Raw genomic sequence first — 72,089 nt, forward strand, 5'->3', positions numbered from 1 at the left:
ATGCTTTGCAGTTAATGTCTCGAGTGACTTAGGAAGGGAATGTCATTAGCGAATCCCAAATACATAGGTATTCTCCACTAACTCTAATTCCCAACTATTCCCTATTCAGGCCTCGGAATAGCTCCTGCAAGAAAACGGTGCATAGCATTGGCGAGATCGCGTCTCCCTGCCTCACACAATTCCTTATTGGAATTTTATTGCTGACTTCATGGAGGACTACTGTATATGTATTGTACATGTGCATTCGTTATGAATATCTTCTAATATTTGCGCATAACACTCTTCTACACCATGATTCCGCAATGCCTGCATGACAGCTGAGGTTTATACAGAGTCCATTGCTTTCTAATAATCAATGAATGTTATATATAGTGGTCTGTTACATTTTGCGCATTTCTATATCACCTTATTGACAGTGTGAATATGGTGTATTGTCGAGTACCCTTTACGAAAGCCCGCGTGATCATTTGCTGATTGAAGTGTATGGTTGTCCGGACTTTATTGGTGATTACCTTGGTAAATACCTTGTAGACAGTGAACAGTAAGCTGATCGGTCTGCAATTTTGCATGTCCTTCACGTCTCCTTTCTTATGAATTAAGATAATGTTAGCGTTCTTCCAAGCTTCTGGTACGCTTGCGGTCAGAAGGCATTGCGTATACAGGGTGGCTAGTTTTTCTAGCACAATCTCCCTCCGTCGTTCAACAAATCTTATGTTACCTGATCCTCACCAGCTTCTTTCCCTCTTTCCACTGCTCCTAACACTTTCTTTACTTCCTCTTTCGTTACTAGTGGGATGTCCCATTGCTGCGCTCTATTGTCTCTCCAATTAACTTTCTGATTGCATTGGCTACTGTATAGATTTGTGTAGAAGTCTTCGTCTATTTGAACTATGTTATCCATATTGCTAATGACTCGGCCTCATTGGCACTTAACTCATACATCTTGTTTTTCCTTATGCCTATTTTCCTCTTCACCGCTTGTAGGCTATCTCCGTTTTTTAAAGTAAGCTCGATTCTCTGCATATTAAACTGCCTTATATCGGTTACCTTGCGCCTAGTTGTTTACTATGATAGCTCTGCTAGTTCTACTCTGCCTGCAGAGTTACACGCCACCATGCTCTGGCGTTTCTTATCGGATCTTTCGTCTCCTGAGAGAGCCTGCTGGTATCCTGTCTAACCATCCTATCGCCTACTTCTCCTGCGCACTCCATAATGATAACGGTGAAATTCTTTTTCATTTCTTGAACATTAAGGTCACCTTCCTAAGTTAAAGCCGAATACCTGTTCCTGAATTCCTCTACTTTCCCTCTTACCACTAACTCTTTAATGGGCTTCTGCTTCGCTAGCTTCCTCCGTTCTCTCTTCAAATCTAAGCTAATGCGAGACCTTACCCTTCTGTGGCCGCAACAACGAACCACAGAATGGTAAGGTTTCGTATTAGCTCTCTCGTATCGGCTGTCATTACCGATTCTTTATCTTTTTAACTTTGTGTTCGACTCTCGCATCGCATGTTGACTGTCCGACTTTAAGTATTTTTATCTCTGCTTCCTTCGCATTTGAGCCTTTTCATTTATTAAGCATACTTGGTCACAGCAGTGTGACACTGTATATGAGACCGTCGATAACCTCGCAAAAGCTTCCCTAAGCGGCCCCGTGTTTCCTATCATCCCGGCTACAGCGTATATCACAGCATCCAGGTTTCGGCGACATGCTTTATTAAACGCGCAAGAATATCGGAATATCAACATCTGCGATATTCCCTGAGCCGGAAAGTTAGTCGATGTAGAGTGTTTGAAGAATCTCTGACGAGGTTGCGCTGCCATATCTCTTCTCTAAATTTCTATCAACACAAGTCTGGTTTGGCGCTATCTACACTGTTCTTTTTGCCGTGAGCCTGAATCTATCGATCAGTTTTTGCTCCATTGTCGCCGTTTCACCTCTTTGAGAAGACGATTGCTGGCGGAGCCCTTGTAGCATCTTGGTCTTAGTTTGAGCAGCCCGCTCTTGCTATCATTTGGCGCGATCACACTTGGGATCAGCCACAGGTCTGTTTGTGCCGCTGTTCAAAATTTATTGCTGGAATCTCATCGACTTCCTTGCTAAATGTTACAATATTTTCTTTTCTACGCCTTATTACATTTGAACTTAATCAGTTATTCCTTTCTCTCTCTCTCTCTTTCGTCCAAACTTTTATCCTTTTTCCGTCCATGCCCTCTTTGAGGTAGAATCCACCGGTGTTGCTCTCACGAGTGCTTTTCTTTTGCCTTTATTATGCACAGGTGAATAGCAGCATCTGCCTCTCGATTCTTGGCCGATCCCCAGTGTAGGCATGTACCGTCTTTTGAAAGGCTAACAGCAAGTCGCCGGAGAAAGTTGAAGGGCGTGTATAAGTGGCTTCAGAGACCGCCGAATACAAGGAACGGCGACTCGAATCGTGACGAGCAGCTCATACAGCTTATCGCAAGAGGCAATCCGAGGAACGACTGCAAGAACATTTGGGTGCAACTCTAATTTTCTGCTTATAAAAATTTAAACAAACATAAATAAAGTTAAACAAGAGAAAACGTGCTAGCGCATGCAAGTTATTTTTGGCCTAACCAGGCAAATGGGGACCAATTCTTTTTTTCAGTATTCGGTGATGATCAGTAGAAAATTAGTAGTGTAACCCTTTCTAGATGAAAGGCAATTTATCAAATGTACAAGAAAAAACATTCTTAATACCGCAAGTGAGATCCGAACCAACAACCTTCGAATGACATGTGCGGTGCTCTAGCAACTAAATTTCGATGGCGGCTGTCCCATATTCTACTTTAGGGGGCATTTATGTTGCATGTAACCCAAGGTTGAGAGTGTTCACCCCCGCCACTCTCAACCGCAGCAGCATGTATGTTTGTATGCGTGTGTGCATGTTTACTTGGTATCCTTGCTGAAGTATGTTGTTTTTAATTCTCTTCAGTCACGGCACCTCTCTGTATATTACAACAAAAGAGTGCGCCACGTTTCTGTCCAACGTCAGCTCTGCACTAAAGCGCCTCACACCGCTGACATACCGAAAAATTGTTACGCAGCCCTCCTACGCCCCGCAAGTGTCGGGCCCCCGTGTCAATGGCATCTGACAGGAAGCACAATGCGGCCCCAGTACATCGCAGCTGTGTCGATAAAGTCGCCCATTTCTCTGCGAAATGACACAGGATATTGAACAGCACTTAGTGCTCTACGTCAAAGATGAATTATTTTCGGAGCATGAAGCTGCAAATGTACCGAAGCGTTGCGGTTAAAGCCAGATTAGTTTTACTCGCGCTGCATCTCCAACGAAAGAGAAAAAACTAAACACCGACCAGCTCCAATTCTTTCGCCTGTCTCACACGGCACCGGCTAGAATAGAGAATCAAACAGAAGTGCACAGCTCGAAAGGCCGACCAGCTGCGCCTTGAATGCATTACATGAACTACCACTGCTTCGAAGAAGGATCCAGTAAGAGGATCGGCCTCCGATTGCTACGTGCAAAGCTAGATTTGTGGGCAGCTGCAATATTGATAACAAATTGTTCGCTCTGCTTGGCGGCTCTGTGTGCGCGCTACTGCTGCTTCAGAGGCCCTTTAAGAAAGCTACATCAATTTTGCATATCCATGTTAGTCATTTATCGGTAGAACAAATAACTCTACTCGCAGCAAGGCTGAAGCTTTGTTGTTCAGCCCGTATCTTTCATGCGAGTGACAGGCTTGTTAATGAATTCATCCACCTGCCGCGGTGGCTCAGTGGTTACGGCACTCGGCTGCTGACCCGAAAGACGCGGGTTCGATCCCGGCCGCGGCGGCGGAATTTCGATGGAGGCGAAATTCTAGCGGCCCGTGTACTGTGCGATGTCAGTGCACGTTACAAAACCCCAGGTGGTCGAAATTTCCAGAGTCCTTCACTACGGCGTCCCTCATAGCCTAAGTCGCTTTGGGACGTTAAACCCCAATAAACCAAACGAATGAACTCAGCCGGCGCCAGTAGAAGCTGGTGCGTGAATATGTCATTATGCGTATGTACAAATTTTGGTTTCTGATAATTTTTGGATCCGCTGTTTGCGCTTACACTTATGGTGTCAACAACGCCGATTGGCTTGCAAGTCTTCGCAATATAAGAATGAGATCGTTTGATATCCTAACTCAGGGCCCCTAATATATAGTTACCATGGGTTTCGCACATGTCTACCGAAAATATCAGTGCGCTGTTTTTAATCTTCGCCGTCATAAAACATCAACGACTTCCGTTCGCTATTGAATCACTTTATTGACTGATTCAGTGAGTGCTTCAGTTAATCTACCCAGCCGTAAGGACGCATGCTCATGCATGATCTAAAACTTCACACGTGACTACCTTGAAAAGTATTCACGCTCTCTAAAAACTTGGAGTCTAAGAGCTTGCCAGCGGCTGCTGCATGCGCCCACGGCATTAATTTTGCCACTACTGCGGTGGCAAAGAGGGGAGTGTTAAGTAACGTAGGTGCGTAACGTGTTGCTTGTCTCAACAGCCCCACCTTCCACTATAAATCGGTGCCGCGGAGGGCACTGTAGACGCCGCAATTTGAGGCCCAGCGCTACCGAAGAAAATGCCTGACAGGTAAATTGAGTGACGGCTATTTTCAAGACGAACAAGGTTCATGAATAACGGGTGACGGATGGGAAAGTGAATTTTTGTGAGCGCTTGGCGGGCATTTTAAGGAGTTCAGGAGATCAAGTTTTGAGTTCGTGAATGTATCGCTGACTACAAGAGTAAATAACAAACATTTTTCATTGAACGGATTACTCTTCGAGCGAGTAAGCTTGAGGCTCTTCAGAGCTATCAGTGTTGGTAATCGCGCGTAGGTTCTGGATAAAAAAAAAACGGAAAAAATTGTTTCTGGTGTGCTTCTATAAGGATGGCTGAATCAGTATATATATATATATATATATATAAGCTCATTTGCACGTAACCAAAATGGCACTGCTATGTGCAAATGAGAGCGACGCGTTTTGCCTGGGTTCTAAGCCAAATAAGCACGGGGCATAACTTTTTTTTTCCTGAATTTAAACCACTTGAGTGTGGTGCAGCAAGACCACTAAAAATAACTATAGAGGTCAATTAGTTGAACTGAACTCGTTAGTTGAATTCGAGTTGGAATAGTTGAATTAAATTAGGTGAATTGAACTCTATTATCGACAGAGTTCAGTTGGAATTATGGGATCAACTAGGCCACTGCTAAGATAAAAAATTCGGCGCGAGCCAGCACTGGTCGCAAGTTTCACGTAGGGGCCGGAGCTGATTAGCGCTAGCCCTTCCTACAGTGTGCGTGTGAGTGACTACGTGTGCGTGCGTGCGTGCGTGCGTGCGTGCGTGCGTGCGTGCGTGCGTGCGTGCATACGTGCATGCGTGCGCGTGTGTGTGCATGGGGTGAGGAGGATAGAATTTGTCACCGTTTCAATCGGCCAAGCTTGTGGCTAGGGAAGAGGGCGGGTGGGTGGCGGACGGTGGCGCTTCGGTATAATGGCGGTGGGTTGGTGGTCAGTATACTCAGCGTTCCTAGGGGATCGCAGCGGACCGGCGCAGTACGGAACACCCTTTCGACGCGTGCCAAATTCTATGAACCGCGGCTTCACCAAGGCCCAGGGTGGGCTCCGTATAACTGTTCTCACCGTTAAGTGCCTCCCAAAGAAAAAATTAAAATGCAACCAATTTTTTTAAATGCCTAGCTCTGCGCGTACGTACTTTTATTAAGCACTAAAAAGGTTTCGCTAGATATCGCAAAGCGCCTTTTGAAACTGGATGCGATGTCAGCACACTGCATTTGGCGAGAGGTAATAAGCCACGAGAGGCCTGTAGCGTACGTCGCAGTCAACTATTGCGACCACATTAATGTATCAAATCCTAAGGCAGCGGCACACTTCTGCGATCGTAATGTAATTGTTGACATCAGTTTAGAAGTAACGTGACTGCCTATTTCTTTTGCTGTTTTTTTTCAGCAAGGAGATGTAGGCAGTATCTTCTCACTGCACAAAGGAAAAACGTAGCTCGCGAGCACGTATTTACGCTGTTTCTGCATTTTCTCTCAGTTACTTCCGGCATCAATTTTATTTTTTACACCTGTCTTTGTTAAATAAAGAAGAAGAGTAAAAGGAACAATGCCAGTTATAGCTGTTCTATGAACATCAAGTGGCATCTATTTCTTTCAAAGAAAACACATTGAAACAATCAGCACCTTTAAAGTGCATTAAAACACGTTTAATAAAATGAAATACAGACGAGGCTCATCATCTGAAAGCATGCTCTTGGATATTTTTTTCTTCTACTATCTCCAGTGCAAGCTAGTTACTGTTACGTTCTTCTGAGCGGATTGTTGTTATTAAACAAACAACCAAAAGCAGAATTTGGTAGTCCACTTCACAAAGCCGGTGCTCTGAAAGCTGCTAGAGAAGAAGTCATGTAACAAATGCAGTGCGACGAAAACATGCATTTCTTCTGATCTGATTTAACGCTGCCTTTACATGTTAGCGCTACACGTAACTTGTAATCATAACGTTGATGGATAGGACCTTTTGTTATGATGTTCTCAGCGTTGTTTCTAGTACCCGTATTGACACGTTTTCCGACGTATGTGCAGTGTGTTCTTCAGCCTTCTGTCTCAAACTTCGCCCCAAGCTGAAGTGATGCGCAAGTCGATGCAAAGGAGAAATATCCAAGTGCTGTGCAACCGCCTAGATGCCGAAAAGAAATACCCGACTCGATAAAACTAAGCCATGTCTGAACGGACTCACGTTTCAATGTAACTGCGAAGTGCGCTGCGTCCTCAGCCGAGCGTGAAAGGCACTCAAGGGTTCAGCGGTCTCTCCAGCGAACCAGTAGTCGCGGCGAGTAACGGCTAAAGAGCGCTGTGCCCATCTGGTCCGCGGCTGTGATGGAGAGTGGTGGTAGTGGTTACTACGAAATATTCTGGAGAGAAGATACTGGTCCCGGCGTATGTTCGCCAGTTAGGGGCATCACTCTTGGGCACCAGGGGAAGGGGGAGGGGAAGGGGAAGGGGAAGGGGGAGGGGTTGGAGGCGGTGGTCGCCGCTGCGTCGGGTGAGGTCCTTGGCCTTGCGAGGGAGGTGAGACGCAGCGTCCGAGCGCCGCCGCCTGGATGCAGCGAGAGGCGGAAGTCAACGGCTAGGAGAGGGGCCGCCTGTGGAGAGTAGGAGGAGAGCCGCTGCCACACTCGCCTTCTTTCCTCAGCGCCGACACCACGCTTTCCTCCCTCCATGGGCGACACATATACGTCTCTGGCGGAAGCGAGACGAAGCAAACGGCTGAGAGCGAGATTAAGCACGCGAGGTGACAACGCGGAGTACATGAAGCGAATAGCCAACGCTAATTGCTTAGCTGCCTGTCATAACAAGGCCAGGAATGTATTGCCCCTTTCAGCCGTCCCCTACGTGGCAGTGATGCGAAGAGGCCGCCACTACACGATCATCGCGGCAGACCACTGACTATATAGCGCGTAGCTTTTTTAAATTTTTCCAGGTTTTTATTATAAAAACCGCGAGAGATAGGTCACTGTGGTTAATGCAGGCGCATTTTGCAGCAAGGCAGATATGTACGGGATAGAGGTCACTTAAAATACTATGGTTTAGTTGAAATTAACTCGTCAACTTAGGAGTTTTTGATTTTGTGTCACAAATTTATGGTGCGAAATTAAAGGCCGTGAAGGTTGAAAGTGAGGCCAGTTTTCACATTTTCTTACTCGCATTGTGGTTCGAAGTATCGAACGTCAAAAATACGCTTTCGAAAGCGCGTTCAGTTTGCTTTCCCGCGTTAAATACAGCACAGTTAAGTGAATACAGTTATTCCTGTTACCTCTGACACTGAGTTTAAGAGGGTGGTGAAAATTTTGGAGGTTTGTTGTGGTTGTTCACAGTGTAATATTTGTCCACTTCCTTACACCGATGTGCTCACAGTTGATAAGGCAGCAAGTTGCTCAACACAGGTAATTTAAAAATTTTAGTCACAATGTTTCCTAATAAACAGCCTGTTTCTTTATATAGTAGAAGCTGGATAAGCGGACGACGCAAAAAAAAAAAAGAAAGACCGGACAAGCTGGGACTAACAACTAAAGTTTATTTTTTGTGTCGTTAAAGTAGTTTATAAATGCTTGAAATTCCGCTGCGTGAGCATGACATAACAACAGTGAGAGAAAAAGAAACTTAGCAAAAATAGTAAAAGAAGGATAGCAGTTTATCCCACTATCGCTGCCCCCACGAACTCTTTTTTTTTCTTCATGCCTAGGATCGAGACTTCTGCTTTGTGCAACGCAAAGCAAGTGTGGCTGACACATCATTGCCCCTTTTTTTCTTATGCAATAGGAATCTGCGATCTCCCAAAATGTTTGCAGCCGGCACCTAACGAGGACACCAGCGTCTGCAAAACGTGGCGTGCACTCGCACTGGCTGTGGTGATCTTCTAAGTCCTTGCCTTGTTTGTTTTATGAATCGGTATGATCCCTCAGTCTTACGTTGATACACCTCCCCGTTTGACCCACATGTGCAGCCCTGCAGGACATGGCAACGGCTTCTTCACACGGATGGCACTCATTGTGGTGCTGGACCAAACAACCATTTCTGCCTTCGACCTCGGGGTTCAAGCGTGTGTTTGCAGCTTCGCAAGTTTGGCTGAACATATTTGAGGCGGGAAACAGACGTACTCTATACCGGAAAAAAACACTTCTAAGCCTGTGCGAAAGGTAGTGCACGCACAGAAGAACATCCGCCTTCTTTGCGGTATTTGAGAAAGGATCTTTGTTTAAGCCTTGTTGCATTTTAGGAGTTTTTCACGTGCTGGCCACAACGTGCCCGGGGCACCCACGCTGTTTAAACGCTCTGCATCTCGCCCTTTTGTAATCACGCCCCCCCCCCCCCCCCCCCCACGTGCGGAAAGTTTTACCGCGCAGACTCATCGTTTAAAAACGCAAATTTCCGCGAGCATGCTGTGGCCAACACATGTAGAAAACTGCTGTTTTCCACATGTGTCATGTGGAACACATGTGGAAGACTGCAACAAAGACGCTCTTTCGGATACCGCAAAGAATACTGTATGAGCACTCCTTTTCGCACATGCATAGAAGTTTTGTTGAAACTTGGTTCACCGCAAAAGACGGATACAGAGAAAGGAAACGACACACACGTCTTTCTTCGTCTTTTGTGCTGAACCAAGTTTCAACTATGTCCTACCAACAAGCCCAGCACGAAGTTTTGTCAGAAGTTTTGCCGTCAGGTATGGTATATACTTCGTGTTTTCCACCTTAAATAAGTTGAGCCGAATTTGCGCTGTTGTTTACCTCGAAGACGAAGGTAGAACTACTTAGTTGGCCCAGCACGAAATATGTACCTGCCGTGCAAACGAGTCATATATTTTGTTCCTGCAGAGACGCACCCCCTCTTCCAAAAGTTAATAGCCCAGGGGGTTTGCTTCTGAGAAATACTGTGTGGCTTGTAATGCATCCGTAGTGTTCAAAACTACGTCACATCAGCGGTAACTCAGGACGTGCTACGTCCGCCGCTTAAGAACGTGGGTGGCGCTGGTGAACACTCCCAAGTTCAGGTTATTTGTAAACATAAATACCCCCGAAAGCAGAAGATTTGACAGCCGTCGCCGTAGCTCAGAGGTAGAGCACCGGACGCGTAATTCGGAGGTCGTGGGTTCGGATCCCACCGGCGGCATGTGGTTGTTTTTTCTTCTGCTTTTCTAATCAATTGGCTTTAAGCGATAACATATTCAGTAATATTATAAATTGATCAACACCACAAAATAAATAAATAAAACTAAAATCCCCTATGCCCCTTGGTTTCTGTGGCTGTTGGCTTCTCTCATATTTATAACGAGCCCCTCATTCCCATTTCCTTGTCTGCTTAATTGCTTAACAAGGGCCTCAGTTCTGGCAGCCTTGATGCCTTAGGAAGCATAAGAGGGTTCTCACACAGCTTCCACCCTCGCCGTTCGATGACGTTCTACGTCACATCAGCGGTAACTCAGGACGTGCTACGTCCGCCGCTTAAGAACGTGGGTGGCGCTGGTGAACACTCCCAAGTTCAGGTTATTTGTAAACATAAATACCCCCGAAAGCAGAAGATTTCACAGCCGTCGCCGTAGCTCAAAGGTAGAGCACCGGACGCGTAATTCGGAGGTCGTGGGTTCGGATCCCACCGGCGGCATGTGGTTGTTTTTTCTTCTGCTTTTCTAATCAATTAGCTTTAAGCGATAACATATTCCGTAATATTATAAATTGATCAACACCACAAAAAAAATAAATAAAACAAAAATCCCCTGTGCCCCGTGGTTTCTGTGGCTGTTGGCTTCTCTCAAGGTAAGGATATCTTTAGTGCGAAAACATCATTCCGATGGGCAAACCCCGAGCTAGATCGGGCGATGTGCGTGGCACTTGAAAGAAAAAGCAAAAACAAAAATAAAGTAAACATCCGCGACTGGGATTCGATCGCGTGCGGCGCTTCGCCGGCCATTGCGCCAGTGCGCTAGGCTATCAATGCTTTTTTTTTTCTTCAACATGGTATTTATTACAGTGATGTAATGTTCTATGTACATGAACTATATACAAGCCATTACGAAAACAGTGTTAAACAATACATATTGAAAAGACCATGCACTAGAAAAGGGGCAATACAGAGCACATCACTAATAGTGAGTGCCACTCCGGTTCGTACTCAGTCTGGGCATATACGTCTCTTAGATGAACAACCATTCGACTGAAGTGATCCTTTGTAGACACAACAGGTCCACAGTGTCTGTCCATCATGCGGGTTTTCCAGAGGCTGTGCAGTCCAATCAGAAAGAACATGTCCAGGGGTTCATCAACAAATGGCAGCGCAGTGAGATAGCGAACAGAATGTGGAGTCAGATGAATTCTTTTTTTAAATGTGCGTTGCAGGATATCCGAGAAGAGTACTGCATCTTTGCAACTGATAAACAATGCTCAATTGTTTCTGGTTCATCACAAAGGCGGCAATTAACGGTGGACACAAAAATGCCCTTTTTCTCTAACCATGTTCTAACGGGCAACGTACCGGTGTGTAACTTAAAGAAAAAGGTCTTTGTACACGGCGAGACTGGCATCTTACGTATACTTTTGAGTACGTCATGCCCCGGTAAACCAAAATACAGAGAGCGGTACATGGGCGGAGGGAAGAGCATACTAATCAAATCCTTATACAACTTTTTCCTCGGCACTAAAAAAAGAAACTCAGGAGAAAAACGAACAAGTAGGAAACGGACCGCCAAATACACCTCTTGCATTATGCCCCACAAACACGGACGGTCACAAACATTGGAAGACACAATGAGGTTGGGTAAAACATGAACTAAATTTGTTTGCAGGAATGAACGTACTATTGGGTGTGTAGTGTCACGGAAAAACATAAAACGTGACACTATCTGTCGAACATACAGGTGAACTAGACCAAGGCCGCCAGCGCTTACAGGCCGAAAAAGGTTATCACGCCTCATGGATTCAAAAGACGAATCCCACACAAAAGTAGCGAAAACCCTATGAAAACGCTGGATAGGAAGTCTTGCGCAATTAATAATTTGCAGTACATAATATATTTTAGTGGCGAGAAACAGATTACAGGCGGTCGCCCTGCCAAAAATTGAGAGGCCATGGGGGACAAACGTTTGAGCATAGCGCTGAAGAGTTGACACGCGGTCTTTCCAATAATCTGCACTATGCTTATAGGCACTCAAAGGGACGCCAAGGTATTTTGGTGGCCTGCATATCCATGTTATACCAGCATATTCAGCAGGTGTGGAACCCCAGCCACCAAACCAAAGACCGCAACTCTTAAAGCGATTGATCCGACTTCCTGACACCGAACCAAAGTCCTCCGTTAAACGAATAACCTCATCGATGCTTGGCTTATCAGTACAAAAAAACGCAAGGCCATCTGTATAAGCCAATACCTTCAGTTCGTGGCCCATTATTCGGAAACCATTGACAGCTCTGCTGTTTATAACACTTATGCAAAGTGGCTCCAAGTATAATGCGAACAGGAGCGGAGTCAGTGGGCACCCTTGTTTCACTGAAGACTGAATTGGGACTGGTTGCGAGAGACAGCCATTAACAATCAAGCGCGTGGTACAGGATTTGTAACAAAGGCGTATGCCAGTAGAAAGCATTGAACCGAGATTGAGGTGATTTAAAAGTGCAAAAAGAAATGAATGGCACACTCGATCGAATGCCTTTGCCAGGTCAATTTGCAGCATTGCTAATTGTTCTTGAGCGTCACTGCAATACTGCAACACTGTACGCGCTACATGTAGGTTAGATTGTATTGATCGTCCCCGCAAGCCACATGTTTGATGAGGCCCATTCAAAGTAGACATTGCAAGCTGCAGCCGATTTGACAGTACTTTAGCAAAAATCTTATAATCTACATTAGAAAGCGTGATTGGTCTGTAGCCATCTCCAAATCGAAGTTTTTCCTTATCCTCGGTTTTTGGTATAAAGACAATATGACTTTTCGTAAATTACTGAGGCAGAAATTCAACATCAATACTTGTCTCAAAAATTTGGAGCAGGACAGGGGCTAGAACGGATTTAAATGCCTTGTAAAATTCTCCTGAGAGGCCGTCAGGCCCCGGGGTTTTCGAAAGCGGCAATATCTTGCAATTCATCTAAGATTAAAGAGCCACTTATTGCCTTGCACTCATCTTCATTGAGTGGGTTAATCATGGACACCAATCGCGCTATATGATCATCATCAGCAGTGCTAGACGTGGCAGCAAACAGAGAGCTATAGTGGTTTTCAAACTCGGTAACTATGACATCCGTACTTGTGACCAGGGCACCACCACAGTAGAGCTCAGAAATTCGCTTGGCAGCCACGTGACGACGCTCATCTAGCACGGCCTGTCTAGTAGGCTCCTCAGAGTGCAGAGCACGCTTGCTGCGGGATCGCACACGGGCCGCACGATAGCGTTCTGCATCAAACTTCTGAAGGTTGCACTTAACAGCACCAATTTCCTCTGTGTACAAGCCAGGAGCCTCACATTCAAGCGCATGCAGATTATAAAGACTCTGAAGGAACCGTTTCTCCTCACCATGCCTAAGATAAGACTTCACGGAGCCGATCTCAATAGCTATGCTACGAACTTCTAGCTTAAACATCTCCCAAGCTGCAAATAATGGGGCATCCATGACCAAGCAAGATTCCAAAGCTGTCATCACTCGCTGCTGAAAATGTTCATCATTTAGAAGCTCGGAATTAAGCTTCCACAGTTCCCACTGCGGCTGAAATTTGGGACGGGCGCATTCTCCACTCCGCGCAATGACCATAGCATGATCTGAGAAAGAAACAGGCTTGACATCACATGAAATGTGCCGTTTAAGGAGATCTACGGAAACGTAAATGCGATCAAGGCGTGAATGTGAGGCTCCTCTGTTGTATGTGAAGGCGGATGACAATCCGGCATCAATTAAACCTGCGTTTTCGATAATAGACAATAATATACCAGAGCTCTTATCGGCGTTTTGGTTAGGACCTGTGCGATCGCGTGGGTCGCACACACAGTTGAAGTCACCCATGAAAACGACATAACGATCACATCCTAGGACAGTTGCAATGTCAGGAAAAAAAACTGCTCGTTGCACCGGATTATTTGAAGCATACACATTGATAACCCTCCACGACTCGCCATGCAGTCGAAAGTCACAACATATCAGACGCCCTTCTATGCCAACCTGGTACTTAAAGTCAGAAATAGGTAGACTCTTCTTTAAGAAAAGAAAGCAACCTGCCGAAAGACCCACTGAGTGCGACACACAGACGTTGTAATCTGTTAGGAAAGGTCGCAGAGCTATCTCTCTATCCACTTCACTTTCTATCTTAGTTTCTTGAATAGCAACAATGTCTAGCCGATTGCCCCAAAGCAATCGGCGTAACTGTACCTGTTTCTGCCTTGAACGGAGTCCACATATGTTGAGTGTTGCAACAGTCAACTGCTGGTTAGACGCCATGGTGGCTAACTTGAGCTTCAATCAGGCATCCACGATGTCTGGGGGCATCACTCCGGAAGGTGAGACCTCCCTAAAGTTGACGCCCTTTCTCCTTGATCTGGAGCGCCGAGGAAGTTTCTTATTCTTTGACTTTCGACGGCGGGACTTGTGTTTGGCGGGGACACTGTCCTCCTCAGAGGAGGCAGAACTCGGAGACACACCGCGCTTCGAGGCCACACTTAAAATTTGCTCATCGGCATCACAGTTGCCGTCGGGGAGTGAAGTGCCAGGTTGGCACTCTGTTACCAGTGTGGCACATCCGGCAGGAGCCTCAGAAGATGTAGCAGTGCAGGCACTCGGCGCCGGACCCACACCGCCGTCCTTGTCTTCCTCTGGCCCACGCACAGCACAGGCACGTGCACCAAGAGTGCCATCACTGACACTGCATATAGCTGGAGCCTGCTCCGCCAGGCATCGACGCTTATCATCTGCAGACAGTTGCTCCATCTGTGAAGGCTGGGTAGGCTCATGCTGCACAGCAGGAACGGGGCCAGACAGCGGGTCAGTAGTCGCTGAGTCAATGGGCGCAATGAATGGCGTGCCACCAGCAGCATCCAAAACTTCTGTTGCGTCCATCAAGTGCTCCTGCAATGCGTCGTCCATGGCACGGGTGCCACCGCGTAGCTTATCAGCATACGACACTACGCACTCCTCTGTAGTATGGCCGAAACGCCGACAATCATCACACCGAGGAGTGCGGCAATGGCGGCGTATATGGCCAACCTTGTGGCAACGGAGACACAGTGATGGCCTTCCTGGCACTAAAACCAGACATTGCACACCGCAAATTGTCAAAATGTGAGGCACGTCGTTGATAGTGACGCCATCAGCAAGAGTCAAGGCAACGTCTCGATTCAAGGTGCGCATGCCCTCCACTTCTGGAACCCTCCAGTGCTCCACTGTGATGGACGTAATCGTTCCGCAAGCGCGAAGGGCGTCCCGAATGTAAAAATTTCAAGATATTCTGGGAGCCAAAGTATCTTGAGCTTTACTGTCTTCGGTTCCAGGTCAATCACTAGACAACGGCGGTTTTTCACTTGTAACTCCTGAGTGCTCACGAGCTTAGCTTTCGCTAACGCTGTCTTGCATGTTATTATCCATACGTGAGACATCTGAAACTGTCCGATAGAGCTGATGTCACAGAGGTCAATGACACCCCGTAAGGCATCTCTAAAGTCCTGGGCACGATAGGGACGGCCAGCAAGGTCCGCATGCAGAAATACGGAGTTAAAAACCAGCTTACCAGCAGGCAGACGGGGAAGAACAGTACGGTAAGTATTACTGGCAGCAGAAGCCGCAACAGTACCTCGGCCTAGGGCCGATTTATCCATTTCTGCGGACAGCATCAAAAACGCGACCGTTCGGAACGCCGTCTTCGTCTTTCTCCGCTAGGCTATCAGTGCTTCTGTTCTGCGTTTTTTCAACACAGCATTTATTACAATGATGCGATGTTTTATGTACATGAGCTACCTATAAACATTACCATTAACAAACACCATTTAAGAGCTTTGCTGAAAGAAAAACACATCGATGATGATGATGATGAATCTGTATAGAAATAAAATAAAGAAATTGTATACACCAGTAGTCGTCAAGTGAAAAAAATGTTTATTTTTCCACACAGCATGCTGTCGAATGGATGCGGTTTCACAGGGACAGCCGCTATTGGCTCTTTTCTGCGGGGTTTCACCGGGAAAAAGGCAGCAAAACAAGCATGCTTCGCCCTGCACGGAAAAGAAAACGTGAGTGAAAAAAAAAAGAAAAATAGGCTAGCTTTGCTTAGAGTAGAGTGTACGTGGGGCCTGGAAACTCTAACGGGCTTTTGGCCCATCTGGAGGTTCCGAGAAATCTATAGTTAATTAACTGCTACCACATAAACAAAATGCTACGGAAAAAGTTACTCCGGAAACTACGCTTATCTTAACCGTGCCACCGACGCAGCAAGAGGTGCCCCGCTACTCGTATGAATCTTTTAACACCCACAAGTACGCCACTAGGTGCTCTTAAGTGTACATATCGTCGCCAGAGGTATTACACGTGAAGCTGGGGATGCAGCTAGAGAAAATTAGCTGGGCCCGCTTCTCCGGCATTTAACAAGATTGTACGGCATGTGGAATTTAAAGCATCAACACTTTTCTACTGTTTAAACATAGCCTCGCCTCCGCTCACTCTCTCCTAAGCATCGACCATGTTCTTAATACGGTTTTCACGACTTTTATTAGACGAACGAGGAATGCGAGGTCGTACACTGAGGTTCGTTATGTCCGAGATCAACATACTAAGTTCGTTACATGCGCGGACTAGACACGAAAGTTTGTTGTATCTGAGGTGGCATACTTATGTTCGTCATGTCTGTGCGTGACCTCGCTTGTCATGCGACCGTTTGATTGCCCCTGAATATCTCGATATATCAGAAAGCTCGAATCAGTGGCTGCCCAATTTGCGAACTTAGTATACTACCTTGCATATAACAAATCGTAGTATGCCACCTCGGATATCCGGATATAGCGATATTTCGTATGTTATCCTCGGATATACTGAACATCGCATGCCAACTAGGATATAACGAAGTTTGGTGTGTTTACCTTGGATATAACGGACTTCGGTGTGTTCCCTGAGACATGACGAACATAAGTATGCCACCTCAGATACAACAAACTTTCGTGTCTAGTCCGCGCATGTAACGAACTTAGTATGTTGATCTCGGACATAACGAACCTTAGTGTACGACCTCGCATTTAACGAACGTTTAGCCGCAAACAGGTCCTAATGATCCACCGAGAATTGCATGAGAGTTTTCTTTACAATGATCGTTGCATGGCTCCCAGTCGCTGGACTTCGCGCCTAACTTGTCAAGGGGTCCGAAATGTATTTAAGGGACTCTGAAAAAGGCTGCCGGAAAGGTGGGTATTGCTAGGATTTTAAAGGACGCAGTTTCACGAGTATCCTCCAGCGAGAATTTTTTTTACTGCGTCTCGTAGGTGCTGAGGTATATGCTGTCAAAATCTGGTTCTCGGCGTCTTCACTACGGCACCTCTTTCTTCTTTCACTCCCACCTTCCTTCATTTCCTCATGGCGCGGTTCAGGGGTCCACCGACATAAGTGAGACAGATGCTGTGCCATTTTATTTTCTCAAAAACCAATACCAATCAGCGTCTTCGTGCGTTCTCTTCTCCTCTCGTCATTTTTCGCACGCTCAAAAGTCACCCCCACGGTTACTGCAAGCGCGAATCCCTCAGTGAGCGGAGCTTACTGACCCGCCGGAGCGACGCTGCTGACTGGGCGCAGTAGCTGCGCGACGCCTGAAAAAAATTCGAACCGTTAGCCATCTCTGAACACAATTACACAGGAGCATGCAGGGGGGCGCGAGCATGAAAATGTCGCCGCAGAGGACTCACCAACTTTCGCGTGCCATTCTGGGTTCTCTGCTGCGTGTGAAGTGTATTTAGCATTCTCTGCTTCGTGTAAAGTGCAATCATTTTTAATGCGAAAGCAGTGGGAGGCTCAGTACAATGTCATCTGTCCGCAAAATCTGTCGGCAAAATGAGTCATAGAACAAAAATAAGAAGAGAAAAATGGTGTCCAGGTGGCAACCGAACGGGGGAGCGAGACGGGGACGCTGCCACTCTGCCACGATACTTCCTTTTGCCCATGGTAATTACTAGGCGTGGTTATATATGTACAAAAAGGGGATATATACAAATTATTTACAAAGCTCGTAGCTATTGACTGAACTGCACTAGCTTGTCAGAAAACAACAGAGCTAAAAGAGCGGCAAAGACACCGCAGCAACAGCGCAAACCAGTCCGGTAGAAAGTCCCTTTCTTCATAAATGTCCCTGAGTTGAAACATCATTCGACGGAAAGGAGTAATTGGCGGGAGTAAATCGCGGGAGCAATTGCTCATTAACACCCACTTAATGTGCTTAGGTTGATAGTAATGAGTAATTAATTTATACACCTTATTATTTCTCTCACAGCGATCGGTTAATACAAAATTAAAGATGTTTCAGCCACCTATGAGCTAGACAGCCAGCTATTCGTGATCCCCCTTCAACTTTCGTTCCTTCGCTAATTTGTGTTTTATCGAGCACTGAGCAGTTCGTTTGAACACCGCAGGTGGCGTGATAATCAGAAACCTCTAAGTTCTATTTATACTGCGATAATATCTGTGTTCCTATCGGTTTCCTTCTCGATCCTTTGTGCCCATTACTGTAGCTTGCGTGCGCCCCTGGTAAGGGTCAGACTTGTCGACAGATGCACAAAACGCTAAGCTTTGACCTTTCTTTTTAATGGCTGTCAGTTGTGTGTAAAACAGTATTCCGTTCACTTGGTAATTATTCGTGCAATAGGGCGAGTTGCCGCCGTGCAATGTGAAGGCAAGATAACCGCTGGTCATTCACGGTAACGCAGTGGATATCAAGAGAAGGCAAGCGTAGCGGGAGGCGGCAGAAAGTTAGGTGGGCGGATGAGATTAAGAAGTTTGCAGGGATACGGTGGGCGCAGCTGGAAAAGGACTGGGTTAATTGGAGGGACATGGGAGAGGCATTTGCCCTGCAGTGGGCGTATTATACAACATCTGTATCTTACCGGCACTCACCTATAGGGCAGAAACATGGAGGCTAACGTAAAGGGCTCAGCTTGACTTCAGGACGACGCAGCGAGCTATGGAAAGAAAATGATAGATGTAACGTAAAGAAACCGGACGCGGCCAGAATGGGTGAGGGAACAAATGATGATGATGATGATGATGATGATGATGCTTGAACAACCGACACGGACGCAGGGGTCTTGACGTCTTGTTGGATTAAAGTCTCTCAGGGACACTGCTTGTTGACGCGATGCGAACATCGGACTCCAAATCAGGGAACTCGTCACTTCCCGGCACAGGCTTCTCAGTCAGCTGGGTTTTAGGTCCAGTAATGAAGGACATTCGATAGTGTAGGGCACTCACATGGACGGGGCAGCCACCGAAACTCATTGGATGGTCACCCCCGCAGTTGGAAGAATCAAAATCTGCATTGCAAGCTTTAAAATTGTGGGCACCTCGGCACCGCTTGCAGCGTTGTATTTGGAACAAACTTTGGCCACATGTTCAAACAGTTGGCATCTAAAAGGTCTGAGAGGAGCCTCAATGAATTCGGTGGCTGCATGTTTTATGAATCCAAGGTCAGTTTTTCTTGGGCGCTCTTTGTTGGCAGCAAATTTCAGCACAACCGAGTTGGTAGGTTTCACTGCACATTAATTTCCCTGAGACTCCACACGACGCATCAGTCGTCTCCCATGAAGAACACCTTGCGGTTTCAATTAAGTAATAAAGAAGGTGGGTGCCTGAGTACCACTTTGGCACACCCTTAATAACACAGGTGTTCTTCGTGTAGGAATGGGGAAATCGCACTTTAACTCTTACGTAACAAATCTAAGAGCACGTCTGAAGAATATCAACCTGATCTTCTGTGGAGATATCCAAATGAAGAGCAGCTTCGTGGTAGATCAGCTGCGATGGGAGCTGATCGCAGCAGTGATTGAATGGCTGCTATGAGTATGATGGGGTTTCGGTCTCTAAATCAATCCCATTTTCCTGTGGGTGAAACTCTCACAGGGATCCTGGCCGTTATTTGCTTCCCATGACTGACTAATTTGAAGCCTTCCTTATCCACATCGGCCATATCGGCTACTAAGTCGTCACAATCAACGATCGTTGATTCGTACGCACTGAGCTATGATGTCTCGCTGGACGGGTGGTCGTCCCCGTGGTCTGGTCGATCCCCGGCCTGTGGAGCCATGGTCGCCTCCTCTACGCTGGCCTCCTTCGTTTGGCGCGGTCCCTTTAGAAATACCGGCGCTGGAACAGCCGTACTTTTCCCTTAGGGACATTACCACCTTGAAGATGCGGCCATCTTCGAAGGAAATATGTACAATTAGGTAAAATTGGGAAAAACAACCGAGCTATTGTTGTTGTTTTTGTTGTTGTTGTTAGCCTTTGAAAAGATGGGACGTACCCGCACTGGGAGATCGGCCAAGAATCGGGAGGCAGAGCTGACGCGACAACAGGTCGAACATCTTCTTCGTAGTGCTCCCAGCCAACCCCTGGGTTTCGCGGAACCCAGTTCAAGAACCCCTGCTCTAGACAACACGCCATCTGTGGTCATGTGATCTCTTTAGGGTTTTTGAGCGGGTGCTGGTATAAAAGGTGCGATACAACTGTCCTCGGAAACTCATCTCGAAGGTAAGGCGAAACGCCTGAAATTGATTTTTTAAGACAATATTTTTCTTACGACATCCGTTCTGTCGCAGTGCATACGCTTCTTGAAAGTTCTTCCTTGTTAAAGTAATTTTCCTATGAAATTTTTGGTGAAGTACAAGCTTGAGTTGGCTTAATATTGCTCTGACGCATTTTACGCTCTACCTGACCCTTCCTTATATTCATACTGCTTTAATAATACTACAGAGTAAACGTAAAGGAGAAAGAATAGTTTATGCGATTAGGTAAAGGGAGAGAAGAAAGACGACGAAGGACGCGTTGCTCGAGCGCCCTTACCTCTAGATTCCCGTCATATTCGAGCCGTATTTCACCCTGCGAAATGTTACAGAATCTCTTTAAGAGACTCTTTAAACGGAAAGACGATAGCGATGACACCCACTCTGCGCCGTTGGACCACGATGGGCCTGAGCATGCATGCACCAGTGATTCCATCAATGGTGCCAGGGACGCTTCAACGTACCCGGACCAACAGGAGAAGCTCTCTGGACCAGGGTACGATTTTTCGGTGGGTGATGGGCAAAGCGTTTCCAGTGGCCAAAAGACGGTACATTACAAGAATTCGTGGGAGCACCGAGGCTCATTCTCGTGCTTGGAGTCAGCTCGTTATGGTGCTGATGATTTCATGAGCAGCGTTTCCGAAGACGCCAGCAAAACTAATGATAAGAGTGAGAAGATGAACAGCGACCGTACGGACTTCTCTGGAGCCATTATTGACAGCGAGTTGACTAAATTTCAAGTGATTGATTGGGGCCCAAAAAAACCAGCACAAATCGCTGCTACAGCGACATCGTCATCGGCTTGCTCCGACGACGCGGAGGAAAGAGCCTTCTTTGAGGAAATTGACGGCCGCCCTGGATATACGTCCACCCCTCTCGGGATAAAGAGTCAGTTGGCTACGACAGCAAGCCAACAGAACAAAAAGGACGTGCCCAATACTAACCACCGGCGAGCTCAAGGCAAGCACGTCAGCTCGCCAGCAGCTGAGACCTCCGCTGCTGCGTGCACCGCCTCACTGCCAGACTCCAAAAGCTTCGGGAACGTAGCAGCATTAGCTGATTCCGAGTGACGTACAAAAATGTGTATCATTGCTCTCTTCTCAACATCTGTTACAAGAGCACCGTCCTGCCTCCCCAAACTGTGACATCGTGGACCTCATGTAGCTGACGCAGTTCGCTCACGCTTTGTTACCCAAAGGCCCACATTGTGAACAAGAGAACTACCTCTAATGCAGCCGCATTAAGTGTCCAGAGAGACTGCCATTCATGCTTGCAGTTGAGGTTTCGCGTTCATCACTTCTTTGATGATGAGTGTACAGGCACGTTGGAATTATACGCTTGTGGCCTGCACCAGCACATTCTCAAACTTATTAAACCTCGAAGTGTCGCAAGTTTTTGTTGCACTCACATATATAATGCTCAACGAGCATTTTCTTCGAGGTCTCAGCGTATCCAGCTCATACCTTGGTGTGATATAAAAAATCCTCTACGAGAAAATTCAGGACTGATGACCAGTGCAGAACCACCTCTCTTACAAACTTTTGTGCCGGCAGATGCAACAACAGTTCAATCTTCTCGACCCTTTCAAAACATTCCCGAAGGCATTGTTCGTAATCAACAAAAAGAGTGTTGTTCTCTCATTAATTCATGACGTGAACCCTTTACTAGTTTCTAAGTTTTAAGTTGTCCAAGCGGTTTGTCTGGGGCATAAGTATAGAGAATCGATCAGTTGACGTAAACAGTTTTACTATAGAGACTGCGGCAGCAACAGCAGCGTTATCACAAAGCTTGAAGTTTAAGCTTTTTCTACTTGAGAGTGAAAGAGCTAGAGAAATATTTGATTAGGCAGTAATTGTTAAAAGTGTGTTAGTTCGGGGCGTGGGAGCCCCGCGAGCGAGGAACCTCTCAACACAGTTGCTGGGAGGAGCCTAAAGCGTTTATTGCAGTAGGGGAGGAGAGAGAGGGAGAGTGTAAAAGAAGGCACTTCCGGTGCTGTGGGAGTGCAGGCGGTCACGATCACGGAGGGAATGGGGAGTGCGTCAATCGACAGGGCGGTTGGGGTCAGGTATCGTCAGGGGAGAAGCCTGCTAGTTTTCATCGAAGCGGCCGGCCCGTGCCAGTGTCTTGGAAGCGGCTGGCTGGTATGCGCGAAGGAGGCAAGGACTACAGCAGCAGCCTTGCGTATCTTGGTCAGCGAACACGACATCCTTTCCTCCTTAGATTTGGTCACCGTATCAGTCCGGTGGACGCCGTTCATGCTGGGGTCTTAGCGCAGTTGCTTGCGGTTGCGTATACCCGTTTGGTTGGTCCCCGCAAGGTTGCGTCGCAGGGTCGTCTAGACTGGCCGCAGGTTCTCACTGTTCGAAGGGGGGCGCTGTAGGCAGATCGTGCGCAGCGTGGTCACATTCGGAGCCGGCACAGTGTATTGTTGTTCATTTGCTGCTGGTCCGTTCGTCCGATCGTCTGGCCGCGGAACTTCCGTCGACGAAGGTGCCGACGAACCGTTCCGTTTTTATAAGCAAAGATCGATGTGCGAGCCTCTTTAATACGATTCCTTCAATCCAAGCAGGGCTTCCTGTGAAGTTACGGATAAAGATCGATTGTCCTACGTGCACTCCTCTCGGAGAATTAGTCACGCTGTGGTCAGAGGTCGCCTTCTCAGCAGGTCGTGCCTGAATGCGTGTGAGTGGCGTTGTCAGCTCGCGACCGAACATGAGTGCGGCTGGCGTTCTGCCCGTCGTTGCTGAAATGGTTGTGTGCTGCTTGAGCAGAAATCGAACCAGCCTGCACGCAAACGTTCCAAACTGGTCGTTGGCCAATGCCTGCTTCGTCTCAAAGACCATTCTCTCTGCATGCCCATTCGTGGCCGGATGATAGGGTGCACTTGTAATGTGCGTTACCCCGTTCTTCTTTAGGAAGTTTCCAATTTCCTTAGAAAAAAAGGACCGGCCGTTGTCATTTACCAGCCTTTCAGGAATGCCGAAAGTCGCGAACAGGTTTCGCAGTTCCTCGGTCAAGGTCGGTGACTATGTTTCGCATGTAGCGCACTTCGAGCCATTTGCTGTACGCGTCGACAACAATTAGTAGCATCCTTCCCTCCACGGGGCCAGCGAAGTCTGCGTGGATTGTGTGCCAAGGTGCTTACGCGCGCTGCCAATCGGGAGGTGGTGCCTCTTTGATGCTGGCAGCAAGAAGCACAAATTTTGACTAGGTTCTCGATATTGGTGTCGACACCGGGTCACCAAAAATAGCTTCGAACGCATGCATTCATAGCAACTATGGCCCTGTGACCAGAGGGTGCCGCGTCGAGTTCGTCGTTCCTCGCTTTCGCTGGAGCGACCAGTCAGGTATCTCTGATAACGAAACCTTCCAGTAGCGAAAGCTGAGGTCCAAGCTTAGTGAAAGCCGAAAATTCCTGTTTGGGCAACCTGTGCAGCTCTCCAATTGCGACAGCTCTCACTATGCGGGATACTAACGGGTCTTCCCGGCTCATTTCCGCGAGCTGACGTGGGGACAATTCCAAGCTTGGCGTGGAAGCCAGCATGAGCACATCTCCAAAGGGGCATGGCTCATCTACTTCGGCGGGCAGTGGCAGCCTGCTGAGTGCGTCAGCAATTTGGTGCAAGCGTTCAGGCCTGTACATCAAATCGTAGTCGTACGTGGCTAACTTTAGACGCCAACGGGTCATCCTAGGTGACAGCATCTGCGGTAACTGTTTCCTTTCACCCATGATGCCTATGAGCGGTTGGTGATCCGTTAATACCGACACGCGCCGGCCAGCGATATACTGGTGAAAATGGTAGGCTCACGCCATAAACTACCGCGAGACCTCCCTTGTCTACTGGGAGTAGTTTTTCTCTGCGCTTCTCAAAGTTCGCAACGCAAATGCAATGAGAGCCTCTCTGCCGGACGCATCTCTGTGAGCGACAATCGCGCCGACGCCATATGGTGACGCATTCACGGACAGAAGGAGAGGCTTTATATCGTAATAATTCGCAAGCACTGGTGAAGATCGGATCAACCTCTTAAGCGCATCGAAAGCATCCTGGTGCTTTTTCTCCCACGTCCATGGTCTGTTCTTCTTGAGTAGCTTGTATAGCTCTGCGGAAACGTAGCTCTGTTCTCTAAAAACCTATCATAAAATGCTAGAAGCCCTAGGAAAGCCTGCAGAGAGGTCTTATCAGTCGGTTTTGTCGCGTGAAGGATTGCATGAACCTTTTCCTCGGTCGTGTGAACACCTTGAGCGTGAATCTTATGTCCTAGAAACTCGACTAAGTTGATGCCGAAGCGGCATCTGCCTTCTTCAGGCGTAGAACCTTTTCGCTTAGCCTCGACAGGACTTCGTCCAGACGTTGCGCATGCTCTGTAGTGTTCTTGCCACTGACAATAATATCGTCAAGATAAACACTCACCCTTGGAATTCCGGCCAGTGTTGCCTCCATCATACGCTAGAAGATGGCTGGCTCAGCAGATATTACGAAAGGCAGCCGTTTTACTCTGAACAATCCATTGGTGGTGTTGACGGTGAGCAGTGCGGCTCTCTCGTCGTCGACCTTTAACTGTTTATAGGCTTGTTAGAGGTCCAGCATTGAGAAGATGGTACCACATTGCAACTTTGCGAATACCTCCGCGGTTGTCGGTAACGGGTACGCCACTTCTTAACCACTGTGTTAACAGTACACCTGTAGTCGCCACAAACACGAAATGTCCTGTCCCTTTTGCGCACCCACACTAAAGGTGTGGCCATTCCGGCATATTGCATCGGCTCCAGGATGCCTTGCTTTTGCAGACGGTCGAGCTCTTCCTCCATTGGCTCTTGGTAGGCTAGACGTACTGGACGTGTCTTACAGAACTTTGGCGTTGCGCCTTCTTCCAAGTCCAAATGAACCAACGGTCAAACGGAGCCGTCGATGTCTTGCTTAAAAAATGGCAGTGGTTTAGCTCTGGTTAAAACTGTAGGATTTTGAAAGCAACGAGGAGCGAGAGAGAGAGGCGATGGAGAGCGCGCGGCAGCGGCGGCGGCCCCGGCACGCTAGCTATGCGCCGCTACTGCGCATGCGCAAAGGCGAGCGCGGCGGCGGCACCTCTGAGTCACCCGCGCAGCGACGGCGGTGGCGCGCCAGCTGTGCGCCGTGTGACGTCAGTGCTCTTAGCGCATGCGCAGTATGGCCTTTCGTCAGCTCCGCGAAATGGCTCGGCGACTCGCGTAGTGTTGCTTTCGCAACAATATATCACTATGGCATGCGAGAACCTCCCAGAGCTCCTGACTTGGCTGAGCGCCCTGGTTAATTCCGTGCACACAGATGTGCAGCGCCGAAAACCAGCCACGTCCTAGCAAGTTGCAGCCAGTCCCTTTCACGTTTTGGCGGGCTAGTTGGTTAAGCATCTTGAATAAACAGCGCGAACGAAGACGAGCACAAAAGACAAGAAAACGGACGACACAGCGCTGTGTCGTCCGTTTTCTTCTCTTTTGTGCTCGTCTTCGTTCGCGCTGTTTATTCAAGATGCACTCCCTTTCATCACCAGCAGAGTTAGCACACATTTCCTTAATTTAAATCGCACACGAACTTGTGCTGATCCGAGGGTGCGAAGTTCCTCTCCCGGCCAAGTGCGCAAGTCAAAGGGTTCTCTCAAAAGCTTCGGGTTGTTCGTTGGCCATGTCTGGTGGTAAACAACCTCGCTGCTCAGAGAACATGATGCACCCGTGTCGACTTCGAGTATTAGGTGCCTTCCCTCGACTTCAACGTCAACAAGGAATTTGGGGCAGGGTTTTCGCCCACTTACTACGTGAACATCGCAGCATGGATCGCTGTGCGAAGTGTCGTTGCTAGTGCACTGAGCGTTCCTTGCCTGGTGTTGGATTTCTCTTCCTTGGTTTGCTTCTTCCGGGCGATGCAAGCGTTCTCGATGTGACCCTTCTTGGAACGAAAAATTCAGGGGGCACTTTGACTGTCTAAAGTGCGTAGAGGCGAAAGCGTTTTCTGAACCACTTTCGCTGCTTCTGTGGCACTGGTGGCGTCACATGTAATTGAGTACTAATTACTAAGTGATGACAAATCACTAATCAATAGTTAATTACTAATTAATGCCTGAATACTAATTAACTGCTAATTAATTACGCTTAAGCTTTCCCTTTAGGAGTGGAACGCGACAGCGTGTTGTAGCGCTGCCAGGGAGTCCACGGAACACCACCAACCGTCAAGCGCGATGCCTTGGCCTTTGAACGTAACGCTTTTTAAGGAAAGGAAATTGCGCAGTAATTCTCTGTCATCTCGGTGGACACCTGAACCGCACCGTAGAGGAAGGGAGGAAGTGGGAGTGAAAGAAGAAAGAGGAAGAGGGGCCGTAATGAAGAAAATGAAAATTGTATTTGAGGAAAGGAAATTACGCAGTAACTGTCTCACATATCTCGGTGAACACCCGTCAGAATTCAGGGGGGCACTTTTTTGACCTAAAGTGTGGTCACAGATGTTTGGTTAAGATGTTAAGCTTCGCCTCTAAGAGTGGAACGCGACAGCATCTTGCAACGCTGCGAGGGAGTCCACAGAACGCTATCGCCCATTTGGTTGTACGCCTCCCTCGTCGGTAAATTGGTTTTTGAGGAAAGGAAATGTATCTGTCTCTCATAACTCGGTGGACACCTAAACCTCACCGGAAGGGAAGGGAGGAGGATGGGGATGGGAGTGAGCGAATACAGCGTATTCACTAGACGCGCCTTTGTTCATTCCAAACCATCGAGCTGGCATGGCGAAGTGGGCGATTTACAGCTGTTTGTGGACTGCGTTAATGTGTCTCATTCCTTTGTTAATGTCGAATAGGCTTTTTTTTACCCTCGCAAAGCACGCCTGTAAGAGAGAGAGAAAGCTGGCATGGCGAAGTGGATAGCATGCTCGTCTCGCACGCCGAAGACCGGGGTTCGATTCCCGAGCTCGACCAATTTCCTACTCGGTTTTATTTATTTATATGGCCTGACTAGAAAAGTTAATTAGGCTAATTGGGTAATTAAGCAATTAACTAAGCTCAGTCCCACTTACTTGGAGCATCACTATACGATCCCTTCAATTGGTTGCATGGTGACTAGCCAAAGTACCATTGGCCCCGTTTGAAATTCGCGCACTGTGACGTCACGGCCGTTTCGACCAATTGAAAAGCGTGACATTTCTGTCGACAACTGCTGCTTACAACGATGAGACATTTAAGGTTTTCGCCTTAAAACGGCATTGTGCCGTCCTGAACTTGCAGGTTCAGCCAGATGCCAGCCGTCACATCGATACCAACGCCGTTGATGCGGTGAGTTTTTGCATTCCTTTTTGGGTTGAGAAGTCTTGTGCGCTTCTGCGGAGCTCATCCTCTCTTAAGTTCTCTCTGCTGTCTCGACGCACTTTCGGATGAGAGGGCCAGGTCCAAAGCACGGTGAAAAGTCGTCTTTCTCCGCGAACAGTTTCTGTTGGAGGTGTTCGTCGCGGATCCCGCAGACAAACCTGTTGCGAAGCATGACGTCCTGGGACAGCATGTTGGGGTTCCTTACAACGGGTGTATGGCTTACGTCGATGGCTTCGATGTTACAGTCGTTGTCGTTAGCACTCCAAAGTTGCAATCAGCTGTCAAACTTCTGAGGGCTGCGACGTAGCTGCTGATCGATTCCTCTGGCAGTTGGCCACGTCGCTGGAAAACGTAGCGTCTGTACAGCTCAGATGGTCTGGGATCGAAGTGCTTCTGGAGAAGTGTGACTAGGTCTCCATACCTGACCTCTCCGGGAGTCTTCAGTGCGACCAGCTCGCTGGCAGTCTCGAAGGTGTCGGCTCCGCATAGCGTCAGTAGGAGCGCGTGCTCCTTTGCTTCGTCGGAGTCATCGTTTGCGACGAAGTAGAAGGTGAGGCGCTGAATCCATGATGGCCAATTCGTGCCGTTAAAAGGCTCGATGGCACCGCGTAGTCCTCCAGTAGCCATCGGTGACACGAGCTGCGTACGTTCTAAATCCTACTTCTCGTCGCCAGTGTTAAAGTTTTGTATTATTTCGGGGCGGGGGAGCGCCGCGAGCGAGGAACCTCTCAACACAGTTGCTGGGTGGAGACTAAAGCGTTTATTGGAGTAGGGGGAGAGAGAGAGAGGAAGAGTGTAAAAGAAAGCCCTTCCGGTGCTGTGCAAGTGCAGACGGTTACGGTATGGTGCCTAATCAGAGGGAATGGGGAATGCGTCTATCGGCGGAGCTGTAGGGGTCAGGTGTCGTCGGGGAAGACGCCTGCTAGTTTAACGTGGAAGCGGCCGGCTGGTATGCGCGAATGAGGCAAGGGCTGCTGGAGCGGCCCTGCGTAGCTTAGTCAGCGAACACGACAGTAGGCAATGGTCGTCTGCCTGTTACGGAATTTTTACGTGATTGCCGTCACAGTTAGTTTCTCTATTGACGACAGCTAGGTTGCGCCGCTCACGGTAGTCTAGAATTAACTTCCCGTTACTCTCTGTGTATCCATCTCGATCATCAATGTGGCCATTCATGTCACCCAGCGGAATAATATCCGCACCGTCTCCATACTGCTTTATATCGTCATTGAGACACTTAACTAAATCCTTTTTTTCTTGCCTGCAATCTTCCCTGCCGCTAAATAAACTACCCCTAGCCATGTCCTTTTACCGGCAATTGTACCTGATACCCAGACATGTTCTTTGCAAGTTGATTTTATTCTTTGCATATTTGTTCCTTGATGTATCAGCGTTATCACCCCTCCTCCCTTGTTCTCTGTTGTGGTTCTGTTGCTCCCTTCCCAGACATAGCTGTCGATTAACGTTGGATCTTCTAGACCCCTGAGATGTGTATCGCATAGCGGGTATACACCTACTTCCTCGTCCTTTAACTGCTGTTCTATTTCTAACCTTTTCGCTCTCTTTCTACCCCCTTGCATGTTTATGTAACTGATTCCGGTGTTAATTTTTTTTAGTAGTTTTCTTCCTCGACCTTCTTGTGTGCACTTTGTTCGGCTCAGCCGCCACTGTTACACTTTCTACTTTGCATCTACCTACTCCTACGTCCTGAGCCGTGATGGACCTTCTAAAAAAGCTACCACCCGGCCTTCCAGGGGCCAGCCGATCTCTGCTCCTACCTTCCCACTAAAATAGATGCCATCTCGTGTAAATCCTCTGCCAAAGCCTGCTCTATGCGCTTCCCTGTTTATGTCTGCCACTTAAAAGCCTTTCTCCAGGCTTAACTTCGTTATCTCTCGATTAAGAGTCACCACGTCCTTGGCAACCTCTCCGTTCCTTCCTTGCACCTCCGACACAGTGCACACCACGCTCTGCACTTGCTGTGCTATCGCCCTTATATCGTCAACACTCTTCGCTAACCTTTCAACTACTTCTGCGGCGTCACTATTCAGGACAGCATTTAGCCCCGCCGCTGCCACTGCCGAATTACCCCCTGCAATATTACCAGAAAGTTCACTTTTTGCCTCTCTCAGTACCGCGTTCATTGTCTTCGCTGAGAATACCCCGACTGCTACCCGCCTATCACCCTTTACACGCTCCACTATAGGTATTTGAGTGAGTCACCATCGATAAGCACTCCCGCCCTCCCTCCTTACTTCCCAATTCTGCTGCCTCTTATAAGTGGCTCAGACCTCATTCTTCGGGTTTGAATTGTTCCCCTTATATCCACCGCCTCCAGACTTCTTGGCTGCTACCTGTGCGCGGCTGTTGTTGTCTGAAGCTGCCTTGATTACTTTCTTATCGCTGTCCATGCCAGTGCAGGCCCCATCCACGTGGCTGACGCTGGAATGTCCGCCAATGTGGCTCCCAATGGCGGTGTCAGCCATTTTTGCTTCCAATTGACCAAGCTGTAATTGAAGTTTGCGCTTCTCTGCCCTCTCTACCTGAACATCTCTTTCTAGAGCATCCATACGTAACGCTAGTTTCCTGTTCGTTCGGTCAGCCCTGTCCAGGCGTGCACCTAATACGCAATATTTGGACATAAAATCCGCGCCTTCGGGCTCCTCTAACGATTCAAACCGCGTCTCCTTCAAATTCACCGACGCCTCGCACTCCTTGCATAAAACTTTCAATTGCTTGACCATCCTAGCTGCACTCAATTATTGCTACCACACAATGGTACAATATCTACAGGCTCAAAAAAAAAACACTTGCAAACACGTGCTCAAATAACATTCTGCCTATCGCAAATGCAGATTGCCCAGAAAAGAAATGACTGCTTTTCTAAAATAGTTAACTCACAAATGAGCGCTGAAAATCTATAGCTGCCGTGTCTATAGGTGCCGGCCAGAATAGACCTGGCCGTTATAGGTCTCTGACCTAAATTCTGCTCTTTAGCCTGCACTTCCCAAACTATCCTAAATCTAAACACACCTTAATTTCAAAATATTAAAAGAAAGAACTCATCTATTTGACACAGTCGCGTAGCTCACGCAGCCATCAGTCCGTCCGGTCCCGGTCACCACTCATAATCCCAAGAACCCTGAGCGCGAATCCCTGAGCGCCAGTGAGCGGTCGGTGGCGTTCGTCGTCGGCGCGTAGAAAAACTGGTAACTGGTGTGAATGAAAGTAGTCACGTCTTGCAGAGCGAAATAATACAGCGTTGGTGACAGACCAGTCCTCACAATGCGTTCGCTTTTACTTTTCGGCCGCCTTTGCGAAGGCTGAGGTCCAAAGCGACTAAATGAACACGGCAGAAGATGGCTGCCAGCCGCCTGGCAGCACTGGCACTGCCCTTAATACAGACTCCTTCCGTTTCCTTTCTTCTACTCGAATGGAACTAAGATGTGTGAATGACTATACTGTAAGATCAGACCGTTGAAGGCATATCTGAGGCCATATATTGTAGTAATTTGTTTTTCAATTCATTTCTGCGCCCATTTATCATTAACAGATGCCGCCTGTGACGTTAAGGTGGACGTGCAGGAAACAGTAACACCCGGCGGCTCTGGCAGCGAAGCCGTGGCTGACCATTTGCACTGAGACATCGGAATAGACCGAAAAGAGAATCGCGTCCCACATAGCCTCAGTCGCTTTGGGACGTTGAACCCCAATAAAGCAATAAACCAAACCGAAAATAGAATCCTAAAAAAATAATGAGGTCCCTGCATTTCCCTTTGAAATAGAGATTGCCAATGACTGCAAATTCTTGTAGGTTATTTGTCTGTTTTGTTTTTAAGTCATTCGCACCATTGCTTCGCAGGGTGATTAGTAGTGTGTCCGTCGTAGTTTGTGTGCCCAAAAGTATGCACGGGACGCACACAAAAAGAAATATCAATAAGTCGGGAGGCTGAAGAAATTTAGCAGCCAGGCCGCGAAGGCAAGGAATGTTGTATTTCTCTAACAATACTATGTTTGAGGCTACTTATTCTCTATCTCTATTTCTATGTGTACATAATTACTATATCGGTTATTTGACTCATCCGCTCGACACAGGTTTGTACTGTATCTGTACCCTCGCTGTCCTGAAAGTGACTTTCACTGCAGGCAAAACGTTCCCGTTAAATCATCTGGATGGCTGACAACACTCCCACAGGAACCTGCTTCGAGCAATCATAAGTCTGATGACGCTCGTGGCCAATGGGATGGCCCAAAGGTAGCTTCTTCAGCTGCCAACATGCACGCGCACGGAGGAACATTAAGTTATTCACCCCTGTAACGGCGTTTTTGTACTGCAGTCAGTTTGAGAGCGCAGCTCTTTGGCACCCGTCGCTGCGTTTCGAGGCGTCGCCGTCGCCGTTGTCCGTTGTAACCAGCAGTGGACACCTTAGTCGCGCTTTAAGCTGCGAAACCAATGGAGCGAGAGTTTGGAAAGCAGAGGGAAGGCGCATAACTGCCCTCTTGGAACCGTGGGCACCTCAATCGTGCTTTAAGCTACGTGGCGGTAGTGACAGATCTGCGCTGCATGCGCTGGCATTGACAACGTTGTGCCAGAAACGCGGCGCTGAAGCCATATATAGGCCATTGGCGTTCATTGTGTTGATTGGCGTTGGCTTTGACAACGTTTTACACTCCCATCATTTTAACGAAAGGAAGTGCGTATAACTGGCTCCCTGGATCAGTGGACGTCTAAATCGCGCTTATAGGTACGTGAGGTGATGAGAGAGAGGTGTGAGCTGCAGGCAGAAACAATATTGTGCCAGAGGCGGCGCTGAAGTCATAGCCCGTCGGCGTTCATTGTGTTCATTGGCATCGGCGTTGACAACGTTTTACACTCCGATCATTTTAAGGAAAGGAAGTGCACATAACTGGCTCCCGGGGTCAGTGGACGCCTGAATCGCGCATATAGGTACGTGGGGTGATGAGAGAGAGACAGATGTGGGCTGCATGCGTTAGCGCTGACAACGGTGAGCGAAGTCTCGCGATCAACCATTAACTGCCACCTGCCAAGGTGGCCGGGTGGGAGGGGACTTTGATGCAGATACAAAGACAAACAGGAATTTGTTACCGCTTATGCGAGAGAACATCCCGTTCCTCTCTCTCGTAACGCCTCCCAAGGCTGTGACAACCTCGCAAAATACTTGCATTGACCTCGCCTTTCAGAACCAGGCATTGCTGCAGCAAGTCGAGCATATATCCATCTATTTCTCCGACCACAAAGCTTCCTTCATGAAAATCAAGACTGTTAGTGGAGTGCTTTTTGAAGAAGCAAAATACGTGATAAATAACAAGTTGTCTGTAATTGTACATACATGTCTTGCTCGAATTCTTTGCCTGAATCTATCGAAAAGCTGGAACAACTGATGAGCCGTGCTCAAATTTCGAATTAGGAAGTAATTCAATTGTAGGCAATTTTTTTGCCTTTTGCTTTGCTTTCTGTGTTTTCTCTAATGGGTGGTGCCCCTTTGTGGATGGGGGGGGGGGGGGAGTGGTCGCTATAATGGACGGTTCCGTACCAATTTAGGCCACCTGGGGTAATTTACGTGTGCTGACATCGCAAAGCACACAGGTGTTTTTGTATTTCTCCTCCATCAAAATATGGCCGCCGTTGCAGAGAACGAACCCGTGACCTTGGCATCAGCAGCCGAGCACCAAAGCCACTGAGCCGCTCGGGCGACCGTGCGGTGGATCTGAACGAAGACCAAGGATAGTGAAAAATTTTAATCGGTAAAGAGCTTTGCGCCCACTGAACTTGAAGGGTTCCTTCTCCCTGGACTCCTAAGGCCTTTGCTGTTTCGTGCGCCCGCTGAACCAGCTGCCTTTGGTCTGCTAGGCTTGAGCTAGACAGCACGGTCCCCCACTGCTGAGATTGTGGGTTTGGGATTTTCGGCGCGGCCGGCATGCTTTGGCAAGCCCATGTAGTGTGATGCAGTGTAAGGTGTTTCCCGCCCAGCAGGCCTTTGTTTGGGTATAATGTGGGGTGTATGTAAGAGGTGGATGCATGGCTAAGTACTCGTGTACAACAAGGTAAATATAAAAGTACAACAAGAAAAGTTTTTTTTCTACACGCAGCATGCATCAACAGCCAGAGCAACATCAAAAATAAGTTGCTTTGTTTCTTTTAGTTCTGCAGCGACACTTTTCGTCAGATAATTTAAGGCATCAGACTATTTTGTATTGGAAGAAGTAAATAAAATTATGTAATATAAAAATATAATAACATTAGCATTATAGGGGGAAAAAGGAGCCTGAAAGCAAGCCTGCAACTTGACGCAAGCCAACGAAAGCAACACACCAGCTTGACGGAAGCCAACAGTCACAGAAGCCAAAGAGAATACAGGATTTTTTTTCATTGTGGCATTAGATTTTTTTTTAAATCCCTTATGCTCCTTGGCCTCTGTACCTGTTGGCTTCAGTCATGTGGGTCATAACGAGCCCCTCTTTTCCCGTCTCTTGTTTGCTTAGTTACTGCGAAGGCCTCGGTTCTGGCAGTATTGATGCCATAGGTAGCATAAGAGGGTTCTCGCACAGCTTCCGCCCTCACCGTTCGAACACGTCTCTACATGTCACTTGCAGTAACACAGGAGTACTACGTCAGCCACTATGGACGAGGTTAGCGCTGGGGAACACTCTCAAGGTTCGGTTACGCTACACATAAATACCCCCGAAAGCAGAAGATTGGACAGCTGTCGCCGTAGCTCAGTTGATGGAGCACCGGATCTGAAATTCGGTGGTCGTGGTTTGGCGTCCCATCGGCGACATGTGGTTGTTTTTTCTTCTGCTTTCTTATTAATCATCTTTAAAATAATTACCCTATCCCATTAATAAACATCGCAATTAAAAAAATGGCTGAGGCTTAACTTGGTTAAGCCTGGAGAATGCGAAGCATCATCGTGTCGCGTAATTTGGAGGCGCACAACCACAGCGACGGCGCGAGGTGGGCCCCCGTTTCTCCACTGTCGTGACGTCATCGTGTCACGTGTGTGACGTCATGTATCACGTGATTTGGAGGCGCACAACCACAGCGACGGCGCGAGGTGGGCCCCCGTTTCTCTACTGTCGTGACGTCATCGTGTCACGTGGTGTGACGTCATGTATCACGTGATTTGGAGACGCATAACCACGGTGAAGGGCTGAAGTGGTAGCTAAAGTAGTATGCTTCGCATAAAAAATACCGGGTGCACCTTGGTTTCTGTGACTGTTGCCTTCTGTCATGTATGTCGTAACGAGCCCCTCTTTTCCCTTCCCTTGTCTGCTCAATATCACCCCAACGTTTTGCAACACAATAAAATGTTCGCGCATTTGGTTCCCTCGCTCTAGAATACACAAATAATATCAAAATGAATGGCCGAAACATTGTTAGAAGGAAAACGCCTCCACTGTCAACAAACTTTCTTTAGAGAAAGCTGAGAAGTTATCCTTAAACATGTTCTTCAGTGGCAAGACACACAAGAATGCGTGCCCTTTCCGAGTGATTGTTTCGGAAAAGGGGTCCTGGCAGCAAGAAGTAGCCAGGTTCTTGCAGGAGAAGTTGAGTGTTTTAGAAATTAACGATCCCTTTAGGGTAAAAAATTCGGACGAAATAATTGAGTTTTTAAAATCACATAACAGCAAACGCATGTCAGCCCTGTCAGTAGATATAAAGGGCTTGTATTATTCCATACCTCACGATTGTCTCTTAAAAAATGTCCGCGATTGTATTGACAGCCATGGTGCAACAGCCTTCCAAAATAATGCAGGTTTATCGGTTGACAACTTCGTCGAACTGTTAACAATGTACCTGACTTCCACGTATACGCAGTGGAAAGATAAGACATTCATTCAAAAACAAGGAGTATGCATTGGATCGTGCCTAGCACCATGTCTTAGTGACATCTTTTTAGCGACACGTGACAAGATGCTGCATGACTGCCTTCGCGACACTAGCGTTTTAAAGGTTTTTAGATTTGTTGATGATTTCATTGTGTTCGTGGATTGTGACAAAGAATCTTTTTCGGCTAGTGTACATAAGCATCTAACGACGTTTGCAGAGTGCCTAGCACCATTAGAATTGACGCACGAGTTACCGGAAGATATTTTCATCAGGTTTTTAGATATAGGCTTCATTTTTCAAGTGAACACGTATGTTGGGCCTTCGAGCCCAGAGGCAACAAGCCCCTGCCCCCCTTCAGATCGGCACACTCCAAAGCCGTAAAACGAGGCATTGTGAAATCGTGCCTTTCCAACGCTCTGAGCAAGTCCTGCCTGCATTTGGTAGGACGCAGCTTTGACATCCAGCTGCAGCGCCTTTCGAGCGCAGGCTGCCAGCCGGCCTTGCTGGCATCAACTGCCGAGAACCTGCTGAAGAAACCAGCCAGCATCTGATCAAATTGACCGGAACAAAGTGGCGGTTATTCCGTACATTCACGGAATCTCGCATAATATTAAGAAGATCGGTGCTAGGGCTGGTGTTAGAGTGGTTTTTAACGCCCCAGGAAAACTCTCCAGGATTTGCAAGAGAGTGAATGCGGAGGATGCAGCCGTCGCTTGTTCGAAGCGGCACCAGTAGCGTTTCGTGGCCTGTAAAAAGAGCGTTGTGTACTCGATACCGCTTGCCTGTGGTAAGCAGTATATTGGCCAAACTGGGAGCTGCCTTAATGAAAGGCTCAGGGAGCACGCAAGAGATGTCAGGAACAAATCAGGTAGCAAAATGATTGACCATATTCAGAATTGCCGCAACTGCACTCCCGCGCTCGAAAAAACGTCAGTACTGCGCCGGTGCAAGACAGAACTTGGAAGAGAGATAATTGAGGCTAATGAGATAGAAAAATCGGGTAACTCGTGTGTCAGCAATCCTTCAATTTTGCTCTCAAAAAAAAGAAAACAGTTATCTTGTGCAGAATTAGAGCTCGAAGCATGCATTCACTCGTGCGATGATGGGATCTGTGCTGATCTGATATGTATGTATGCGAAGTCTCGTCTTTCGCTCTTCTTGTCTGATAGGAGCAGCTGCTGTATTTAAGCAAACTTTCCGTCAATAAACACCTGAGTTGTTAGTAAGCGCTTGTCCTGTCTACCTCGTTTCTTTTGTGTCGTGTCTTTTGCGCAAAAAACCCAGAATGCGTAGGCACCAACTAGCCTGCAAAAACGTACTCGCAAACTCTCTTTCCAGGCTTTCACTCTTTGCTCAGTCAAGACTGGGGATAATCAATGCAAGTGCACGTGAAGCGACTGTGATGAAATGCTTTTCTGAAATTCTTCTGGCGCTCGGCTCCAACAGGAATAAAATAGAATGCGTAATCACCGGTCTGCTTCAAACAAGTGCACTTTCACCAACTGAGAGAGAGTCGTGGTCAAGTGTAGGCGGAACAAGAAAAAAAGAAGCGCCGGTAGGTCAAGACCTTTCGGTGAAAGAGGAGAGAATTCAGAACTTTTTATTGGGCATGGTCGAATATTAATAGGCACATGCTCACGCCATTATGTTTAAAACTAATTTACACCCAAATCCAAGAAACAGTATTTGTATGGCTTCGTTATGGCTTGAAAAGAAACAAAGGCGTCCTTTATATTTACGAACTCGGAATACTAATAATCAGAGGGATGCAGAAAAGGGTGGGGCCCATTGGCGAGGAAGCCTTCCTTTTTAACCAAGGTCGAAGCTCAAGTTCTTCAGTTCATTGTACACGAAGCCGTAGTGCGAGAGTGGATAACGCATGATCATGAGACGTTTATACGTACAGCGCGGCGTGTGTCAACGTCTGGCGTTCGTCCCATGTCTTCCGTTGTGCTGCGGCTTCGCGATCTTCCTTTTATTTTAATTTTACAGTATTTTCTTCAGTAAGCGCTGAATAATGTATTACTCCTGCGAAAGAGCAAACCCATTTCATGTATTTAATTTGTCTAGTGGTTTTGAAACGCGTACGTGTATAGGATTGGACAGGTTCACCCCTGCTACAGATTCCCTGCCACATGATTTCCCATCTGATCGGCGAAACCATGGCTTCGTGATCGCACCAAATGAGTTTGAAATCAACCTAAAGCCCGAGAGCAGCGTTCAAATAAGGACTTACTAATTAGCTTGCAGGAACTCATCTTACAGTGGGCTCCTCTCATTTGTTACTGTTATGTAGGATAATCAATTTTTACGCACCGATTAATTTAGCAGGTGGAATGCCTCGATCGAAATTTGAAATTTGAGAGGCCGATGTTCTCGATCTTATTAACTGAACAGCTCAGGTCATGAACTGGCTTTGTATTTCACGGGAATTAGAATATGCTCGCTTCGAATAAGTCAGTATGCTAAAATTCTGGCAAAGAATACACGCGCATCCTAGTCAGACTTGGAAACTATGCTCGCTGAATAAGACCATTCCAAAGGGGTAATTAAAGTTACCCCTGGGCATTTTGTATCAAGGAGTAGTAAACTTACTGCATAGCATTTATCTGGAACGCATCATGAAAGGTGAGCTATGTTGGTGGTGCATGAAATTGCTTATAAAGCGTTAAGAAGTTGCCCAGAACAGTTAGCATGCTTCTTTTAAGCACAGCGGGAAGGAGTCGTTCTAAAAGTTTCTCCACGGTTTACTATAATCGTAATAATTGTGCGCTTTAATATATCGGCCTAGAAACTTATTATCAAACTAGTTTGAATTCTTGAGGCACAGAGCCAACTGCCTTGCTGTTGTAGGTGTGTGATCCTTTCAGCCGACCACTAAACTGCTATCTGTTCCAGAGTGTCTTACTGTAACGTCGCACGACGGCGTTTTAATGTTGTCTGCGTACATCGCACAGACGGTGAGGCGAGCTCCACTGCCACAGCTTCTAAATTTTGATGGGCGTAAAACGCTGCGGCCTTTCGAATTACCGAGACTTTTCTTGTGCCTCCCTCACGCTCCCAGCGAAGCCCCCTCCCCCAGCTTCCAGCACGCAACCCCACGCTCAGCATAAATTCATTACTCTTGTAAGTCACTCAGTGGCAGGGAAATAACGCGCTGCTGCAGCGATGGCTTCTGATAGGTCGGATGAACAGCAGTAAGTTCAATGAGACATGTTCAACATTCCTAGAGAAAAATATTGAACGTTGAAAAATTGCAAGGTACGGTTAATGAAATATTGAAGGCAATGAATGGTCCATTCCTCCGATGCGTTGTGAAATCTTTCTTTTATAGTTTTTTAATAGGTCGTACTGAGCAGTTATGACTGCCATATAAAACCAATGGGGAGCGTTTTTTGACGATCGCACAACCCTAAAAGGAAAACAAATGCAAGCCTTTTCACGAGAGATCTGCGGATGTATTTATTGTTAAAGCTAAAATTTGCAATACATGAAAAAATTGTGTTCATAAGCTCTTTCCCGTTCAAAAATGTTTTTATCCAGAATTGTTGGGTATGACTATTTTGAATACTCATCGGGATATCCATGTAAGCTTCATTTTTAATATCAGTACTCCAAAGAGGATCAGATGCGAACCGCTTTTAATGTGTAAGACAAAAAAAGGTTCAGCAGTCAGCCCCTAATAAAAAGCTTGGAGTACGAAAAAAAAACGCAGCGAAATTCTTCTCATAACGGACTCTGTATAGTAGCTGGCTTACTGACTATGCAAGTCCGTGTTCTTAGGCATCAGTGTTAATTTTGAGGCAACTGTGGAATATTGTAAGGTAGTGTTGAGAAAATATGGAAGGTAGAAGGTAGTGCTCCATTCTTCTGATGCGTAGCAAAATATTTCTTTTAAAATTTGTCCATCGCTCGAACCGAATAGTTGAGACTGCCATAGAAAACCAATGGGGAAATTTCTTGCGATAACAAAAATGTTAACAGCAAAAAAATGCAAGCCTGCCGAGGGCACATCTGCGGATGTATTTTTTGCTACAGCGTAATCTTACGATATATAAAAAAATGCGTTCATAAACTCTCTTCTGTTCGAAAATGCGCTTGCCCTGAGTTCTTAGGTACATAATGACCGCCTTCACTCGATGCTCAGACACCTGAAAAACATACCTGAAACTCCCAGAAACCGCCTCGTTTAGGGGTTCCGTAAAAGTTCTTTTGAATCGTAGGAGTCATATTTTATGGCGAGTTGTTTCGTTTTTCAACAAGACCGTCTTACCATACCACGCCTCTCACCCTGCAATTTTCACACACACGCACACGCGCGCGCACACACACACACACACACACACACACACACACACACACACACGCGCGCGCGCGCGCGCATACACACGCGCACGCACACACACGCGCACACACGCGCACACGCGCACACGCGCACACACACACACACACACACACACGCACACGCGCACACGCGCACACGCGCACACGCGCGCACGCACACACACGTGCACACGCACACACACACACACACGCGCGCAAGCACACACACGTGCGCACGCACACACACGCGCGCACGCACGCGCACGCACACACACACACACACACACCAGGTTCAAAGAACCGGGAGAAAAATGACGCCGCAGAAATAGAAAACGCCAGACGTGCCGAAGTGATGTGCGATGTCAGTGCACGTTAAAGAACCCCAGGTGGTCGAAATTTCCGGAGCGCTTCACTACGGCGTCCCTCATAGTCTGAGTCGCTTTGGGGCGTTAAACCAAAATAAACAAACTCAGAGGTCGAAGATTGAAACAAGCGTTGAAATAAGTTGAAATGCCTAAGAAAGCTAGAGAACGGAAGTAAACACTGCGCTTTACCACCGTATTTATTTCAGTACAGGACACCAGTTCCGCCTACTATCAAAGTAAAATAACTAAGATGACCAGCAGAAAAGCAGGTCCTCTAGAGAAATGCTTCATTCTACCGACTGGGTAGCAAGGTTTGTGCACGATCCCAGTTAAGGCGTGTGAGGAGCCGCACAAGTATCCACTTCTTGGGGCTTGTTTGCGCACGCGGCTGAAGGTGCGTGGTTTCAATTGGTATCTGCAGAAACGACATCTGCGGCTTAGTCGACTGACGTTCGAGTACTGCGCCTGCTTTCCAACTATGCATCTCCAACAAGTCCACAACTACTCGTACGTGACAGCTATTGAAGCTACTGATCCGAGTTGGAACAGTGAAGGATAGGTGGTTCGCCAACATTCAGGGTACCTGGGTTTTCCTGAAAATTTTTAGACATGACCACTGTTTTCCATTTCACTTTCATCAAACCCTACGGTGTATGCCTGGCGCCTTGTAGAACGTATATTTCCAGTGGGAACTCAGTGCTGTACTAGAAAGCGTCCTGTAAGCGTTTTAGAAACACCTCGCCGTCCGAAAGCGCCGCATGTGCCTTCTTCCATATGAGAAGTTTGGTCAACATACTATCATATACGCTATTAAAAATGGTGTGCTTTGTATCGCATGGTTTCACATGAGCTCGCTTGACTGAGTCATTTATCATGCTGACCTAAACGTCCGTTGTCCCTTTGTCACAATGCAGCTTAGTCATCTTGGTAACCGTGTCGTCTCTTTATAAAATTTCTCATTGTTTAGTATGCTGATTCTCTGTCTTACTGGCAAGGTGGTTCCACCAAGGCAGCTGTTTTTCCTTTTGAAACTGATAGTGATTCAGCGGGGGCTCGGTGAACCGGGGTCGTGTTAAGAAGGCGAGATGTGGCAGTGCTTCAGACCTAACACATTTCTTCCCACTCGATATTTATGGTTTCGTCGGAGATCTAAAAACAACAAAATACAAAAAATCGCTAAGTGTTCAACTCGGTCAATCGCGGATCACAGAAGCGTCATCGCTGTCAACCTCATTCATACTGATTGTTTCCTTCACGCTTAAATTCTCTCAGCCTCTCTTGGGACATCCTTCCAGGCACCCCCTCCCGCTTTCCTCAACTAGCCGATGTCATTTCTCCTTCTTGACCAATTACTTCATGACTAAAGCCATTCTTCTTCCGTCTGCCTACCTTCGCATGAGAATCGAAGAGTATACAAACACGGCGCTTGTATTTTCCCTGTGGTTGAATTCTTACACAAAATTTCCCTCTTTGCCACCTTGCGTTGTGTATCGTCCCTGCGTGGATTTACAGCGCCAGCTGTAAAAGCAGCTCTTCAGTTCAGTTCTTGTGCATGACTTACTTGTTTGTTGTCCTGCTTATGCATTGTCCGAGCGCTGTTTTTCTCCCCGATTTTCAGTGCTCGGATATTTCCTCTCGCGCAGCTAAACAGTTGAATGTATTCGTGCTAGAAAGTAACGGCCAGCCACAAACGACTCTACAATCCCGAAACGTAGTGCGCAATGGCCGCAGAGATTCGCCACTGAACATAACAGAAACGGTCGCAAAACTTACATTAAAGTGTCACCTTTACTCAAGCCCCTCTTTGCAATTCTAGAGCCCCCAACACACGCTCACCACTATTGCTTGAGAAAGTGGCGCGGCTTGTACCGTCACACCAGCACACCAGACACTGACCTTTCTGGCGTTATAACATGACAAGTTGAGGGCTTTTGGAAGTATTACCCTCTCACGAAAGAAAGAGGAAACGGAATAGCAAGGCGGTCAACAAAGTTGTCTTCATTGAAGTCTCACTAATGTCTATATACGTTGTGCCGAGGACGTACACGTTACATACAGCCGTAATGGTTACTTATTTTCCTCTGCTGATTTGGTTTCAATGGGGTGGCAGCCTACTTTCATTTAGCCTTCTTCTTTTATTGACATGCTTATATATAGTCGTAAGTGCCGCATTAAGGTTGACGCTTGTTGCTGGGCTCGATAAACACGATAAAAAGTTAGACAACTTTCTTCGTTTGTTCTCTTCATGTTGTTTAAAAGCAGGCAGTCTCCTGTTTCTGGTTGTGACCTCCGTCGTTATAGTTTCTTTGTTCATTTTTGTGAAGTGTTTTTGTAAGGTTAAGCGTTTGCACTCACGGTACACAAGGGCACGGACACGTTCCTCTGTAGCTCGCTCCCCTTGCAGCCCTAGAAACCGCCTACGCGGACCGACCGTAGTTTAAGAGCTCCGTTTAAAAAAAAAAAAAAAGAAAGCCCTGCTGGCTTTACCGAATCTGAACGTCATAGAGCCGCCATATCAGACCAATTGATCGAGTCTTTGAGAACGAGTTTCATACCTATTCTCATCACCCCGAACAACGCACCAAGGCCCTTACAGAATAGTTACGGTTGTTCATTGTGAGGAGCAGCAGTAATCTTTCTTCTGTCAAACATGCAATAAATAAGGAAGCAAAAACCCCCTGACCTCTCTGTGTTTGGGAAGTGTGGTGATGTCCAGACAAAGCCGGACCCTCATAGATAAATTTCCGAAACCTTTCAGGGCTCTGAATATAGAAACTGCTCCTACTACGACCTCGAACGCAATGCCGACAGCGCCTATACCATACTGAAACAAGTTTCCCAATGGTGAAATGGGGTAGATTAACACGTGTAGTTGGCCGCTAGATCTAGAGGACGGCTCTATTCCATGCCGCAGGTGGATGTAGGCTCAACAGTACTACAGAACCACCTAACCTATGTAATTTTCAAAGTTTTTTAGGCAATAAAATTTTAAAATCGCTGAAGCCGCGCCTCGGAAAAGTAAACGTGATAGAAGCAGAAGGAGCAATGTAAACGGGAAATAAATGACCACTGCAGCAAAGTCATCAGAAAGCACGAGACGTGAGTTCCACCGCCATTATCGGCATTACCCAGACAAGTCATCAGCTGCAACCTTTTGCCGTAACAATTCCAGGCACAGAGCCACCAAAACCGCTCAGTAACCATCAGCGAAATTTCTCAAACGCTGACCAAGTCATCCACGCGTTCAGTCCATCGCCTTCGTCCAATGGTGAAAAAAAAATATTCTTTAGTTGTTTTTTAACGCTCATTGAATATTTGTATACCTACAGCTTGGTGCATATTTCCTCTTCCTCCTCCACTGCTAGCAATCTTAAGGGAAACCTGGAAAGAGACAGCTCTCGTTAATGTTTGTCCTCCGCTTCCTTTTTTCCCATTCCTTATCGCACTTGGTAATCAACCAAGAAGCATGTGGTGAAAAGTCTTCCTCCGCATATTTTTCGGCTAGCACACGTAAATGATGGCCCGCAAGAAAGCTTACGACACTTTAGCAACATGTGTCTTTCCAGGGCGCTCCAACCCTCTCTCATACATCATGATACGCTGCTGGCTCTGTGGTCGTCCACAAGCTTTGTTGATAGTCACATTCAAAATTATATAGAGGGCTCGAGATGCCATCTTATTGGCTTACTGGTTGGTTTGGTTGGTTTATGGGGTTTAACGTCCCAAAGCGACTAAGGCTGTGAGAGACGCTGTAGTGGAGGGCTCCGGAAATTTCGACCATCTGGGGTTCTTTAACGTGCACTGACAACGCACAGTACACGGGCCTCGAATTTCTCCTCCAAAGAAATTCAACCGCCGCGGCCGGGATCGAACCCGCGTCTTTCGGGCCAGCAGCCGTGCACCATAGCCACTGAGCCACCGCGGCGGCTCTTATTGGCTTACTGGTGTTAGGGCCAACTGGAAAGTAAGTTCAGCACCGTTGTACAATTTCGCAACCTTCTGTGCCTGGTTACCACCTTACACTAGACTAAACCATAAGTCTTCCTTTCGCGGGGGTCCGTAGCTATTCAAGTTGCTAATACTTGCACATTACCTGCATGATGAACGGAAGGTAACGGACTATGTATTAGGTTACTCGGCCTGCCCTGCCCATCATCACTGTGCACTGAACATTTCTTTGTTATCTGCAGAACACTGTATTTAACAAAACGTAAAACTATATTTTATTAACTATATTATAGATAAATATATTAACTTCCTGCACTTCGCCTTGATAAGTATCCTCCTCAATTCAAAGCCGGAACATTTCTATTGTTTTTCTACAGCTAAATACTTTTATTTGACCATTTTATACACCCCTCTCTTACTCGCTCTCTGAAAAATAAAAACACCACCTCAACACAGATTAGCATGTCAGCGCTTTAAACCCCGTCTAAAGTCTCTGTTCGTCATTAAAGAGCCGCGCTGTCTCTCCAAATGTGCCAACGTACACAATGTATGATATCTATTATCCTTCATAAAAGTCCCTGAGCATACGCTACATCAACTTTTGTATGAAATTCTCTGTAGCTGTTTCTACATACCGCAATATGCAAATTTTGGCTATTACTATTTTAATTAAATATAATGCATATTGCGCTTCTTTTGAAGTCCTTTAAGTGACAACCTACTGAAGGCGCCATAATGTTATTGTTTTTCTTTGTTTTATTACACTCTTGTCATCTGTGAACTCATCATCAGCCTAACTACGTCTACTGCAGAGCTAAGGCCTGTCCCATATCTCTCTAATCAACCTGTTCTATGCCAGCTATGTAATGCGAAGGCAAGATTACTGATGGTGTTTAAGGGCAACAGACTGGATTCTAAGAGAAGCCGAGCGTTGTAGGGGGTGGTATAAAGTTAGTTGGGCGGATGAGATTAAAAAGTTTGCGAGTATAAAGTGGCCGCGACTGGCGCATGACATTGTTAATTAGATAGATATGGGAGATGCATTTGTCTTGCAGTGGGTGCAGTGAAGCTGTTGCTGATAATGATGATGATATTAGCGTTCTTCCAAAATCCGGTAAGTTTGTCATTAGGCGCCGCGTATACAGGATGGAAAATATTTTTGCCATGATGTTTCGATCAGTCAACTACGCGAGAAAAATTACGAGGAACTTTAGCGGCTAAAGTGCTGAATGGCGAAAGCCTGAGTGCTGCATTCTGCTACGCGATTGTTCACTTCACATTTTGTTGGTGCATTAATTAACTGCCAATTAATGACGCTTAAGCTTTGCCTTTAGGAGTGGAACGCGACAGCGTGTTGTAGCGCTGCCACGGAGTCCATTGAACGCCACCACCAATATCTCCTAGAAAGGCTAGTCTTTCTAGGAGGTATTGCCACCACCCGTTCGGCGCGACGCCTTGACCTTTGAACGCAACGCTTTTTAAGGAAAGAAAATGGCGCAGTAATTCTCTGTCGTCTCGGTGGACACCTGAGCCGCACTGTACAGGAAGGAAGGAAGTGGAGTGAAAGAAGAAAGAGGGGCCGTAATGAAGAAAATGAAAATTGTATTTGAGGAAAGGAAATTACGCCTTAACTGTCTCGCATATCTCAGTAGCACTAGTCGAAAATTGTATTTGACGAAAGAAAGTTGCGCAGTAACTGTCTCACATATTTCGGTCGACACCCGTCAAAATTCGCGCGTGGTGACATCACGAAATTTTGGACCAATCGGAAACGCGGACAAATACGCCTTGCTCGTCAGTAAATTGTTTTTTGAGGAAAGGAAATGTATCTGTCTCACATATCTCGGTGCACACCTGAACCTCGCCGTAACGTGAAGGGAGGAAGATGGGAGTGAACGAAGACACCGTATTCACTAGACGCACCTTTGTTCACACCAAACCATCGAGCTGGCATAGCGGAGTGGTAGCGTGCTCGACTCGCACTCCGGAGACCGGGGTTCGATTCCCAAGCTCGGCCAATTTCTTACTCGGTTTTATTTATTTATCTGGTCTGACTAGAAAGGTTAATTGGACTAATTGGTTAAGTAAGCAATTAACTAAACTCAAACTTACTTGGAGCATCACTATACGATCCCTTTCATTGGTTGCATGGTTAGTAGCCAAAGTACAATTGGCCCCGTTTGAAATTCGCGCACTGTGACGTTACGACCGTTTCGACCAACTGAAAAGCGTGACATTTCTTGTCGACAGCTCCTGCTTACAACGATGAGGCATTAAAGGCTTCCGCCTTAATAACAGAAACGGAAAATGGGACTTAAAAACAGCATGTGTTTTGCTACAGGCGGTGACGGAAGAATGGAATATGAGTGGCGGTTCGCAGCTATCGCCATCCATTCGAAAAGAAGGCGACTTTTCAGCAAGCTCCAATGAAGGCGAACGAGCCTCTCCAAACAGCACGAACGCATGCACAATTTTTCAGCGCAAATGGCTTGAACAACTTTTCCCACGGGACAGTCTCGCCGCATGAAGAGAGCGCCTAAAGGGATGCGCAGCCAATATATCGACACAAGCATGTTGAGAAGGGCAGGGGAGGAAGATCAAAGGGATGGCAGAATGAGGACATAAAGCATACAAGTAATGTTCTGCAACTGGAGAGCGCTTTCGAGACGTGAAACTTCTTGCAAGGAGCGGAAGAGTTGCTCAGGTCGAACTTATAGTAAGAATTGCAGCTTGTTCTGAATACCAAGGCCTCATATGTGCCGGGCCTGACAGCGTCTTGCATTTTATTCGCGTGTTGGTATAAAGAAAGTTGCTGCCTAGCACTAAGGAGCCCGTCCCTAACACCTTACGTTTTGCCCTGTGCAGACGTGCGCATATTACCTGTTGACTACAAGAGCGCAGTGCCTGCGGCGAATTGTTGCACTTACGCCTCGCGGGACATTGATGCATTGCAGGTGGTCGTCAGCTCAACTCTCGTTCGAAACCTGTAGAAGGCTTTGTGAAGCGAAACAATAAGGGGCGTCCCGTTTGCTGAAAGCAAATGAACCGCCCTAACATGGGCAATATGGCGGCTCGCTTTGAAACGGAAACGCCGCCGGTACTGCATGGAGTCTGTTGGAAGCTTATAGCTTTCTGCTCTAATTCTCTCGCAGGCAAAGCAGAGTAACGAAAGTCAGAGAATAAAATTTAGAGCTTTTGCGTCTTTAAGCACTGGCTACACTTTCAAACTAAAACACCATTCCGAAATTTGAGGTACGTCTTCGCGAATTTGATGGAGCGTGACCGATTACACTTTCTCGCACAGGCAATGCTGAAAATGAAACTATATCCACCTTTTCGCCAAACCTCTTCTGCTCTGGTAACACGACAATCGGGCTCCCAAGCCCTTTCCGCTTTGAAGTTGTGTTCAACAGCGTGCACAGCGGAGCCCTTCTAGGTGAAGGGCTCGCTGTACAAAATATAGATGTCGTTGGCGCGCCCTTTTTTGTTCGCAGCCTTTCTTTGGAAATGCTCTATTACCTGCTTTAAGAACGCGTGCTGCGTGCGCTTCTCTCGCGATCGCACAATCATGCTGTATTCAACTATCGTGTGTTTCCGTAAGGAAAGCATGGCTGCTAATCTAACACGTTTTTTGTTGTTGTTTTCGTACCTTGCGTGCCCAGTTAGACGTTACAGTTTCAGTTGATTACGGCGGAGGTCTCATCATCGGCGAATCCAGCACGTAATACCCACCCACTGAAAAGACAAAGTTCAACTTAGAGCGCATGACTGCCGCTTGCAGTACGAAGGTGTCCTGCAAGGCTGCAGCCGCACCTACTGCACAATATGCAGCGATGTTCGCGTTCTCCGCAAAGCCGGGAGCCGGTTCCTTTACTATCCTGTGCGCCTTGTTGATTGCACAGATTCGTGCAGTGGAAGACTGCAGGCCCGTTTGCGGTCCCACGGTCCCACTATCGTCTCTGAGTTTGTCTGTCCGGCTACGTGAAATGTTCACTCAACGTTTCAAACAGGGAATGAACACCAGAAAAATAGAGGCCACAAACGCTGTCAGTCTGCACCCGGCACCGATTCAAACGCCTCGCCGTCGATTCAGGAAGTCCTTTTACCTAATTGGTTTTATAAATGCACTATCGTCATCATCTGTTTAGTTCACAAACAACAAAAGGTCTATATAATAATTAAGCCCAACGACATCAAGTAACTGTCGAAGTTTTACCATTATGAAAATACATTAGGAAGCGCTTTGGATGTTATTATTTTTTACAGTATGAATTACTTTTGACATTATCGGCGATACATTTGGTGAAGTCATGTGTCAGTTGGCCATGAAGATAAACCAGCAATCTTTAGCTACACTAGAAAGGTGAGCACCACGTCGCTTCAGGTTACTCGCACTTCTGATCCTATTGTAGCAGCGTGCGCATATTCGAGCTTTCGAAAGCGAATATTATGCAGTCCATCATCATAATCCATTCAATTACAATCAATGCACGCTATAACACAACGGTTCGTGGCTAAGTAATGAATATGACGAAGTGTAGCTACCTCCCTTCGAAGCCCCATTCAAACCCTTTCATTTGATATTTCGATTTTGCGAAGTAAATTTTTTTAGAAGCGAATATAACGAACCGCGGAGCAATCGCCCTGGTCATTTCTCACTGAGTGCGCAGATTTTGTAACGATGCTGAACACTTTTGTACCTTCTTAATGTAGCGACTGCACGGGATCCGCTCTCCCTCTCTCGCTCGAGAGAGAGAGAATAAAAGTGTATGGCCAGCGCGCTGGTACGTAGTCCGGTGAAGCCAGCCAAAACGGGTATTAGCGACGAAATTGTTTCCGCGTGCCCTCTTTCACAGCAAACCCGCTGTGGTGACCCAGTGGGTTTGGCGTTCGGCTGCTGATCCCAAGGTCGCGAGTTCAATCTCAGCCTCGGCAGCCGCGTTTCGATGCAGGAAAAAAACAAAAACGCCAGTGTGCTGTGCGCTGCCCGCGCACATCAAAACACCCCAGGTGGCCGAAAAGAGTCCGTTGCCCTCCACTAACTCGTCCTTCATAGCCCACCTGTAGCTTCGGTACGTTATCCCCACAATTTACAATTTACAGTCTTCTTTTACTGCGACCAGTGCCGACTTCAGCGCCAAGAAAACGAGACTAATAATAATACTATGGTGGGACTGAGACAAAGGATTCGCAAAAGAAAAGCTGTCCCGACCTCTGCGACTAAGTATAACGGACTTAATTCAATGTGAAGTAGAAAAAATACCAAAAAAACGAGACTAAATATTCCAAACAGTCCTCTTCCTATCATCTGCGACATTATTCCCGAGAGGCCCGCTTTCTAGTCACTGGAGACTGCGCGCCCCGCGGAAAGAATAGGTACGCGTTGGCAAAGCTGACGTATTCGTAAACTCGGCTGCGTGGTCGGCCCTCGGAGTGATTTGAGGTTCCCTCAACACTCATCGTTGGTAGAATAAGCGCCAGCTGTGTTGTCCTTGGTCTACACGGAGGCAAGGAAGCCTTCTGGCATGTGACAGTTGGACCAAAGTCATGGATATCTGTTACGAAGCAACGACTACAACAAAGTAATCGCCGGATCCCTTCGACATCGTTATAACGAGGTGGAAACGTGTTATAATCTGCAGTGCATTCAAACACGTGACATGATAGAAATATCTGACATCGATTGCATATACGGGTGTGTATTCGCAACAATAGCGCTTACATCTCGCAAGAAATCCTTTAAAATCGCTTGAGAACCTCATCGACAACAACATAACAAGCTGGTTTTGCTCACCACCCGTTCGGCAGCGTGGGAGCAGTTAGCATCTACTTCCAGCTCTTATGAAACAGTATCGAAAAGTGTTGTGGGAGCGCCGGGAAAAGTTAAACGAGAAATGACGGGCTTCATTTAGCAAACGGCACCCCTGTCAGAAAAAAAAGGCTACATAACTAAAAGGTGAGCCTTAAGGTGCCTTCGAGAGAAGCGGGTTTTATTATTGTTTACAGATACTGCTGTCTGTGGTAAGAAACAATGCATGAGTAGGTACAAAAAGTTACGCACAAGAAAAAAGGTATTAGGAACTAACATTAATACGAAGTGCCATGGCAAACTCTTCAGGGGCAAACTACGCAAAGAACCGTCAAGGGCACATGCCATCGCTGACTAAATTAGCGTGAGTGCATCGCCCTGGCAAAGTGTATGTTGTCCCCCAGTATAATCTCTGCATGGAATACTTAACAATAACTTTTTGTTTTGTCCAAAGCGGAATAGCATTTGTTAGGTCTGAACATGTTATTAGTGCACGGAGTAAACGCCGCACACAAGGCCAAGTCGAAAGTTAACTGTTTTTTTCAGGCTAGGACAAGCTAGCCTGATTGTTGTGGATGCTGTTTAAGGCGCAAGTATTAGCATTCCTATATGTTTAAGTTTAAGGCGAACTTTTTAAAAATTTCTTTCTGCAATACAGATACAGTGTACTAACCTGCATTATTTGGACCCGTCAAAGGGTTTGTGATTTGTTATAGGATTAGCCTTGTAGACACTGACGCTGACTGTTTTCTTTTTTAACACAGCATTGGAAGTGATAAACAGGTAGACTCTATTATTTTTCACTTAAAACGGAAACTTTGCAATCATTCCTAATAATCAGTTACATCAGTGCTTTCTGGGCATATCGTAATCTGTTAGGCCCGTTAATAATGTTTCAGCGTGTATATTTATTTATCAAAAAAAAAACACGCTTTTACAGTTAACGGCCTGCCAGTGCACTTGTAAAAAAAATACTTCCATTCGCAAAAAAAAAGGACCTGGTGCGGGACATGCGCTAGTTGATTCAATACTCGAAGACAACTATTTGTAACTCATTCGCATTCTAAAACTTTAATTTTCACAATCCCTTACAGATTAGGAATGAAATCCGCATATCACGCGAACTGAGGTTTGGAATTGGTAGAAACCGATTCGCCTGTCTCTTCCGCACAGACTGGATATCATTCGGCGCAGATCAGACAGGCAAGTCGCTGCAAGGTGCTGTTTAGCCCCAAGGGTCTGGGAGGATGACATGTCATATAATTCAAAAAAGGGCACCTGACAAAAAAATTCTCTTCCTGTATTTAGAAGCAGAAACAAGAGAGCGTGCATCAAAAATTCACAAGCAACAAAAAGGCCCTGCCGCGGTGGCTCAGCGGTTGCGGCGCTCGCCTGCTGACCCGAAAAACGCGGGTTCGATCCTGGCCGCGGCGGTTGAAATTCTTTGGAGGAGAAACTCTAGGGAGAAACTCTTTACTGTGCGATGCCGGTGCACGTTAATGAACCCCAGGTGGTCGAGATTTACGGAGCCCTTCATTACGGCGTCCCTCATAGCCTGAGTTGCTTTTGGACGTTAAACCCCAATAAAACCAACAAACCAACAAGCAACAAAAAGAATTCACCTCTCCTTTAAGCATGACTCGGGAGCATTTATCAAAGTTGACTTGAGTGTTTCCAGAAAGTTAGACTGCGCTAACAGTTCTGTCATCATCTCTTTTCTGCCACCGTGTGATCGACTTAATCAGGAGAACGGCGCTCTCTTATGTAAACACGTAAAAATCTCGCCACAAACACGTTAATTTTTTATTTTATCCAGCTTAATATGTGAAGTATTGACAAGTTCTCTGCATAACTAGGCAGACACAGCGCGAGATAACAGAGTCATTTACATGTGCGAAGCAGGCAGGCACTCAGTAAGAATTACAACAGTCGAAAAACGCACCTCTGAACTCCCGATAAGACGCCGCACAATCGCACCTAAGGTGGCACTTCAGTATGTGTCCATAGCTGATGCGCGTCAGCAAAGTCTTTTACTGCGTTAGACTCGGTACAAACGTAAAGTGCAATATGGCGTATCGACCTCTGCATCACGTACGTACTTTCTACTTTACCATTCTTTCTGCCATTCTCTTCCACAGAATGGGACCTCATCGTATTGATCGTGTGTTATTTCCTCCAGAGAAATTGAGGCATAGCTGGAGCTCAAAGAAACCACGTTCACAGCAAAGAAGGCACACACAATTACGGATACAGGCTCCGTCCGAGAGCGCGTCTCTTTTTTGTGAATGTGGTCTCTTTGCTCTGCAGTTATGTCAGGAGCGTACTACGAGCTCGCCCGAATGCTCGTCGTACGTGGCAAAGTTCAGGTCACCCATTTTGTGACAAGAGAAAGCAGCGATGCTACACACTGCGCACGTAGCTGGTAATAATCTGTTTTCTTATAAAAACTAACTCCTTGTGGGTCGCAGATTTTCCGACAAGCGTACGAGGATAGTAAACGACGAATATTTGGTTTGGTTTGGTTTGGATTGGTTTGGTTTGGTTTGGTTTGGTTTGGTTTGGTTTGGTTTGGTTTGGTTTGGTTTGGTTTGGTTTGGTTTGGTTTGGTTTGGTTTGGTTTGGTTTGGTTTGGTTTGGTTTGGTTTGGTTTGGTTTATGAGGTTTAACGTCCCAAAGCGACTAAGGCTATGAGAGACGCCGTAGTGGAGGGCTCTGGAAATTTCCATCACCTGGGGTTCTTTAACGTGCACTGACATCGCACAGTACACGGGCCTCTAGAATTTCTTCTCCGAAGACATTCAACCGCCGCGGCCGGGATCGAACCCGCGTCTTTCGGGTCAGCAGCCGAGCACCATAACCACTGAGCCACCGCGGCGGGGCAAACGACGAATGTATTCTCGTCCTCCTTACGCAATGGGAGAAACAGATAGCTTCCGTCCCGGTTGATTCTATATTTATCCGGCCTAAAAAAAAAAATGTTAGAAATAGGAACGAAACACAGGTTTCCAAACTCGCCGACCAAGAGCGCATTGCCACGCTTGAGACAATTATGATGTACTGTCAGCGTCAATTGAAACGCGAACAAGCCAATTGAAACGAGAACAACAAAACTCGCAGATATTATACTAGGGAGGCAAAATACACGAGCAGTTTATTTTCCCATCGAAGCCGAAAAGACCGCTCTTCTGAAATGTTAATAGCCCACGCCTGTATTTCATCTCCAGCCTCTAATATGCTTGATTTTTTGTGCTCCGGTTTCAGGTGTTTTGTTCGCGTTTCATTTGACGCGGATAGTACCTACTGTATGCCATCAAACAAAGGATTTCGAAAGCTAAATGACTGCAAACTTCGATAAACTTCGAAAGCAAATAAATTCTTAAGAGTAAAGGCTCTTTTAAAAGGCGCCACCTGAAAGCAAGTTTTATTAGGATGCCTTGAATAGTGTCTCTTTGTCTCTAGCTGCGGAGCGCAAGATCGGGCCATACCGGAACTGCTGAGTGGCGCCTCTCAGCACTCCAAGCCATAAAAAGTTATTAACATCCTGATCTTGGAGGGCGGCAGCAATGGTGTCTCGAGAAATGCGCGCCTTCCGACTTCACGGTGATGGAAACGACATTGCTACATTGTTATTGGTTCAGAGGAGACAAGGTTTCAAAAGTATGGAACGAACAAGGTGACTCAAAGGAGATGTCAGCGATCATTTCATTCGATCGAATACTCCGACGAGATGTACTGTTCTCGCTTATATCGTCTACGGCGTAGCACTAGAATTTTACTGTGATCAAGGGACTACATAGTTACGTTTGATAATAAAATATGTCCTTTCCTATTATAATTTCTACTATGGCTCTTGTTTGTCACTAAATGTGGCATTGTTTGTATCGGCACCATGCTTCCCGTATGTTTGCGACGTTGGCTCCCGCCAGCGCTAACTTTTCGTGAAGAAAAAACTGAATTTCTTGGCTGGAGGCTGGAGGCAACAAAGACATTTTTAATATGCAGCAAGAAGGCGCCCTGGATGGAGTTTTCATTCAGGATCCTGTTTTTTGAAGCAGTAGCATATTTCGCGTTACTTGGAGAAAATTATTTTCAAGAACCACCAAGACATTTTGCAAATATTCTGATTTCTGTTAGATCCACACGTAAATATTTACTGCTGCACGCCCTTTTATAACGTAAAAAGGGATTCGTTACAATTTAAAAAATAAGTGTCAAAAGACAACAATGTTTCTTTTAGCACATCAAGCGCACCGAAGCGAAGAGAACTATCTTCTTTTACAACCCCAGCTATGGGAGAACTGGACTCAAACATTCTTCAGGTGCACGCCTGAAGCGAGACATTGGATAAGATGATTCTTCTTTGGTGTGGACACGTTTCTAAGTGAATTTCAGTGGCATTTCATGCATCTTACATGAATCTCATTGGTCGTCGCAGGCTGTGGCGCAAGGGCTGATAGCTACCCAGGAATTGAATTTCCGGGCATTCGAAGGTAGCACTGATAAACATAAGAAGTGAAAAGAATGAACCGGGAAAAAAATCATTACACTCGCAGTCCCAGGTCCACATACAATATCTATATGAAAGAGCAGCTTAAATTGTTTTGGAAAAGTCGAGGTGGTTAAAGAATTCGAAATCATGAAGCTTCTAGGTAAAGCATGTCATGTAGTTTTGCGCTGGCGTTTAAAATTTATTTGTTTATTTGACAATAGTGATCGCCATTTAAAACAATTACTATGTTTAGACTTCTCCTCACTGCGCTCGACAAGTACGTAGAAATTCGTGGTTATGGCATTGTTGCCAAAATTTCAGGCGTCTGCTGCCTTCGCTCTCATGCCTGCCGTGCGTGGTCTGATGCCGCAACACAATGCTTGATGGCGTAGCACCGCCGTGCATGAGGTCATCATTGCAGCCTGCGCCCGTCGCTGTGCATTGCTGAGATGCCTGAACGTCGACGCGGCTTTATTCGGCTATTACACAACCATTTGAAATGCGAGCACAAAAAGACTTCGCACGATTTTCCTGCAGTGTCACAGAGATTCGACCCTTTTAAGCTCGTCGAATCCTAAAACCTCTTCAGTTGCTCTTTAGGGCTCTCAGGCAGACCCCGAAAAAAGCTGGTAACTGACGTTACCTGCCACGTGAACGTACCATTCTCTTGAAACTATGGAAAAGAAAATGCTTTGGTATGTGCAGCTCCCGTATATTAAAAAGAATGGACTTCAGCTAAGGGGGTATGCAGTTCGTTCCGTTCTACGACTACGCCAGCTGGGCTCGCACAGAGCGCTAAGCTGTGAGCGGACGCCCAGAACAAACCCTCGGAGCGACGCGGCACCCGATGTCCGATGTCGCATTGCTGGCGGTCTTAAAGCCCCTCGCCATTTAATCAGCGATTTCCGCGGCCCTTCCAGCGACGCGGTCCACGAAAAATACTTCGCTCTCACTAATGTCTTATAACGTTTCGTCGTGCCGTCACTGCACGCATGTTCAAGGACGCGTAGCGAGGAAGCTCACTGCGAGCAGTCATATACACACACCGAGCATATAAGGGAGTAATTACTCATTGGCATCCACCCAAGCGCAGCCATACGGCTACAAAGGAAAGCTATACAGCTTTCTCAGAAACTTCGTAGTTAAAGAAACATTCGTCCTGGTGCGGGGTTCGAACCCGGGACCACCGATTCATCGGAGCAGTCGCTCTACCAACTGAGCTAACCGAGACGGTAAGCTTATGGTAGGGCGAGAGCGAATTGATCAATAACTCGACGTGGGAACAGAGTTGGTCAAATGTTTAGGGGAATCCCCCAAGGTGGAGTAAATTTGTAATAAGGGAGTAATTACTCATTGGCATCGACCCAAGCGCAGCCATACGGCTACAAAGGAAAGCTATACAGCTTTCTCAGAAACTTCGTAGTTAAAGAAAAATTCGTCCTGGTCCGGGGTTCGAACCCGGGACCACCGCTTCACCGGAGCAGTCGCTCTACCAACTGAGCTAACCGAGACGGTAAGCTGATGGTAGGGCGAGAGCGAATTGATCAATAACTCGAAGTGGAAACAGAGTTGGTCAAATGTTTAGGGGAATCCCCCTATGGCTGCGCTTGGGTGGATGCAAATGAGTAATTACTCCCTTATTACAAGTTTACTCCACCTTGGGGGATTACTTCACCACATACTTCACCACATACTTTACGCTGCGAAAAATGGCAATAAAGGCGTCCGCAGAAAGTCTTGGTATATCTACCATTACCTGGCGTCACTTGCTGCTTGCACGCACTGAAGCCTCCCCCCCCCCCCCACCTCCCCCGTGTATTCTGACAGTTTGTAGCTCCCAACAGTACGCATTTACTGCACGTTGCGAAAGAAGACATATTTTCACTTTCTTGAGTACTACGACGCTTGACCGACTCTCAAAGAAACTGACTAAGTGCACCCTGCACTCGTTACAGATTAAACTTGTGCATGTTTTCCCATTTCTCCGTCACCCAGAATGACGCGTATTACGTCGGAAAAATTCTGCGGACATTCTGAAGCCCTTCTGAAGATTCTGGCCTTGTCTCAATTTTGTGAAAGTGGCATACCACAGTCTCTTAACCATCTCACTGCATGCTAACTATACAGCTGCATTTCCCCTAATAACACGATGAACAAAGCGCCTCCGCTTTGGTGGCTTCGAAATTAAGCGTACGCTGTGCATATCTTGAACAGCCATTTATTACAAAGCCTCGCTGCCCGCGCGAAACAGCTTGCCGGCCTCTTTCCGGTATTATACGCGTAAAGAAGTGCCTGTTCCATAAACTTCGCGTAGCGTTCCTCGCAATGTTGTTCGCAGATAGGCTCAAGAACAGTTTAACCTCCAGACGTTAGCGGTAGTAACTGCCAACTTTACCAATGCTGCTACTAACGATTAATAGCGATGAAAAAAGCAACAAAAAAATGACGGACGATTATGACAGTCGGTAATGCGAAATTTGAGCGCAGGTCTTCACAAGTCACCTGTCACCGCAGGTGGCATGTTACGCTGCTAGCCACCCTCCGGGATATCTTCCCGTGACAGCCATCTTGCGGTGGTCCATTCCACCGCTCTCACCATGGCAGGCGGCGTTTCGCTCTGTTACTACCTGCCATGGTTGCCAGGTGGCGTGTTACGCCGACGCCGACGACAACACAGAATCCACGAACGAACGTGGACCCCATAACCATATCAGTGAAAGATTGGCTCTTCTGAGCTATTCCAAGACTGAAGAGAAGAAAGACATGAGAGAAGTAGCCGGTAAGTTGCAATATATTATGGAAATAAAAGAAGGAGCGAAGAACTTATGAGGACGAGGACCAAACAAGGAGGAACGCAGTCGTTCTAGCTGTATACAGAGAGCTGTTATGGGTCAAAATGCGTCTCAGCGGTGAGCGCCTTTTACTGCTTAGTATGAAGGGCGCACGGGTTTTCATGTCTCAGGTAGCGTGGTGAGCAGAAATTGAGCACTTCCAAGTCCGAGGGCAGCGATTGCGAGTCGAATGAGGCGTCGAAACGTGCAGCATAGGGATCCGCCGCATTCTGAGCAGCGCTGTCATCGCCGCCCTCGCTCTTCTCTGAGGGACAGGTCCACGCACTGCGCTCGTGGGCAGTGGGGGATGACGCAAAGCCTGAGCGCAACCCCTGCGCTAGGATAAGTTTCCACTGCCTCGCATTACGCAGCCGTGCCACATCTATCTAGTCCACTGCTAAACTTGCGAACAAACTTTTCGGAAAGAAAGCTCTGCAATGGTTCTCTTCTACCTGGGCACAAAGCTGGTTACTAGAAAAAGCTCAGTTTTATTAAGCGAGATGAAATGCTGAGCGAAAATTTATCCTGTCACTAAGGGCTACTACCTCTGAAAAAAAAAAAAGGCGCTTTTCGAGTTGGGAGGTGACATTATTTAACGCTAAATTACTCCCTCTTTCACACGCAGTAAACGTGACAGTGATATGGACTGGCGTGCTACCCGGCGACGGCGAAATCCAGTCCACTCCGACAGAAGGTTCCAGCTGAGTATGATGTCGCTCTTGGACATCTAGGGGCTGACGCGGTAATTAGCCGCGACTATAAAACGCGTTTCGCAATCGCGTCTGGGCCTTCGTGTATTGACTGAGTGCGCGAAAAAAGGAAACGAGCATTTCCTTAGCAATCAGAGTTGCATGCCGTATTCTTTTAGAGCTACTCTCTCAGAGTCGCGTGACATAGGCGCATTACGGCAAGCCAACCTTATCTGTATTCTGCACCAATTTTGAGATCTGCTGTGCTTCATCACAGCACTTACGCCGCAGAATGTTTCATGTGCTCCCCAACGCGTGGAGTGTTTGAGGGGGGACTGATTTAATAGGTTAATGTCCTTGTATGCCATAGGCGCCCTTCTGTCGACGAATGGCACAAAAAACTTAAATTGAAATATTCTGCTGCAAATTAGTCTGAAGGAGTACATATTATCGCTGCTGTCGAGTTAAACGAGGCATTCGTTGTGCTTGTGCAACGAAATGCAACGTACACGTGATAAGGTGCGCTTGGCGCAAGTGCGAAGGACTAGCCGAAGGAATCGGTTAGTCACTGCAGCCACGAGCCGTCCAGTTTCCAGCGTGCCTTCAGTTACTGCCTGCAATGCTGAGCGAAATTAGGAAGCCACCCTTCATTCAGCGCTACCCTGTTAGGAGGTTCGCGCAAAGGATCGTTTTTTCGAGCTCCAGCGGGAGCCAAAGATCATGCCGAACTATCATGAAATGAGATTACAATGCTGTAATCGTGAAAATAAAAAAATACAATCGTTTCTTTGGCGGGCAGCTTGAAAATGACTGGAGCACTGCATGTGCAGCGCATACATAGTCTTAACTTCTGAGTATAAAGTTTAATTGAGGCCTTAAACTTCAATCGAGTCAAGTTTTAATCATTGAACTTATGGCATCTCTGTGTCGTAATGGCCACCTCCCCCTCCCCTTACCACAGGGCTTTGTTTCTCCCTTCTTTCAGTGAGAGCAATGCCGTAGGCTACCTTTTTTTATCATGCGTTTCTCCTGGTCAACGTGCACCCACCTGATATGCAACGCCTACGGATAGAACCCCTTATTTCAAGAGCCGCTTAGATTGCACTGGCAATGAGCAATAGATTGGGCTAACAATTTTTATTCACCGGCAGTGACCACGGCTAGTTTTGAATCCACCTTGCGACGTCAAGATGGGAACGGTTTCTCGAATAAGCAACCTGCAATGCTCAGGCGACCATGCGGTTGTTGCACTCCGCTACTACGGCCGTCAGCCGGTTAATTGGGTCGAGACAAACGCGAGACCAAAATCGAAACGACTGGGCATGCTCCCCTGCAGGGTAGCATTCCTCGTCTACAAGCTCTCGAAGAGTTCTGGAGAGCTGACGCAAGCGCTCCGGGAGGAATGGTGCGGCAGGAAAAGACTTGGACGAAAGAAAGAAAACACATACACAAGCGCCAACTTCCAACTTTAAAGCATGGGTGTCGATACGCTGAATTTATACTTTCTTTCGTCCGCGCCTTTTCCTGCCGCGCCATTCCTACCAGAGCATGTCGCACTTGTATCGTTGGTTGTGTCGGCAGAGTAGCAGTCAGGACCAGTTCCGCGCAAGAACGCCGGCGTAGCGTTTATCCGTGCTCGTTTTATACCCGCCAGAGGAAAGGCCACACAAGCTCCGAGCATGCGCGCCACAGAGAACGCGAGCAGGCATCGCAGTTGGCTTACACAGAACGCCGGCACGCGTCGCACTCGGCTCACCTACATGATACAGCACCATCTTGCCCAAACCTTTACGTCGACGCAAGCGGTAAGTGTGTCTGCGGCGAGGAGCGCAATCTCGTGGCTTAAGAACAACCAGGCGGCATCGCGCAAGCACTACGTCTGTTAGTGAAAACTTCTTCCTATTCTCGCAGGATGCGCATAACAGCGCTGCGATCGCTACGAGAAAATCTATTGCGCGTAGCCTTCTGCCGCGGCCCGGTTTACGCCAGGGTGGACGGATATGTTGCAGCTCTACGAAGTGTTGAAAGCAGCGGTGTGTTGTGAGTCTCAGTGCAAACCATATGCGGCGAATGCGCCTGCCAACCCTGAGCAAGCGCCAGACCATCTCGAATTTTGTCTTTTTTTTTTTTTTTTTTAATGCGATGTTTATTGCCTCAGGGCATAAAACGGCATGTAATGATAAATGAGGATGCCTAAATGAATGAGTAAAGGTTCGCTGATCTAATGAAATCGAGCAGTGAACGATGATGAGGTCCTTGTGTCCAAGCGGTGTATGACGCACTGTTCTCGGGCGAAAGACCCGCTGCCGCCAGGTGCCGAATTCTTGTAGGCTTCAGCGCCGGGCAAACCCACAGCAGGTGGTGAATGTCGGCCTCAAGATTTCTGTTCTTGCAGACTGGACACCCGGGGCGGGGAAATACACCTTCAAATTGCGGCCACTTTCGTGTAACGGCTGGAGTTAGGGCAACCCCGACCCGGATCCTCCGAAGCGCAACCTCCTCTGCACGGGTAAGACCACGGGGGAGGGTTACCGCACACGGAGGGATTAGAGCACGTGTGCGGCGCCGGAGGTGTTCCTTTTTTGTTAAAAGGAGGGTGGTGTCATCCAGTGTTAGGACTCGAGGCGAAGACGAAGTTGGGGTCACAAGGTGGGTCGCAGAATCTGCACGGCTTTGCGAACTCAGGAGGTCTCGTGGGACCCACTGTATTCGGACTGGCTGCGGGATGCGTGCCGCGAGACGATGGATGTCCTGGCAAATGCCTGGGGTGCGACTGACGCGTCGTAGTAGGCGTATGACTTGAAGAGCGTCGGTGCGGATGACAATGCGAGCCGTAGGTAGTAGGGGAACGGCGGCCACTGAGCATAGTGCCTCTTGAACGGCAAGCATCTCCACACAGAAGGAGGAAGGAGGTTCTGGGAAGCGAAACCTAGACGTTTTGTTGAGGGCAGGCTTGCAAGGGCAGTAAATTGCAGTAGTGGTTTCGCAAGCCTGGATGCCTGCGTCAACGTATAAAACGATGGAGCCATGCGGCAGATGGGCGTCTTCTTGTGTAATTCGTTCGCGAAACGACGCCGCAGTGAGGGTAGATGATGGCCGGCGTAGATCTGTTGGTTTATTATCGCTTAGCTGCACAAAATGCCAGGGAGGGAGAACTGGCGGAGGCGGCTGTCGAATGGAGTGCGAGGAAGCATACGCCCTGAGTGCACACGTTGCGTGTGTAAGGTTAGACTTAAGCCGGCGAGCATCACGTCTTTGCTGCACCAGCTCATCTAGAGTATTCAGCTGCGCATGTTCTTGGAGCGCCACGATCGGGGTTATGCGGGGAAGGCAAGTGATGACCCTCATTGCCTCTCGATTTACGGCTTCAAGGCGATCCCACTGAGCCCTCGTCAAATGCTGGAATTGGGCTTGGTACACGAGGCGCGGTTGCACAACCGCCCGCACCAACTGCCTTGCAACATGAGAGCGGGCGCCGCCTGTTTTAGGAGCAATTCGTCTAATCAGACCTAACGCCTGAATCGCTTGCTTTTTAGCTTGAGAAAGCCAAGCAGTCCCTGTTCCTGACTCGTGAATCGTCAAGCCCAATATTTTGACTATCGAACTTTCTTGAAGTGGAGTTCCGGATAGATGGAGACGAATTGGTGTCGCAGCGAGTTTACGGCGTCCCCAGCGGTTGGCAACAGACACATACGTAGTTTTGCTCACTGAAAGCTGAAGACCAATTGAAGAGGCATAAGTCGACGTTATATCTAGGGCTGACTGTAGGGCGGAGGCTTGAGTCAACAGGTCGTGGTGGGTGCTCCACACAGTGATGTCATCAGCGTACAATAAAAACTTAATATCAGTCACTTCATGTAAGCGCCAAGCAAGGGGGATAAAAGTAATATTAAATAATGTTGGCGATAGTACCGATCCCTGGGGCACGCCGCGAAGAGGCACAAAGGATCCGACGGCCTCACCACTGAGGCGTATGGCAAAGTGTCGGCCTTCCAGAAAGGATTTTACAAAATTGCGCACTCTAACGGGGAAATGCAGCATGTCAAGTGATTCCAGGATAGCAGCATGACTGATATTGTCGTACGCCTTTTCAACGTCCATGGCCAGTACGGTACGCACATTGTGGCTGCGTGTTGATGCTAGAACTGATGACGCCAAGACAGCCAATCCATCTTCTGTACCTATGGACGTTCGAAAGCCGATTTGGGCGGGATGATAGAAACCGTGGTGCTCAAGCCACCACGACAGGCGTGTGGCAAGCATCTTTTCAGTAAGCTTGCACAAAGTGGGCGTAAGTGATATAGGCCGGAAATTACCAAGGTCTGTCGGCGGCTTCCCTGGCTTTGGGATGGGGATCACAATAGCCGATTTCCAAGTTTCTGGTACGACGCCTTCTATCCATACCTTGTTGATGGTGGCGAGGAGTTGAGGCAGTAGAGCGGAACTCATGTTCTTGTACACCTCGTACGGAATGGAGTCCGGGCCGGGTGCAGTCTTCCGACGGGCCTCATCTATTGCTGCAAGCAACTCGGGCATGGAAAATGGGCTTGCGATACCCTCGGCGTCGGCTGTAGATGGAAGCCTGTCGACATATGCTGGAATGCCAGCCAAGGAGGCTCCTGCGGTCCTTGGAGGCAACACGTCATACTTCGGAAAAAACTTCCGCGCTGCTTCTCTTGCGAAATCATCCGGAGCTAAGTTAGCAGCGAAGCATGCTGTGGCCGCTTCGAAAGTATATTCCATGGAAATATCTGTTGGTAAATCACTGACCTTAAGCTTTTCAATGGGAGGTTACACCTACAAGTATAGCTGACACAGAGATATAAATATTCGTCTTCTAGAATAAACCTTGCACGCATACCAACTGCAAATTATTACGAGAGCACCGAATAATTAATCGTAATGGTCCTGCGTTGCAAATTGTGGCCTCTTTGCCTAAAACTCCGCTTAATTCTGAAACGCCTGACTTGAATATAAAATTCCGTGGTTTTACTTCCAGAGACCTGGTCATGATCTGAAACGGCTCCCCGATTCGGTATATCAGGGCCCAAATATTGGAAACTCTGGCACGGCAAAAGGTTCGTTTAACAGTACCTTTTGCTGGGCTAGTTAGTGTGACATTGTGTTCAGAAAAGAAAAAACAGCGCTAAATTCTACACAAACCACACAGAAAGACGGACAGAAAGACGGACAGGACGGGCGCTGTTGCGCCCGTCCGTCCTGTTCTGTCCTAGCGCCCGTCCTGTCCGTCTTTCTGTGTGGTTTGTGTAGAATTTAGCGCTGTTTTTTCTTTTCTGAACACAACGGCAAAAGGTCCGTGTGTGAATCACGGCTCTGCCCTCGGCAACCATGATGACATGGCGGTAGGCAACCCAGGCGCAGGCAAATTATAGAACGCTCATACGGGCGGAAGGTATTCGTAATGCGGACCCCAAATTACGGCCGCCAGCAGCAGCTATCAAAACGCTGTCTTTGCCGACAACGCAAAGGATATTTTGTCGTAAACCAGGGTCTCTTGATACTTTCCTACTGGCCGTAAGACGTCTGTGTAACGCTGGGCGAACGGTTTGCACGCCACCTGAGAAATACAAATTTGTAATGGGTACCTTTGTTCGTCTTACAAAACCTTTTCCGTAAAGGACGACAAAAAGAAACCAAAGGGTAGCAATAGGTTATACTGAATGACTGGATTCGCTTTCGAAAACTGTATCAGTGTTTTTGTTTCTTTTAGCGCGAGAGAATGACTTCTTGTAGAGAAAATCGCAAGTGAGGTTTCCGATTTGTTCTCATAATTACGCCCTCACGTAGCGTGAAAAATGCGTGCCATTTTGCAATGTAGGTCTCTTGAGCCCTGTGCGAACCACAAAAAGCACATCACAGCGAAGAATCCTAGTTCTATGTATTAGCGTCACGAAATGCTGACTACAGGCAATCAAAGGCGCACGCAGATGTATCTCGGCGAACTTCCACCCGTGCGACAAAGAAGCTCGGCAGCAGTGATAGGGAACCGAGCACTCGAGGGCCTTCAGAATAAGGCTGCCCCTGTCAACTGTACAAAAGTTTAAATATGACAGCAAAAGGCACCTGAAACATCGCCAAACATTGAGGACATCGTAGAAGTTGTTCAGCATGGTTACGATCGTTCCAGATCTTTCTGATTGCGTCTCGCGTGACAAAGTGATAGATCCACGTGCCAGCGGCGGTAAACATGTTATGTACAAAAAGTCGTGGACTTCAAAGTGGCTTTATGACGTAGCTACTAAACCTACGGGGGTTACTAACGCCTTTTATTGGTTCTGTTTTCTTAGACTTAATCATGAAAGGTTCTGTCTATGTTTTTATTTTTATTGCTCGTGCAATGCTTTTTGTCCCGGGAAGAAGCTAGGGTCCCGGGGCGTCGTATTCCAGTATGCTGCGTCCCGGTGTTCAGCGCAGTACTGGGCCCCAAATGAAGTATAGCTAATGAGGCTAACTCAATGACCAGGTGATTTATCATTTTTTTTTATTTTAATGCTATGGACATATCACACAAGAGTGATATGAGTGTGTTGTGTATCCCAAGTAGCGCTAACATTTCAAAAATGATCAAGTATAACGTTTGGCACGGTCCCAGTGGCGCTTCGTTTCGAAACAGGACGACACTGCAGAAAAACAAAAACAAGGAAGCCTGGCCACTGACTATTGCAGTGCCTTTGGACCCTGTTCCTGCTTCATACTTTTCTATTTCAGCTATCGAACCAAGATTACACTCCGTAATTTGAGAGAACCAGAGTGCAAGACGTCGCACCACTAGTGTTGCGGACGGCGGCATGCGATGCCAGTCAGGCCTCAGCTTTAACGAGCGGGCAGCTGTGATTTTTTTATCAGGACACGAAAAGGGAATTTCCGCGCAGCTGCAGTCACAAACACCGACTGGCGTGTACCAGCATGCTTCGGAAGCGTAGTAAAGAACAGGAGCATTCTTCAGTATCTGCGAAGAGCGCGCAGCATAGCGAAAGGGAGGATTCTGTGGGTAGAGTGAAAAAGAATCCGTTCTTCCCGACCTGAAGAGCCGCAAACAGCGCGAATTCTCCTTGAGCGTACGAAGTGAATTGACTAGAGCTTCTGAAGTTACCACTCGCGACGGTTTCACACAGACCAAAGGGCTAGAATGTAAAGCGAGCGACACTTCACATTCTTCTATGCATTATCCTATGTCGACAGAATTCCCCGCAGGTGTTTTAGTCTGATTTTCGACGGTACTTTCCCGTCGATGCGGGCATGCATGAGAAAGGGCTGAGCCAATCGTGGCTGGCGAATAATACGCCTGACCTCGCACGTTGCAGAAATTCGCATGAGGCGTCACTACAAGCCTTGCGGCTTTATGCAATTTTTGGCTTATCCTCTGTTCTCGATAACAATTACATTAATTCGTCTTCCAATCAAGCTTCTGTTTGCGCTCCACTTTTGTGTCGCTGCTTCGCATCCCTCTCATACTGTCTCCTGTAAAGCGTGTTTTGCCTGTAAGACAACCAAGCACAGCAAAGAAGACATCACCTGCGAGCGCATAAGGAAGATGACAAAGAGAGAAAGAGCGATGAAAGGCGGGAAGCTTCAACAGAAGGGTGTTCCGGTTTGCTACCCTGAAATAGGCAAAAAGAAAAGGTGATGTAAAACGTAAAGAGCGAAGAGAATGATGGAACAATGAGTTTTTATGCTGCAGTAGATGTGCGTCGTGGACGAAGAGTTTCTTGAAACTCATTAAGTCACGAAGCATTGCACCTAAAGTTTGCCAGAGTCGTGAACGTTCCGTTGAACAAAAATTATTTTATTTTTCACAGTCAGTTGTGAAATTTTTGTGCTGAACTTCCCAACGTATTTAATAGTCAAGTAACGTGTCAAGTGCGCCGTAATATTTTTGTTGGCATTGAACAGGCACTTTTCAATTTGAATATTGTATCTGCTAGCTATATATAACATCAGTAACACTTCCCACGCTACAGAAAATGCAATTCTCAGAGGCATGACCACAGTCAGAAAATCTTACCTTTTCTGTGCTCAAAAATCATGCTGCCATGCGCACGGTTCCTACGTAAGCCTTTCGGGAAGGAAAGAACTGGCAATGTATTTATTTCGTCACAGGACCCAAATACGGCTGTATAGTATATTTAATAAGTCACTTTCGCGGCCGCGTGGAAACTTTCAGCACGACATAGCAAAGATGGATCGCATGCATCTAGCAAGTGAACAGTTTCGAGCGCATTAACAAGGCACTTAGCAGTGCCTAAAACGGTGAGGCAAAAAAAACACGCCTGCCGCCAAATCGCATTCACATTCTTTGAAGCCTACGCATTATATAGCCCTACTACTATAAAAACCCTAACAAAAACCTTATTGGAACATGTGCGAAAAAATTCTTAAGGACCAGTCAGCTCTTTTTTTTTTGGTCAGTTATTAAAAAACTCCGGTAAATATTTCACCTGAAACTCGAGCAGCCAAGCAATTTACCAAGTTCCGCAGTTATTACGAAACAAGATTTTCTTACTTTAATTTCAATACGAAAGGCTATCAAATGTCGTAAGTGCTGGCAAAAAAAGGCCAATTTCAAGTACTGAAAACTACACACATGCCTTTTAACGTTTGCATCACATATAGCGGTAGTGTCATCGAACACGGGGAAACACACCTGTGCATTACCGCAAATTTTTCGCCTTCGCCACACACTAACTCTGCTCTCTTAAGTACTCCAACAGTTTGCTGTCGATTACAAAACACTATCACCTCGGTTTAAAATTCGTGCACTCACAAATCTTTTGACGGTGGAAGTTCACACACGCGCCCAACGGGGAATGTCGACACGTGCACGCGAGTAGACTCACGCATACCGCTCCTAGTTGTTACTCAATCAATGCGGGATTCTTCAGCCGCAACGTCTCCCGTCAGGCGCTTTGCCTCGCGCTTTCCTTAAACAAATAGACAGTTCACGCAGCCGAGCTGCCAATCGATCGGCACCGACGCCCCGTCGGCACAGACGTCACGAAGCGTCGCATCAGCCGTGCAGTCGGTCGTCAGCTGGCCCTCGTGCCTGTCCGCGCCCAGTCATCCAAACAAGCACAAAAGGAACAGGCTTCGGCCGACCGCTGACATAGTGGCGGTGCCCGGACACGGAAATATGCCCGCGCAGCGGCGGCGCTTCCCGTCTCAGCGCCCTCCCCCTCATTTCATCCCAATCTCTCCTCCCGTCCGGATCCGAGTACACTGCGAACAATAACAGCCGCAGGTGCAAAAGACGGCGCGCCTAATCTTAACGTGGCGATGCGAGCGAACTGCTCCCCTTGGTTTTTTTTTTAAGCATGAAATGCTTTTAGCCCCCGTTGTCGGCAGTGTGGTGACGTCACGCCGAGACCGAGATCCACTCATCCGGGCATTGAAATCCACTCATCCGGGCACTGAAATCGAGTCATCCGGGCACTGAAATCGAGTCATCCGGGCACTGAAATCGAGTCATCCGGGCACTGAAATCGAGTCATCCGGGCACTGAAATCGAGTCATCCGGGCACTGAAATCGAGTCATCCGGGCACTGAAATCGAGTCATCCGGGCACTGAATTCCAGTCATCCGGGCTCTGAAACGAGAACATCCGGGCACCGTACGAGACTTAACGAGATTTAACGAGACTCTCTAAGCCCTCCTACGCGACCGGCATGCAAGCAACGGTTGGTCTCCAAACGAGTCACAAAAAATAACTGCTGCCAGTGCCTTCTCAATGTTTATCAAGATATCAGTCGCGCTGTGCGTTTGATAATGCACGGAATTATAATTCCCGATTTCTAATAACGCCTGCAAAAAGCACATAAATGCCACGTACACTTCTTTGTCGTACGTGATCTCTTAGGGGCTTCGCGCATCGAAGCAAAGCTGCGCAGGTGCACAGGGGCCCGGGGGAGAAGCGCTGCGTTCAAAGGGCAAGGCATCGCGCCGAACGGGTGGTGGCGTTCCTCCCTTGCTTTACGGTGCGGTTCGGGTGTCCACCGAGATGGCAGAGAATTACTGCGCCATTTCCTTTCCTCAAAAAACCAAATGGCAAGGCATCGCGCTGAACGGGTGGTGGCGTTCCTCCCTTCCTGTACGGTGCGGTTCGGGTGTCCACCGAGATGACATTAGGCCCGTAAACATTTCATGCTTACTCTACTCTCGGTTACGGGAGAGGCAGAGATTTTTTGAGGAAAGGAAATGGCGCAGTAATTCTCTGCCATCTCGGTGGACACCCGAAGCACACCGTAATGGAAGGGAGGAACGCCACCACCCGTTCGGCGCGATGCCTTGCCCTTTGAACGCAGCGCTTCTCCCCCGGGCCCCTGTGCGCCTGCGCGGCTTTGCTTCGATGCGCGAAGCCCCTAAGAGATCACGTATGACAACGAAGTGTATCGTGGCATTTATGTGCTTTTTTTTTTATCTGCCCAACTACTTTGTTTTATCCTCGCCAAGGTCAAGAATAAATGGAGAGTCTCTTAATGGTCAACGATCGTCACCACGAGAAGCAGTAAGAATCACGAGTATCCCACAAACACGCTTGCATGGTCTAGCTGCGCGACGAGGGGTAGGAGTCTGCTCCAAATGGAGTCTTCGATTACATTTGGCTACAGAATAGAATTAATTGCTCAAGATTACAATACTTATGATCATGAGAGCGACTAGGCAAGAACTTTGGTTCTAGCATTCTCTCCAGCTTTGCGAAATTCAGTCTTGCAATAACCTTGCGCGCAGTAAGGCGTGCATTGCTTTTTAATCTTTTTTCTTTTCATACACAAGTGCTCACTTCGCGTCTTCTTGCACTACTTTATTTTCTATGGAAAGATACTTGAGGCACGCATCAAAAGAGGGAGACTGACAACAAAAACGGTGTTCAACACGTGCTCGATTTCAGACACTGGCGCTCTCTTCAGGTTGTGCTCCTTTGCTCAAACGCGCGCGCGATGAAGAAAAAAAGGTGCGGGTAAGGCAACCTCTAGCTTGAAGGGCTCATTCAAGACACGTGCACTCAATCAAGAAGGATCCCAAGTTCAGAGACGCCTTGTGCAATGCTCACAAGCGTACACACTCCCGGCCTCGAAAATGCGTATTTCCAACACTCTAGCCGCAATCGTCTGAGCGGTGGCGAGAAAAACAGAAGATGCAATACTCGGGAAGTTCAGTTCGCGCGCTAGAAGTTTGAATGGCAGAATTTTGAAACTGTACGCAATGGTGCTCTTTTAAAAGGGCCATAAAGGAAGCTCACAACTTATTGCACAAGTTTCAAATCAGAAGGAACTCTCAGAAACATACGTACAAAAATGCGCTTCCTTTGTCTCTTACGGAACAGAACGCATGTTATTGTCGCCACAACCACGTTAAAAAAAAATGAAACATAGTGTGATCAACACACAAATAGTAACCAAGTGAACTTGTGCACACAGCTGCGTCTCTGGAACCAAGCGCCGAGGCCATCCTTGTGAAGAAATTAGGCTAAAGTTTTGAGCCTGGCGCAAGAAAGAACTTTGCTGAAAATTTGTCTTCCGCGTCTCGCCATAACTCTGTATCGACAAGAACGTGTGGACGAGCGCGGAACCGCTAGGCTGATTCGAAGCTCTTGTACTGAATGAAAGCAAATAAAACATCACCTTCCCAAAGAGTAACAGATCAACCCTCTATGTTTAGCAGGCATCAGGTTTTCTTTGCTGATTTTGTAACCCAAGCCGCTCACCCACGAACAACATGATACACGGTGCACACCAGCGGCGAGTAACCCAGCTTTTCAAAATGGCGCTGGTTTATCGTTATTATCAGCAAGAAATAAGGGTATCATCATACAAGGTGCTACAATTTAGAGCTTCGCATCCCTTCACTTCTTGTAATTACATTGCTCAAAAATAGCCGTGGATGTGTGTCTGCAGCAGGCACAAAAAGAGAATTTCCTTTTTATTTTTCACATTTTGACTCGAAAAGTAGGGACAGATACTAATGACCCAAACTTGCTTTCCCAGTGCATGACAAAACTTCAAAATACAAAATCAATCCCCAAAATGCGCCTTACATTTAGACCTATATATAACCAGCACAAGAAAAAAAGAAAAGTGGCTGTTTTGAGTCTGCATCAGGAAGCGTGAGAGACACAAAGAAGTGGCGTAGACACTATACCGACGGCTGCTTTGTAGCTTTTCTTTCACAAGGTTGTGACTCTTCGGTGAGAGCTCCTTTGCGATGGCCGGTCAAAGTAAAGGCATACACCGTGGTGATCACCAGGAATCCGGGACAGGCGCTGCTAGTTTCCTTGGCGGCCACCAGGTATAGCATGGCTTTTAGCATTAAAAAGTAGCGCCTTGACATCATCCGTGACATAAAATGAAAGGGAATGATCCAGTTCCTCCCACTTAAAGCGCTATAGGCCGCTAGGATTAGTGGAGCTGGGAAATTGAAATTTAAATTGTTTTTTGGGGAAAGGAAATGGCGCAGTATCTGTTTCACATCTCGCTGGACACCGGAACCGCGCCGTAAGAGAAGGCATAAAGGAGGGAGTGAGAGAGGAAAGTACTAAAGAGGTCTCGTAGTGGAAGGCTCCGAAATAATTCCGACCGCCTTGGGAAAGGCGACCACACGGGCCTCTTTTTTGCATTTCGCCTCTATTGAAACGCGGCCGACGTGGCTGAGTTCGAACCCGAGTACTACGGCTCAGTAGACGAGCGCCCTGACCACTCAGTCGCCGCGGCTCTGTCCTGAATTTCTGGTAATAGACCGCGCTAGGGGTCTTAGGGGAACAAAATGCGGTTACTTCACAACAGAAAAAAAGCGGAGGTTAGCAACAGGCAGTTGTTCCCGAGGGCATCTTTGCTTTTTTTTTGTTTGTTCAGAATAGCATGTTTTTGGCTACATGGAAGGGTGCCATCACCCAACAAACCCTTTGTCATCAATGAACAAAATACAGTAGAAGCTGCGCTGCAGTAGAGTATCGGTCCTGCTCTGACTTTCGAATAGATGTATGTGAAGGCACTTGCATTTTCACCTCTCAGCTATTCGCAAGGTTTGCGGCGGCTCACACCATCTACAAGATATCCCAGCTAAAATGGATCAAGACGTTTGAAGAAACAAAGCGTTCTACGGAATCAAAATAAAGTCAATATTGTTTGGACTTATGCAATGTACCGGCTAGTATTTTTCTTGTTCCGTCTACTTTAATAATTAACTGACATCAATAATTTAACTTTTTAAATTTGGCTCTAAACACTCAGGTGTGAATTCAAAGTCGTCGATCGCAAAGAAAATGGCCCGGTCCAGGTGCTTTCGACGAGACAGTCTTAATGCAGTCATTTCTATGGGGCAAAGCAGGAAGCCCAACGAAGTTTAAGAAATACAACGCGATAGCGTGCTCCATTCGCCCGAATGCGCTACGATTACAGCGTGCTCACCCACGACTTGATAAGGCACTACCATATTCAAGCCTTCTGTGCTGCCCACAACAGAGCCTCGCGTTGCTGCTTGTTCCGAGAAAAGCGTTTGCGGCTGTTGAACGAGAAAAATGCTAGCAGATACTTTACATATATCCTAACATTCACTTGATTTATATTCTGAAGGGTTAGTGATTTGTTCTTTTTTTCATCTTGATCCATTTTAGCTGAGGCAATCTGCATGAAGTCGAGCCCACTTATAACGACCGTAGTTATTGCGAACGCAGGCTTATTACGAACGAGGGTGGTGTTACCGTCAAGATACGTATTATGGCTATGGAACTGCGTCTCAGATAAAATGAACAACTGCGGCTGCACCACTCGGTTATAATGAATGAGGTTAGTGGAAATAAGAAACATACACTCGCCAAAAAATTCTTCAAAAGGAAACACGACGTTTCGGGGCCCGTACGGATACCTTGAGCACATATAGCGCTGCACTGAAAGACAGTGGCTTATATACGGTTAAAATTTCGTAGTGAGCGATCGTAGATTTCTGGCAGATTACCGCGTGTTCTGTTAAGAGCACGCTTTGTGCTATGTATATGGAACGATTCCAAAAGGAGGCGCGATGATAATTTGTTCTCTGTGGCAATTATAGATGATTCGTCTCAATCAATGGCGTGTCCGGTTGATGCGTTGTATTCCGCCAAAGCACTAGATGTTCTGGTGCTCTTTGAGC

Source organism: Amblyomma mixtum, chromosome 3, assembly GCF_055824585.1.
Source record: "Amblyomma mixtum isolate Tamu chromosome 3, ASM5582458v1, whole genome shotgun sequence".
Classification (NCBI taxonomy): domain Eukaryota; kingdom Metazoa; phylum Arthropoda; class Arachnida; order Ixodida; family Ixodidae; genus Amblyomma; species Amblyomma mixtum.